The sequence below is a fragment of the Lissotriton helveticus genome, chromosome 3_1 (genome assembly GCF_964261635.1).
Source record: "Lissotriton helveticus chromosome 3_1, aLisHel1.1, whole genome shotgun sequence".
NCBI lineage: Eukaryota > Metazoa > Chordata > Amphibia > Caudata > Salamandridae > Lissotriton > Lissotriton helveticus.
Genome location: NC_136061.1, coordinates 812,529,347 through 812,601,435, shown reverse-complemented (window position 1 = coordinate 812,601,435; position 72,089 = coordinate 812,529,347).

Here is a 72,089-nt window from a genome sequence, read left to right as displayed (position 1 = left end):
AGATTCATTATTTAAAGGCTCTAAGGACCAATGAGTAAGAAATTTACGTCTTTTTATTGATTTATACGAGAATACGCCACTCACCGTTCTATTTTGTGTTGCCTTGAAAAAGCCCGCGGAGGGCGAAACGCGCGTCGGCTGTGACGATGTGGCAAGAAAATAATCAATAAACAGGAACTTTAAAGAATAATGGACTGTGTACTACTTGAATATCTGTGTGGATTTGAAGGAAATTGATCTATCAAAGTGATTGAATTACAATCCAATTGGAGGAAAGTAACGAATAGGGATGTGCACTGGTTGAATTATCTTTGCTATTTAAAAGTATTCAATTGCAACATCTCTTTCTGAGAAAGTATTTATGATACCTACTGTGGTTCTAAAATAAAACAACTATATATTTTCATATATAAAACCATTGGCCTAGAGTTCAGTTCTTGAGTGTGTGAGACCATTTGCTGACTGGGTGCGTACAACAAATGCTTTTCACTGTCCTCTAATACTGTCCTCTTATACTGCCTTACTGCTCGACCAAGCTACCATGTTAGAGAGTAAGGTTATATCTAACTTTAGCCTCTGCCATACCTCTGGGGACTTTGGACTCTGTGCACACTGTACCTTACTTTGGTCCAGTATATACAGAGCCACTTTCTTACAGCGGTCCACTCGCTCAACTTAGATGTTGCTAGGTCGATGAGTTTCTGTGTATGTTGTCAATGTGATGTATATTTTAAATGTCACCTTCACTCGTCACAACGCGCTTTTTTCACTTCCTTGTGAGCATGTGAACTATATTTCAAGAAAACTTTGATATATTATTTATAAATAAATAAGTTACTATGTCAATGCCCATCCGTGTCCCTCCGTACATTTAGAATCTGTCTACTGTTGATCCTCCTGGCATTTATTTAATATATATGCCCTATGCTATAGGCTAAGTGATTAACACTTTACTAAATCCACAGCTCTTGCTGCTCTAGGACCTTCTTGACCTTACATGAACTACTGTTATCTCATAATACTAGCGATTCAGCCAGCCAGCAGACATCTTGATTGGGGGGCGGGATATTGTCAGCTTGGTGGAGTGCTTGTAAACTCCGCAGCAGAAGAGTGACGTGAGTCCCACCAAGATCTAAATCAGGCCCTTAATCTCCTCATATCTGAATTTGTGTAATGTAAATTTAAAGCACCGTGACGCCTTTGGGCAGGGTTTGCTCTATAAACAGGCATTTGCATTGCAATATGTCTCGCATTTGTAAAGTTTAAAGTTGTTGGTATTGTAAATAGCAATGTTTTTTGCATGGTGTAGTCAATTGTGCACCCTCAGACCCCATGAAAAGTCCCCTCCCCCACCTGAGAGCATGGTCTGGTCTCCTATGCACCCTTAGACCCCATGTGAAGCCCCCGCCCCCCACCTGAGAGCATGACGTGGTCTCTTGTACACCCTCTGCCCCATGTTAAGCCCCCTCCCCCATCTGAGAGAAATATAGCATGGATATTACCTAAAAACAAGCCCATGTCCTTCCGATTCCACAGTAACCACGTTGTGAAGTAACGCCTTTCAGTGTGTAAACCTTGGAATAAGCACGCTCACGTGGCTGGGGCGGCCACTTCCGGATGAGATACGGTTGTTTCTCCTGGGGAGGCTGGCTTCATATTCTCCCGGGCGGTATTTTACTTTCTAGCCAACAGGAGGCGTTACCAGGTGGAAAAGCCAACCTTATGCCTTCTAGTGCAACCCTTCAGCTTGTCAGTCAGCATAAACTACGTTTTCCATTGGCTCTAAGAATCAAAGTGGTTACTGTGGAATCAGAAGGTTTTTAACCAAGAGCCATGCTACTGGCTAAACCGACATAAAAATTCCTATCTTTTGTGAACATGCTAATTAATATCCGACTACGGTATTTATGCCTCAAGGAGGTAAACAAGCCTGCTCCAGCTGTCCGCTATCTCTGCAGGGGCTCTAGGGTTCTCGGAGCTAGGTCCAGTCGCATAGGTCTCCACAACAGAACAGAACCAATGCAGTCAGTTAGGGGAAATTGGCTTTAAAGCCATTTAAGGTGCCCCTTAGGCATGCATTTGTGCTGCTGGTGGTGGGGAGAGACGAGCACCTGGCAGATTAACACTTTGGTGACTTCCGGTCGAGTAGGCCCATAAATCAAGCTTGTAATACAAACAGAAACAAAACAGCTCGCAGCAAAGATGGGCCAGAAACTGCTTTTGCAGAACTGGTCCACACCCGTCAGAGAGCCAGGAAGTGAACGAGGTTCTAGCTGGCACCTTTCCCATGGCTTTCGGTTCTTCCAGATGTTGCTTGCTGCCAAAATGAATCTTCTTTCCCATTACTATAAAATACTGACAAATCCAGTGACTGAAGCCTGGCGGCGTCCGGTATCCCATGTAGTTACTTTGTGGGGATATAATTTGTGGATTTTAGTGCTGGCGAAAGGTATTGGATTGAAATGAGTAGGAACGGAAAGCCTGGAGTATCCGGGGACTGGTGTGCAGTGCGAGGGACTTGGGGCGAGGTGAGGGGAATGCTGCCCTTGCATAGAATAAACTGCAAAGTACAGACTGTAGGGAAACGATTTTGATGTATTTCTTAGCTTAAGCCCAGTTGGCTTGTGAATGTGCTCCTGGAATGTTTGGTAAACCTTTGGCAGTTCTCGCAGGCTTGTTTTTTAATGCACTCGGGCCGCGAAAGAGAGAGGGAAACAAGATTCCGCATTTATAGTTTAAGCTGCAGAGAAAGCAGGCTCCTCCTCGAGGCTTTATTTTACAGTTCATATCAGCCGTGCATTGCCCAACAATAACAGACAGCAGGGCTTGGGGGAAAGTAGCGCAAGCAGGGTAGTAGAGGTCGCAGTTAGAGTAGCAGGGAGAAAGTGAAAGGAGAAAGCCTGCGAGTGGTCAGACACCCTGCGTCATTGCTCCCCGCCCCCACCAGAATTGCCTCGGTCCCAAGAAGACAGGCTGCAGGACCCGGAGAGAGCTACTCCCCCAGCTGCCGGTGGGGTCCCAGCCAGTGCTGGATGTTTTCACCATCCGAAAATTATGACTAGGACAGCCTGGATCGGTGGAGGGATGGGGGAAACAAGAACAAGCACGCGAGTGGTGCACATGTGCGCGCGACACAGAGACACATCTGGTTTCAATTATCGCGCCAATGTCTGGGACGATAATTGAAACTACATGACGGCCGTGCGGTTAACCGACACCAATAGGCCCTGGGCAGAGCAACGCGCCCGCCTTTAGCCAATTGCGTGCTGTCTTTGTTAAAAAGACGCACGCAAAGGCCAATAGCCTGGGGCAAAAGTAAAAGCACACACGCAGAGTGTGCGAGCATCTGAAGTGATTTCTGAAAACCCCTACATGAGTCTTCACCAAAACATGCTTTTACAGGCTCGACCTAAAAACTGCACAAGTAAAAGCGTCAGGCGGCCAGGCACATTTCCACCCAACCCTTCCCTACTTTGCCAACATAATTTTGCATGTTCCTATGTTTTAGACAGTATATGCCATTTTTAGAACAAAACCATATTGCCCCCCCCCCCACCTCCATTGAAAGATAATATTGGCAGAAAACTCTGACCTGCCCATGGTCACTGCATTTAAAAAACAAAAAACTCTGTCCTCCCTTTTTAGCATTTATTTAGTGCTTATTACCCTCACATGAGTAGTAAGCACTATATAAATGCAATTGCAAAACGAGACAATTTGCAAGTTCTGCATTGTTTGCTTGGAAGCAGAGCAAGATGGCAGAGATTGCCTTTGAAGTGTAGTTGCAAGCGTACATACGAACGTTAATCTGCAAAGATCGTCTCTCTTTAAAACAATGGTGATCAGTAAAGCACATTGCCTTGCACAATTTGAACCCCGACTGTGGATTTTTTGTCCTGGGTGTTGTGAATCACCTGTGACCACCTTTGCCTCCTTTGAGGACACTGAACCTGACTGTCAGAGAAAAGAAAATGTTTATTCTGATGCTCTCTTCTCCAGTTGAACCTCTCCCAGGCCTTCACTGGGAGAGACACCCACACACCTTCAACCCAGGCTACAAAACATGAAGAGGGTGGCTGAATCCCTTTTAGCCCAATATGCCTTGAGCGTCTGGTTTGCATGATGCTTCCCCCTGTCATTGTCTGCATAAAGTTTCTTCACGGCATTCTGTTTGGGTGCCTATTCTTCTGACATCACTGTCTAGACAGTTTTTTACCACACTAACAATCTGCAAACAGTTTTTCTCTTATTTATTCCCACTTACTACAAAAACAGTGGTTACCTCTCATCAATTGCCTACAGGGTGCGCCTCATCTACTTATTTTACTGTGATTTGTACCCACTCACTTTTTTGCACAATGCCACTATCCCTGCACTCTGTTAGCACAGTGCCTTACATTAATCATCCAATCATCATCTATATGGTGCTTCTCCCCTGCTCAAAGTCTGCACAATAATTCTTGGCAGGTCATTGTCTGTACAACACTAGGTGAAAATGTAATTACACTGCAAAATTAGGGACACTTCTTGAAATTTCACATTACGCAATTGCACATTACTTTTTTTTTATCTGAGCGCACCATGTTCTGCTGGAACCAATCTTCCGTCAGTACCTCGCAAAACTTTTTACATAAGGTGCGTGCTCAGGACAAAAATAACACGATATACCAGAAAGAGATATTTCAATACCAAAGATTAATTTCATGAAATGTTCAAATTTTTTTTTACAATTAGACAACAATACGAAGGCAATTTTGTAGACATCTCCCACTCACTGTCACTCCAGTATTTCTTTTCCATTCATTATCCACAGCGCTTGACTCTCTAAAAGTCAGCCAAATGCTTCTCCTTCATTCATTGAAAGCTCAGCTTTCCTCCCCATTCACTGTCCTCCCAGTGCATTTCCTATATCCACTATTGTCACTATGTTATGATAGCCTAAATATTGTCAGACAAAAATATTGTGTTCTATAATTGGTTTTAAAAATGTCATCCAATTGGAGTTCATAAAAGAATATCTACGCCCAAACAGAGTTTTGAAAATGATATTCAGAGCATACTATCTATATCAGCTGATATTTGTCTTATCAGTATTTTGACAACCCTGTCATATGGCAAGGGGTAAACATAACAGTGATGAATGATGCAGTCCCAAACAGTTAATCAAGTAAGGCAGTGCTTCTGGTTCATTGTAGCAAGAGGTATTACATAGGCTGAACAGTCGGTGTAAGAATGTGCATGGCTGGTAACCTCTGATAGACTGACAGGGTTCTGACATCTTCAAGAAAATGTCTAACTCTGGCAGGCTATGGCAAAATCCCTGAGATTTCCAACCTCTGGGCCCAATTCACAAAGGTAACTTACGAGTAGTAAAGCTACTAGAGTGGAGTTTCTGCACCAGGGGTGGAGTCTCTGCATTCAGGGTGAAGTCTCTGCTTTCAGGGTGAGATCTCCATACTAAACTCTCTCTGCAGTCCGGAGATTTCACCGTGAGTGCCGAAATCCTGCCCGGGAAGGGGACTCTGCCGACAATGCAGAGAATCAACTGTCATAGCTTTACTTTTGTAATTCGGGCCCCATGTTGTAAAACGTCCGCAGCTACTGAGTAGAATCAATCACAATGTAGGCTTGTAAGAGTGCACCAATGCTTAATTTAAGCCAGTAGTTGCAGATGCGGCCCATGAGTACTCATATTTGGGACAAGGACTTACTTTTCCTCATCTGACTTTGACCCAGAGCAAGAGAGAGAGAAACACAAAAAAATGAAAGGAGGTGGAAGAGAAAGACAAAAAAACTGTGGCAAAGAGAGAAAGCAGGAAAGAAAAAAAACTGAAAGAGTGACATAAACAAGGAGAGAGTGCTTGTACGTAGATTATTTAGGCTTGAGGTGGAATGAAAACTACACACCCTTGGTATTCACGACCCAAACCGTTGATAGCGTCAGGTGTGGACTTCTTAGAAAAAACTTTGGGCCCAGCACTTCTTCTTTAATAAATTAAGCCCTGAGGCCACCATAAAAAATTTCCTTGGTTGGCATCCCATGTAACTGTACTAAATGTTGGAGGGAAAGAGGCCTAAACTCGTGAGCTGTTGGTAGTTTGGGTAAGAGGACAAAGCGCACCATCTTTGATAGTAATCCACCACTACTAGGATGGTGTGAATCTGTGCGCATTGGTGGTAAATCAGTCATAGAATCTATACTGACAATGTGCCAGGGATGTAGTGGTACTGGAAGAGGTTGTAATTTCCCTGATGGTGCTTGATGTGTTGTCTTGTTTCTAGCACAGGTTGAACATGTAGCTATATATTTTGCTATATCGGTATGCATACCCACCAAAAATCTTTCTGGCAATTTTCCAATGTCTTTTGTACTCCAGGATGTTCTGCCAAGGGGGAATCGTGAGTCCACAGTAGGACATGTTCTCTAAGAGTTGGGGTTGGCAGAAATAACATTATCATGATACTGTAGACCATCCTTTATAGTATTACCGGGTTTTGACAACCAATTCTGTGTCAACTTTTTTTGTTTGTTGTTGTACTAATGTAAAAAACTCCTCCTCCTTTGTGGCTGCAATGAGTTTATTTGTTGGGATAATGGTTGCTGGGTCCTACTCTTTTTGCGCATGCATGCCATGACCAAACCTAGAAAAGACATCGGATTGTATTTGCTTAGTACCTGGACGATACGTGATGACAAAATCTAAACCACTGAAATAATGTGGCCAACGCATCTAGCGTGGAGTCAGGGCTTTCATTGAACCACAAAACTGCAAATTTGTATGGCCCGTAAATATTGTAAGGGTGTGTTTCGTCCCTATCAGGTAGTGTCAGCATTCCTCAAAGATCTTTTTGATCGCTAATAACTCTCCGTGCCACTGTATAATTTTGTACAGCTTGGAGGTTTTTGAGAATAAAATTCTACCGGATGCAAGTGTCCTGTATTGGGGTCTTTTTTTGACAAAACCAACCCATAATAGCAACTTGGGAAGCTTCAACAAAAAAGGGCTGAGTGGGGTGTCGCAAAACTGGTGCTGATGTAAACATTTCCTTGAGCCTTTGAAAGGCTTCGGCAGCTGCAGTGGTCCGGATAAAAGGCTGACCTTCTTTCAGCAGGTGTGTAATTGGGCCACTGAATCAGAAAAATGATGAATTAATTGCCTATAAAAAATTGGCAAATCCTGGGACACATTGAATTTCTTTGTGTGTGGTGGGTTCTGGCCAAGATAGATTAGCCGCTAACTAATTATGGTCCATAGTGATTCCTGTGGAGAAATTACGTAACCAAGAAATTCGACTGTGTGGGCATGAAAAATGCATTTCTCCAATTTTGCAAACAAGGAGTGTTCTTGGAACCGCTGCAGTACAGAACGAATGTGCTGAACATGTTCCTCCTTCTTAGGAGAATAGATGAGAATGTCATCTATGCAGACGACTACACATACATTGAGAAACTCCAGCAATATCTCGTTGATGAAATATTGCAAAAGCCAAAGGGCATGACAGTATATTCAAACAAAACGAATTTGGTTCAGAATGCCATCTTCCATTCATGACCCACACTAGATGATAGACCCCGTGAAGATCTAACTTGGTTAAATGGAGAAGTTCCGTACCTGGTCTAAAAGAACAGGGATGAGTAGTAGCGGGTACTTATTTTTAATTGTGGCCTTGTTCACAGTGCGGTAATCGATGCATGCTCTTAGAGCACCGGATTTTTTTGGTACAAAAAAAAGTGGTGAGTAAATTGGTGAGGTAGAGTGTGGAATGAACCCGAGTTGTAAGAGTTCATCTAAATACCTTTTTAGGTATTGCGCTTCTGGCTCTGTCAATGCATACACCCTACTACAAGGTAGTGTGGCCCTAGGGATTAAATCTATATAACAATCGAAAGATCGATGTTGTGTCAATTGTGTTGCAAGTACTGCATCAAAGACATCAGAGAAGTCTTGATAGATGGACGGCGCGGCGCGGCGATGCAAGATGGCCACCTCCTGAGGATCTCCGTCTCTTCGAGCAGCGCTCGAAATAGCTGGGACCTCCCACGGGACATGCCGCTTGTTTCCGACAGTAGCTTCCGACGTCGGAATATTTGGGGGCAACACTGAGCAAGTATCAGACCTTGTCATGGTCTGAATGTTTAGTATTTGCGCACTTGTTTCTCCCGCGACCCTGTGGCTGCCATTTTTGCTCCTCACTTCAACGCGCGGAAATTCCAGTCAGCGTGATGCTCCTCTGCCATTTTTTCCCTTATAAATCTTCCTCCTTATTCATCCTGCATCAATATGTTTTTTTTAGAGCGCAACTGAATATTTAATCTCCTTCTGCTGGTTATTTTACAACTACCAAGGAGTTGCATATGTGTACTGCACCATCTCTTCTTGCTCCATTTTTGTAGTGGCAGTACTGCTTCCATGCACCGCCTTTAATGACTCTTATTATTGTTTCTTGCCAATTCTCCTACGCCGCCACTTTGCAGCCATAGCTGGGGTTTTTGACGCAATTTTAACTGCTGCCACTCCGACATCACCTGACTGTTATCAACTTCTCCTATTATGCAACCTCTATAGCAATTATGGATCACTCTCATAAATCTCAGGGTCCTGCTACAGGTGGATGCAAAGATGCCAATGCCGCACCAGGCAAGCGACTTAAAAAGGATCCGCCTTCACCCTCCAAGTCACCTCTCCCTCTCACACTGTAGGACATTATGGAGGAGGTGCGCCTCATTCGCTCTTTTATGACTGATACTGTTGCCACGCTACAACGTATCGAAGACAAATGTACTTCTCTGGATTTAAGACTCTCAGATGTTGAACAGAAGGTCAGTGATGCCCAAGATGTCGTTGTCAATGTAGAGACTCTCACTAAAGAAGTCAATCAACTGAAAAAGACTACAGAGGATTTGGAAAACTGCAATAGACTCAATAATTTGCGTATTTATGCTATTCCGGAGAATTCTGAGGGCACTGACTTGATCGCGTTCTTGAAAACTCAAGTTCTTCAACTTGTTGGCCTTCCAAAGTCAATAGACTTCAATATCCAAAGGGCACATAGACTTGGACCTAAGAGTGCCTCTACTTCTTCTAAGCCCAGAGGCATCATTGCCTATTTTCTTCTTTATTCGGACCTCATTGCAATCCTCAATGCTGCAAAGCAACATAAGCAACTCTTTTGGTCTGGCCACAGAATCTTCTTCAGCCAAGATGTCGCTAAATCGACCGCCACTCGTCAGAAGGAATTCCTTGATTTGAGACCTGCATTGCGCTCCATGAATGCACGTTATCGGTTTAATCCATCCCTGTTTCTTTAAGGTTACTTACAAAGACAGAACATGGAGTTTCAGGATCCTGCTGAACTTCGAAAGTTTATCCATTCTCACAAAGGAGAATCAATGGAACTTAGCAAGCCATGAGAATAACTTATTGTTCTTAATGTTTGTAGTGTTCTATGTTTGTTTTGTTCCTCATCCTTGTTTAACATAGTTTTCTTTTTTCCTCTTTTGTGTCTTCTAGATTTGTTTCCCACAATGTAGTTGCGACTTCCCTTCCATTTGTTGCTCTCATTTACACCCTGCGCGTATTGTATCCTCTGCGGTCCTGTTTCTCCCATTTTATGGTAAGCCTTCCTTATTGTCCCATTTTATTACCTCTCTTTGCTCGTTGTTCCTCTTCTGTGTGGTAGTCTTGCCTCTCGTCGCCCCCCTTCCCTCTTCATTGTTTTTCCTTATATCTCACCCTATAGATGAAGTCTTCGGACTTTTGGTCATCTTCTTTTGGATATCTATTTGGGTGGAGTTCTTTCCTCCACCTCCTCTCTCTTTGGCTTCTGTTCTCTTCCGTTCGTCTTTTCCCCTCACTTTGCTTTCCGAATCCTCATATGCTCATCCAATTTTCAGACTTCTTTTTTTCTTCGCACTTGCTCTTCTATCTTCTTCTTTTTTCTTCTCCTTCTTTTTAGGGTCCTCTTCGTTTCTTTTAATCCTCAGATTTCTTTGTCTCTTTCTCTTCCCCTTTTTTCACCATGTTTTTTGTATATATTGAGGTTCTGTTCAATTCACAATCATCAGTGTTTTTTCTCCCTATGCACTCTTTATTTTGCGGTACAACTTCTCTATCCCTCTCTATACTTGATTTTTTATATTCTTTCTGAACACTTGCTCATACTACCTAATTATTCTCGCCTACATTTCAAAATACTCACTGATATTGGTTTTCCTCCTTCTACATTTTCTTACAACTCTCTACCTCTTTATCTTTCTTATTTATGAAAGGATTACATATTATAACATGGAATGTTAAGGGATAGCACAATCCTATTACACAACAAAGGGCGTTATCGCACCTTGCTAGATTGAATTCTCAAATTGCAATGTTGCAAAAGTCTCACCTCAAACTTGAAGATTTATCTATGTTACATAAGCATTGGGTTGGTGAAATCTTCTGCTCATCTGCTGTTAATAATAAGAATGGTGTGATTATTTTGTTTCACAAATCTTAACATGTTTCATTACAGAATGAATTTACAGATGCTGTTGGTAGATAGGTTATATTTAAATGTTACAGTTAACGATCACCAGTTATATTTTTGCAATATGTATGGCCCAAATGGCGTGGATGTATCTTTTTGGAGTGACCTTTCCACCTTCCTCTCTTCACATGCAGCCGAGCACTTAATATTGGGTGGGGATTGTAACCAACTCATGGACCCTTTCCTTGTGTTGTGTAAATGTAAATGTGTTGGACTTGTAAAGCGCACAGCTGCCCGTAAGCATCCCGGCGCTTGCTTAGGGAACCCGTCCTGGTATTCCCCTGTGAGAAACCCCGGCAGGGTGTCCACAAGGTGAAAGCCAGGCATCCCGCCGCGAGGGGCCGTAGTGGAGATTAAGCAAGGTATTGCCCAGAGTCGCAGAGTGTGACCCCGTGAGTTGAGTAGGCACCAGAGGGAGAATTGTCGAGTCAGTGGAATTTTGGGCCCGAGACCCGCCAAGGCGGGGAATCGAACCCTGGTCCACGGTCGATCTCAGCTTCCGGGTCTGCCGCCTCTAACCACTGAGCCACGCTTCTCCACTTGATAGGAAATCCCTGACCAGATATATCCCGAATAGGATGCAGAAAAGCTTTTTCAAAACCATTACCAACAGAGGTTTAATAGATACATGTCGCACTTCTCACACTGATACCCTAGAATTTTCCTTCTTTTCCCCCGTTCACAAATCTCATTCACAGATTGACTATATCTTTCTTACACAATCTGCATTCCAATTTATGATTACATTTGAGATTGGTTCTATCCTTCTATCTGATCATGCCCCTGTAATTCTCAACATGGACTATCCCTCTCCCCCTCCTGCTTCCAAGAGATGGCGCTTTAACAATTCCCTTCTTCTAGATACGCAATTTCTGCCCAATTTATTTCTTTTGCACAGGAGTTCTTTCAACAGAACCTTGCCTCTGTCTCTCAATTTCATGTTGTTTGGGATGCTTTCAAAGCCTCTGCCAGGGGTTTCATCATTGATTTTGTGTCTCGAAAAAAGAAGAAGGCTCTTTCACACTCATTATCGCTCCTCAAACAAATTAATGCCCTGGAACATAAATACTTTACTATTAATTGTCATGATACTTTACCTCTCCTTATTCAAGTCAAAATGCAATATAACAAACTCTCCTGGGATTCGGCCAGCAATATCCTTCTCAAATGTAATGCTAAAATGTATGGCAGTCCCAATAAGGCAAGGAAAAGAACAGAAGCATGACTCATCAACCACGTTGGGATTGGGGTAAGAATATGTGTGTAAACAGACAGTATCCCAACAGGTATCATTCATTTAGACAATTACAAAGATATATACAAACATTATCATTGACAGACAAAAGAGACTCAATATATCCGTTTTTATGTGCCGATGGCATCAAAATAACACAAACAAATTAGAATGGACAGTATTATCAGCACTGAAAGTTAAAATTACACAACCCAAGTTGTACTTGGTGCAAACATGGTGCAAGTGATGTGCACGACAGCGACGCAAGTGACAAACATGCTCAGCATGAACGGCGCAAGAGATACAAGTGTACAATATTTACAGTGATACAGTGTGACTAGATCCTAAATAGGAGCATATTATTTAAGATGTTCAAGGGTGGTCACAAAGTAGGTAGCGCCTTTTGAATGGGCTGGGGAGTCGACGACGTTTCGATCCAGTCAAGTATGGATCATCCTCAGGACAGGGTTGTAGGATGGAGCAGTGCTGTAGGAAGGGACAAGAGGGGATGGAGTTAGGGGAAGGCAAGTATGATCACAAAAACGAATAGAATTGTGTGGATCGAAGTACTAAAGAGCCTGAGATAGTTAGAGATACTAATGCAAAAGTTATTGTGGGCCCTAGAGGCATGAGGTTCAGGGACTGCCCGAGCTTATGAAGGCATGGAATGGTTATTGGATAACAGGGAGAACCTGCTCAGAGGGGTATATAGTGTCTATGACTTGAGCAGTCAGCACTCATGTATTTCAGAGAAGCGCAAAACCAGCAAGAAAGCTCATTGGTGGTATATAAGTTTACTCGGCTGGCTCTATGAGGCTGGGGGGCCACAAGGTTTTTCAGCAGGTGTACATTCGAGGGGGCCGTGCACCATGGGAGTAACAGTCTATAAACAGTGTGTGGCATAGGCAGCGCTGGCCATATATGCTGGCTCAGGGAACGTGGCATACACGTGACATCGCTTTCAATTACCTGTGTGCTGTAACGGAATGTTCCGGGATGTCAGCTCGTTCGGAACCAGGAATGAAGCTGTGACCTACAGAAAAATAGTGTAGGGATGAAGGGGGTCCGTGAGGAAAGACCCGAGATTCGAGTTATGAAGGGAGGCATAGCGTCATACCTGTAGAGCGTCTGTAGTCCCGCGATTAATTTAGACAGCAAGGACCAGGAATCGGCAGTCAAGGACGATGTTGAAGATCGCTTGGCCGAGGATTGAATCTGAAAATGTAGGCAAGGCACTAATTAGGGCAATGAGTGGATGCGCGGGTAGCCGCTGGAAAAATAGGTCATGGCCGCATACCTCTAGCGGCAACTTCCGGGTTAATCAGGAAGGCTGGGGACGTAGTCAAGGAACCAGTGTTGACCCGGACAAGAAGTAAGGTCCGGGGGCGTGGCAGTCACCGAACGTGAGATAAACGTGCCTTGTCAGTGGTGAAGGAAACGAGGGGGCGTGTAGCACAAGAAAAGTGCTCACTAAACGTGTGAAGGGGCGTGTGCAGGGGCGGGGTTTGGCATGTCCGTAGTCAGAGGGACCATGTAAAGTGCCATAGGGAAGGGGTACAGGATCAGGGTGAAGGATCATCTACATAATTAATACAAAAGTCCCAAAGTGGGTGAATTGTCGCCTATAGATAAGATTATTGGGGAAAATTTAAAAACAAAGATTCATAGCATTTCATGCCTTCGTATACATTTCATGCAAAGTAACCAATTCGTAATGTATAAGTTCATTCCTTACATACAGTATATCAATACATGATACAGCATGGAGCCTAGGATGAAGACCAAACTACAAACAACAACAATTTCGAATGTCTGCACAGGACTTTCGGCTAGGGCAAGGATACATGCAGGCCTGGAGTAAACATCATGAGGTAAAAAAATCATTGATGAATAATCGAGAACCATGCCAAAGTCCGTGTAGAATAGTACAGATGAATATAAATGGCAATGGTACTACATAGGACTGTAGACTACAACTAGGATACAATTAAGCCTAAAGCAAACATTGCGGGGCAAAAAGGTCACTAGTGAGTGATGAATAGCGATACAGAGGTCAGTGTGGACTAGTACAGATGAATTTATATAGCAATGGTACTATTCCATTCGTCTAAGGTGTTGAGCCCTCGATTAACTGAGTCACAGTATGTCATCCACTTACACTCACAGCGAAGTATGTTGTGAATGTCACCTCCTCTGATCGGCAAAGCGACTTGTTCTACAACCTGCCAGATCATATCTGTATCTTTGTGCCCCTTCTCTAAGTAATGTGTGACCAAAGGTTTTTTTGTCTGTCAATGATAATGTTTGTACATATCTTTGTAATTGTCTAAATGAATGATACCTGTTGGGATACTGTTTGTTTACACCCAATAAGGCAGGCAGTTCTCTTGCCAATTATCTTAAGATTAAGAAACAAAAATTTAAAATCACAGTCATTAAGGATGACTCAGGGACTCTACACTTCTCTGATTCTAACATACTTGACTGCTTTTCAAAATTCTATTCCTCTCTTTATACACCCGAGACTTGCCCCTCTTTTGATCACCTTGATTCTTTCTTCCAAAACATTCGGAAATCCCCTGATAAATTTCCTGATCTTACTTCCCTTAATGCTCCCATCTCTTTTACCGAACTTATGGAGGCTTTGGCTCTGCTACCTAAAGATAAAACTCCAGGGCCAGATGGCTTTTCGGTTCGTTTTTTTCTTCACTTTAAAGCATTCATGATCCCCCATCTCTTGTCATTGATAAATTCCTTTTTGATCACTTGCGAAGCACAAGGTACTTTCACACAAGCCATGTTGTGTCTAATACCCAAAAAGGATAAAGATCCTTCTTTGTAAAAGAATTACAGACCAATTTCTTTAATAAATACTGATTGCAAAATGTACGCTAAACTTCTTGCCCTCCGCATTAATAAAGTAATTCCTAATTTAGTTTTACATATATCAGTCTGGTTTTGTAAATGGACGTTCAATTACAGATCATTCACGCACTCTTCTTAATATCATTCACTTAGCCTCGAAATCTGAATTCCCTATTGCAGCTATCACTTTAGACGCTGAAAAAGAATTTGATAGGGTGAGTTGGGACTTCATATTTGGGTCTCTGAAATGGCATAGGTTTAGCCCCACTATCACTAATTTCATAAAACTTTTATACTCTGCACCCACTACATCGGTTTGGGTAAATGGTTGCCAATCTCGGTACTTCCCCCTTCTTAGAGACATCAGACAGGGTTGTCCACTTTCTCCCCTCCTTTTCATCCTAGCTCTTGAACCCTTCCTAGAGACCATTAGGCGTTCCAAAGATTATACGGGGTTTCACTTTCAGAACATAGACATAAAATTCATTGCTTACACTGATAATATCCTACTTTTCATTTCTAATCCTCTTGTCTCCCTACCGGCCTGTTTTTCTTTATTAACATCATACTCTAGTGTTTCGGGTTATAAACTGAATGTTGATAAATCAGAAATTCTACCACTAAACAAATTCTGTCTCTCCTCTATGGTTACTTATTCTGGTTTCGAATGGACTCCTTCTCATATTAAATGTCTTTGTATTCTAAACTGTAATAATCTTAAAGACCTTATTAAACTCAACCATACTGAAATTCTCAAAAAAAATCACGGCCCTCACCGACAGCTGGTCTCCCCTTTTCCTTTCTTGGTGGGGTAGATAAGCTACGATCCAAATGATGCTTCTTCCCATTATTAACTTTTACCTTTCCATGCTACCTATTTCTCTCCCCAACACTTTTTTTTCGCACTATCAATAGTTTGCTTATCAAATTCCTCTGGAATAATCGCAAACCTAGAATTTCTCCCTGGCACGTCTTCAACTCCCCAAAGATTTGGGGGGAGTTAACTTCCCTAACCTTAGACGTTATCATTCAGATTTTTCTTTGAAACAAATCCGGACCTTTTTGTCCGATTCCAACGCCTCACCATGTCTGGCGTGGAGCGCCTTAGAAGAGGCCCAATGTTCTCCTTTTTCTCTTCTTTCAGCCATACATGTCACTTTACCTCCAAAATGCCTGTCCTTCCCTACTTTTGTTCATTCTAAGGCTTTAGTTTTTTCTTCGCTTTCTGCGCACTTCTCCACTACTTGCTCTTTTGATACTCCTCTTTGGTGTAACAAAAACTTTAAGATTAATAATCGTGCCTTATTTTGGAAGGAGTGGATTGATAAAGGTATTATTACGCCCCACCATTTGAAGAAAGACAATTCTTTATTACCTTTTTCTGAGCTCCAATCTCTCTATGACATCTCCCCATATCATTCCTCTCATTACAGTATTCTTAAAGATGCTCTTACCTCTTATTTCCCTACTAACCATAGTTCCATTTCCTCTCCCGATCTTTCATCATCCTCCCCCACCCCTATTGACTTTTCTACCCAATTTACAACAGCTACCATTTACAAGTTGTTATTCCACTCCCCTTCAACTAGAATTAAGTCCCCTTTTGAACTTCTTTGGGAAACGGACTTGGGTCTTGACATTCCTGTAGAAACCTGGGATATCCTTTGGTCCACAATTCACACCACCTCTCGCTCGGCCAGCACAACACAGACCCTATACTACTTCTACAATAGGTTATGCTTTACCCCCCGTGACCTTCATAGATTTAAACTGTTGAATTCTCCAAAATGCTGGTTCTGCCCCCATGTTAAGGGAAATCTTCTCCATATGTTCTTCCAATGTCCCCTAATAGTCAACTTGTGGTCTAACATATGGTCCAAATTAAACGATATTCTCATGTCAGACATTCCTTTTCACATTGAACATGTCTTCCTTAGTAACCTCTCACCTGTATTTGATCATTTTAGAGATTCTGGCTATGTTATTTTTAGCTATTACTTTTCAAATTATTACCTCTAATTGGAAGGACAACTCAAAAATCTCCTTTCAAGCATGGTGGAATTTACTATGTCACCACCACAGAATGGACAGAGCTTATGCCACTTCCACTCCTTTGCTGATTAAAAGAGACTTACTATGGTTACCTCTAACTAACTTTTTATCTAGAAAGTCACATTAACTCTTATTGTTAATATGTTATGCATTGTTATATAATGTTATTCACATTTGATCCATATAGTAATTATTTCTATATTTTACTCTTCCTTTTAGGACTCTTCTCTTTTTCCCTCCTTCCTTTTCTCTTCCTTCTTTCTTCTTTTCATTTCTTTCTCTTTCCCCTTTCTCTTTCCTCTTCTCTTTTTGAATTTTTTTTCTAAAAATGCATTTCTACTTAGTATAGTCATATTTCATAAGGATATTGTGTATTATAGCTTTTTTATCCATGATACACATTATTAGTTTCCTGCTTTTTCTAGACTATGTACTGATGTTTTACATTGTTCTATTATTTCAATAAAGCATCTTAAACTTAAAAAAAAAAGAGAAGTCTTGATAGACATTGGGCAAAGCTGGGACTGTGACTGAAGGGGTCACAACGGCACAATGAAGGGTTGATACCCATTCAACTGTGGCTTCCTGATAACAAGTACTTCTACAATGTGGAGAATCCAGTGTCACAGTGCGGAGCACCCAGTCAATTTTGGAGTTATGACACAATAGCCATGGTATTCCAAGGATAAAACCAAATGTAGGTGTATCAATAAGGTCAAATGCAAGTTGTTTCGTGTCACACAAAGGTGCCCATTTACATGCTCATTGGCCCCTTTCTTCTACCAATCTTTCGAGCCTTGAGTCAATGGGGTTAGTTTGTGTTAGGGAGACCTTTTCTGAGATAGATCTCCTCCTGGCCCCAGCCCTCCCTCCGGCCACACTACCCCTCCCAGATATCGATCCCCCTCCTATTAAAGGGCCCCTATACTCGAAACTCACTGTGAGCTATCTTAATACTCGCTCACTGGTAAAACACCAGTTGGAAATCTTCAATTACTTAGACTCCAGGAAACCTGATATATTGCTGCTGACTGAGACCTGGCTTAACGAGGAGTCTTCTCCAGATATTCTGGCAGCAATCCCCCCTGGCTACTATATTCTTCAAGCGAATAGAGCCTCTGGTAGGCCAGGAGGTGGGGTAGCAGCTATTGTTAAACATTCTATTAGATTCTCCGCTCTGACTACTGTTAGTATCCCCTTGGTTGACTACCTTGTGTTGAGATTGGAATTCCCAGTGACAGCTTTCATCTGTGTCTTAGTATATCGCCCCCCTCAGTCCATGCCTAATTTTCCGACAATGTTTGGTGATATGCTCTCTCAATTAGTTATTAACAATTCAAAAATTTTAGTCCTAGGAGATTTTAATTATTGGCCCCTCGATGAGAAGGAGAGCGCCTGCTCTGTTACATTCTCTGATCTCTTATCTGGCATGAACTGCCGCCAACATATAAACCTAGCGACTCACATTAAAGGTCATGTCCTGGACCAGGTCTGGACTTCCAATCTGGATATTTTTGTCCCCTTCATCTCCCCCTGCCTATGGTCAGACCATTCCATAATTTCCTTTTCTCTCACGGCTACCTCCCACCCCAGTAGGGCTTTGGAGGGTAACCTTTTGGCTCGGAATTGGAATAGGGCTGACCTTAGCAAATATGCTAATCTACTCAGAACCTCTACCCCCCACTTCTGATTTTATTGATACCCAAGCCTCTGCCCTAACGTGCTGGCTTGAATCAGCCAGCGACGTTGTTGCCCCTGTTAGACAGATCAAGCTTAAGCGCCTTCACAACGCACAAAGGTGGTTCACTGAGGATCTTAAAGACCTAAAGCTTGGACTCAGGCAGGCTGAGCGCCGCTGGCGACATGGCTATGCCGCTGACACGAAGCTGCGGTTTATGTCTCTGCTTAAAGAGTATAAAGCTGCGGTCCTACATGCAAAAACCTCCTACTTCTCTAAAAAGATCGTCGATTCGGCCACCAAAACTAAAGATATCTTCTCCATTGTGGAGGAGCTGTCACACCCAGACAGGGTTACTATTAAACCTCTCCCTTCTTGTGTGCTCTGCGACTCTCTCAACCAGTTTTTTGTGGACAAAATTGCTAATATTAAAAATAGCATTTCACTCGCGGTCCCACCTCCCTTCCCTAGTCTTGATCCTTCCCTGTCTTCCCCCAACCCTCAGCGGTTGACTCAGATCCCTCCAATCTCGGAGGAGGAGTTTTTAGCTCTCTTAAACAAGGTCGCCTCTGGGTCTCCCACTGATTGTTGCCCCCTTCTGATTCTCCGCGAGGATTTTACAGCCTGTCCGCTCCCCCCTTTGGCGCTCCTGAATAAGTCTCTCTCCTCCAGCCTGGTCCCCAGCTCATTTAAAGTTGCTGAGGTTGTGCCATTTTTTAAAAACCTACGGCTGACCCTTCAGTCATGAGTAACTTTTGTCCATTTCCCTTCTCCCTTACCTCAGCAAAGTTCTTGAGTCTCATGTTACTAACACTCTGGGCTCATTTATTGAACATTCCCAATATCTCGACTCCCAACAGGCCGGTTTTAGACCCGCCCATCCTACGGAGTCAGTCATACTCTCAGTTATGGAGGAACTACGGAGAGGGGCGGACTCTAACATCAGTCAGGTTTTTCTGCTCCTGGATCTGTCGGCCGCCTTTGACACGGTCGACCATGATATTCTGGTCGGCCGTGTCAGGGAGGCTGGCATTCGGGGTACCGCCCTTGACTGGGTTTGCTACTTTTTGAGCAACCGCCGCCAGGCGGTCCGGCTTTCTCAGTTTTCTGCTGATAGGGTTGGACTGACATGTGGTGTCCCGCAGGGTTCCTCCTTGTCCCCTCTTCTTTTTAATCTATACCTGACCCCCCTTATTCGTTCCCTGCGAGGTAGCCATGTCACCGCGTTTAACTACGCGGATGACATTCAGCTGGTCTTTAATATCGACTCCTCGGACCAGTCCATTGTTAATTTTCAGTCTACCCTCTGTCACATCAGTGACTGGATGGGGGTTAACCACCTCAAGCTTAACCCCGACAAGACAGAGCTGGTCCTTGTCGGGGAATCTGCCAACCCATGGAAATCCATCTTTTGGCCCGCGAGGTTGGGTCTTCCCCCAGTCCAGTCGACTCAGCAAAAAGTCTGGGGGTTATCATCAGTAACGATCTCACGATGAAGCCACAGATCAATGCTGTAGTCTCCTCTAGTTTTTTTCAGTTGCGGAAAATCCGAAAGATTGCTCGTTTCTTGACCACTGAGGCGGTTACCCTAGCTCAGCTAGCTTTAGTCATCTCGAGGATAGACTATGCCAATTCCCTCTATGCTGGCATCCCGGCTTACCTACTGAAGAGGCTGAAACTTGTTCAGAATCAGGCCGCACGTCTTATTTATCATCAACCCAGGCACCAACACGTTCGTCCTTTGTTAAAATCTCTTCACTGGCTTCCCGTTTCTGAGCGCTGTAAATTCAAATTAGGTTGTACTATTTTTAAGTCCCTTGCCGGAACGGGTCCGTCTTTTATTTCCTCACTACTGCACCCATATGTCCCCTCCCGCAACCTCCGTTCCTCCCACGTGGCCCTACTTAAGGTTCCGTTTTTTAAACGTAAGAAACAGGGAGGACTGAGATTCTCATTTCTTGCCCCCTCCCTCTGGAATTCACTCCCTTTAGGCATAAGATTTGCTTCTCCCTACACTCGTATTAGATCCCTCCTTAAAACTCATTTGTTTTGTAATGCCTACAATTAATGCTCTTCGCCCTGCGGACTGTCTGTCTCCTTACGCTCGAGCGCCAAGAAACCGCCAGGTGTTAGTTGCGCTTTAAAAATAATTTTTACATTACATTACATTACACAAGAGGGTCAGAGGTGTAGTTTGTGAAGTTATGAGACTGGGCGATTGTGCGGATCCATCCACTGCACATACTGGCTCAGGTTCCTTTTATAGGACCTTAGGGCTGCCAAATTTGTTAGCTAATGTTAAATAAAAGACAAATACTTCCTGTCATTCCAGAATCCAGGTGCATTGGAAGGACATATCTAGTCTGTACACCCAAGATGATTGTTACCTGGATGCTGAGGTGTCAAGGAATATTACCTACTGTGTTAGTGAGGTACTGGAAGATCTCAGATGTGACCTCTCCCGAAAAGGTGATCTGCTTTCCTATCAGGAGCATATATTTATCTGATCCTCAAGCTTTTATTGAGCGGCTACCGCTTTACTAGACTTCTTAGGGCATACAGTGAAATCCTGGGCAAAATAACCGGCCTTGCCACAGTAAAGACACAAATTCAATTTCACTTGATTGAGGTCCTTTAACCCCAACAATTTGCATCAGATCTGGTTCTGCTAATTCTTGGTCAGTTTCTTTCCATTCTCTTTTTAGGATTACCACCCTTGTGTCTGATCGGGGTTAATCACTCTTACACTCCCCCAAACGGTGATCAGGTTTACAACCAAGTCGATGAACTCTGAACAGTCATCTGGTAGATAAATAATATGGAACAAGGCATCCTTTAAATCGTGACTTAATCCCCGGTAGAAGCGGGACGCCCTCATCTTCTCGGGCCATTGGTCTCCGAGGTATACAAGAAAGTTTGTCTAGCATAGATAGAGGAGACCTCTTTGATAATCCATCTCACATTAAGAGGTCCGATAAAAAGGAAGTTCAACTTGAACTATATGCTATCTACAATAGTAATAGACTGTCAGAAGAGATGCGAAAACAAACTGTTGTGTCCTATATTAATAATGACTTACCAACTCAACAACTGCCACTGTATTTGATATTACCAATGTGCAGTTGGGAAAGATCGTTACTTTTTAGAATGAGAGCAGGAACAATAAGGTATTCTCTCTGCTTTCCTTTGGGACACAGCCCACATGGAAATATTCCGTGTCCTTGTGACGGGATTAGTAAACAAAGCGATTTACATTTCTTTTTTATGTGTACGTTTTATATGAAATATATTAAATGGTTTTTAGCCCCATATTTTAAAAAGTATAGACCTCTTTCTCTGAATCAGTCCTATCTCATGCTCCTAAAATTAGAAAATGATGAACTCATATTCCGCACAAGTACTTTTTTAAAAGTTATTTTTAATGTTCGTAGAAGTATGGAATGCCCTTAATCTATTTGTACTCTTTATGATTATTGATCTCCTTTTTACTCTAGATTGGAAATATATGACTTGTTACTGTACTTATATGCATTGTATAAAAACCTATTTGTACTTAGGTACTGTAATTTGAATATGTTGAATTGTATTTTAAGATTGTACTTTTATGGATTTTTCTTGTAATCCGAATAAAGATTTTGAATCGAATCGAATCGAGTCTCTGCAAGCAGTCTATTGAAGGCGGTGATATAAGTTACCAGTACTTTATATCCTGTCGCAAGTTTAATAATTTGATATCACTTCGTTGTATAAACACGTGCTCGATGAAGGGGTGATTCATTGCCACCTTAAAGGGGGGACAATTGTAAAGAAGGGGGTTGTAGTTCTGCACAAGAGGAATGGACCAATAAGTTGCTACACCACCCAAGTACGAAATGACAAAGGCAACCTTTGCTGCGTCCGTGACAAAGGCTTGGGATTTACATATGAAATGCAAGTGCAATTGTCTAATAAAACTTGCATACTTAGAGCTATCCCCAGTTGTTGGTACTGTTACACTTGCTTGTAATGATGTTGGGAGATCTTGACTGGTGACTTTCAGAGTAGCTGTCCACTCCTGTGTACATAAACCGAACTGGGTTCCCTTTCTCATGGGGAATTCCCACGGATACTCCTGGGTTTATAACGTTCAAGCTCTTGTTTAAATTGCTTAAGGCTTGGTCTTCTGTCATGCGCCCCTCACCTGAAAACCAGATCCATTCTGTTTGGGTGATGACTGAACCCAACCCCCTGTGAGGACTGCCTGTGGTAGCAGTGAATCATAAGAACATAGGATTGTAGGGAGCCCCCAAAGGGAAGGGGCAAATGGGAAGCAGACAAAAGAAAAAAACGACCACACTGCTACTGCAGACCACCTATTAGGATGCTTCCGTCTCGGTCGGGGCTGGATAAGTATGTGAAGATTTTCTTGCATGTTCAAATACGTCTGGGATCTCTAGATGTGAAATCTGGTAGTCTGCTAGGAGAGTGATAAGCTGCCTTTCTGGTAAATAGACATGAGACTTATATCAAATATGTTTCTAACACTATATACCAGATGGGGCTCTTTGTAACAGGACACCTTTCTTTTTATCAAGGAATTCAAAGGGAACTGTAACACAAAAGACAGGTATTAGCTATACATGTCATGCACTCAATGCCAACCCCCTGTACATGCAAGGCATTACCCACATTTGCACTTACTGCATCATTCACGAGGGGAAGACTATTGTACCTTGGTATTGAGATCATCAAAAGGTTCCAAGGATTCACTGAGCACCTGTTAGAGCACTTTTTGACAACACACACTAACCTAATCAAGGTACACAAATAATATCTGTTGTTAGTGTGTAAGGGCCATATGTATCAAGCCTTTTGTGATTCGCTAAGGCCGAAATTCGCAGAATTTCGGCTTTTGCGAATCGCAAACGGCCTTTTTGCATGTTTTGGGATGTATGAAACATTCCCAAAATAAGGAATTGCAAACTTGTGCGATTCCTTATTTTTCCATAGCATTTAGGGAATCGCAATTTTGCGATTCCTTAAATGCTATGTATGTAGCATTTTTGGCTTGCGTATTTTGGTTAGGAATTCGCAAATTACCACCAACTTGTAGTTAATAGTAACTTGCGAATTCTTCCAAGAATGTACAATTTGGCATTTTTAAAGGTGGCATGTGATGCACACACATGCCCATAGGGCATGTATGTGCGCCATATGCACACACATGTTCTTTTCAGGGGTGCAGCAGGGTATCTTTGAGACACCTCAGCACCCTTGCAATAATTCTCAAATTGCGATTAGCAAATTGCGAATTCGCAATTTGAGAATTATTTTGCATTCATTCCTATGGGCCTCCTGGCCCATAGGAATGCATTGGAAATTATTCCTTAATTGCAAATTCGCAAAATGCGAATTCGCAAATAAGGAAGCTTAAGGAATCGCAAATAAAAAGTGATTTTTTTCATACATACCATTTTGCAATTCCTAAATAGCGATTCCTTAAAATTCGCTATTTAGGAAATGCAAAATAGTTTGTTGATACATATGGCCCTTAGTGAGACGCTAAGCACAAATGTCTGTAACAATAGTTGACAAATGCACACTATCTGATTCGCAAAATAATGTCCTTGTTAGTGTGGCACCAATTTCTGATAGCGTTGTGCCAGCAATCCACATTGCACAACCAACTACGGAAGCATGTGTATCTGCACTGTTCCAATTACGTGCTTTCATATATGCACAAAAAAGAAAGAGTGACCGTTTATTTTTTTTGTTGTTCTTTTCCAAGCGTGTGGACCTCAAGACACAGTACAGAGAATACCTGCTTGACTTTTCTGTTTTACTTTTTCCTGTAGGGTTGTGATGCGGGAAGTGCTGACGTGCTGATGAAGAGGGACAGAAGCTGCCAGCCAATGGAAAACGGACATGTTGTCAGGGAAAAGAGAAGCTGCAGCCAGGAAGAGTAAAAGTAAGCGGGATCTCAATGAGGCCAAGCACATTTGGTTGGTCTAGGTGCCTTAAAAAGAACATCGTCCAAGCAGATGCATGTGAGGGATGTGGTGGCAATGTACAACCATTGAACCTGCCATGTGTGTCCATGTTTGTGTAGACATGTATAAGTTCAGGGGACCACTGTGTCTGGTTAAGGAAGGCTGGCCTACGTTCAAGGATGGCTGAGTACATGGGTAAAGCATCCAAAAACCTTGAGGCCAGCCAATAGCTCCAGAAGCTTTGGTATGACCAAAAGGCTGCACTGCTGCACTGGTGAAGTTCCAACCAGGGTAGAAGGTATGGGTTGTGGAGCCTGTGGCATCTAGGGCCCTCCAGGACAAGTAAGTGGACACTTTCCTATTCTTGAGAGGAAAGGTGAGGTCCCCTTTCTGGTTGAACTAGGCTCTTGCAGGTGCCCTCACAAGGTCATCCAGGTCAACCACCTGAAACCTTTCTATGACAGCTGATGTGGCCGTGCTGATGGTCACTTATGAGGATCAGGAAACAGAGAGTGAACCTCTCCCCGACCTCCTCTCCTACAGACCAAAAGATGGGTCAGTGGATTGAGTTGTCTTCTAAGTCACCCTCTCTGCTAAACAGAAAGCTGACTGGAGGCAAGTCCTGGAGAAGTATCCTGAGCTCTTTTCTCTAATCCCTGGTCAGACAACCTGGTGTATCCATGATGTGGACACTGAGAACAACACACATATCAAAAACAAAATATACAAACAAGTCTCATCGAGTTAAGGAGAGCATCAGAGCTGGAGTCAGCAAGATGCTGGAATTGGGAGTGAAAGAACCCTTTGAGAGCTCCTAGGCTAGCCCAGTTGTGTTAGTCCCAAAACCTCATTCCAAGGGTGAGAGACTAGAGCTGAGGTGTTGTGTGGACAATAGGGTGTCCATGCAGTGACCAAGACAGATGCACACCCAATTCCTAGGGCTAATTAATTAATTGGCAGGTTGGGGGCAGTTGAAATTGTCAGTACTTTTGATTTGACATCAGAGTACTGGTAGATTGGTCTGAAGTCAGCATTCTCAATTCCAGATCCGCATTATTATTCACTGTTTAGCACTTTGGATTTAAGAATGCTCATGGCACCTTCCAAAAGTTGGTGAATAAAGTCCTTGCTGGGTTGGAGACTATTAGTGTACCATATCTGGACGATGTTTCTGTCTATAGTTTGCACTTGGCAGCATCATCTGATCCACCTTGGAAAGGTCCTGTAGACTCTGCAAGCTGCAGGCCTCACTTTTCAAGGCAAGCGAATGCCAGATAGGGTGGGGTTCAGTTGTATACTTGCGTCACCTTGTAGGTGGAGGCCTCGTTCAACCTTTACAGCCTAAGATCCAGACAATTCTGGACTGGGAAGCTCCTGTAACCCAGACTCAAGTCAGGGCATTCCTCGCTGTGACTGGGTACTACAGGAGATTTGTGAAGGGGTATGGAACCATTGTTGCACTCCTCACAGAATGTACCTCCAAGAAGATGCCAAAGAAAAGAAACTGGACAGTTAGCTGTCAAAAGGTTTTTCACACCTTGAAAGAAGCAATGTGCTCATCACCCATTCTTAAAGCTCCAGATTATTCTAAGCAGTTCATAGTGCAGACTGATGCCTCTGAACATGGGAAAGGAGTGGTCCTAACTCAGACCAATGATGATGGCCATGACCAGCTTGTTGCTTTCAGCAGCAGGAGGTACCTCCCAGAGAGCAGTGTTGGAGTGTCATTTAGAGGGAATCCTTTCCTGTGGTTTGGTCCCTGAAGATGCTGAGACCATACTTGTTTGGTATTCACTTGACTGGGGGTGAGTGTTTGTATTGTCAACGCTCCGTCCATCATCACCTTTGGTTTTTCTTTGGCCAAACCAACCACAGGCTTCTCATATGGCTGATGCAACAAAACAAATACAACCCCAAACCGTTGAGGTGGTCCATTTACCTACAGGGTATGGACTTTACAATGGAGCACATACCTGCCTATGCAGATGACCTTTGCAGATTTTTCCACTTAGATGGTAAAGACCCTCTTAAGAAAGGTTGGTCTAATTTTCTTTCGTATGGGTGTGTGTGTAGAAAAGTACCCTTTTTGAAATGGTCACCCCCACTTTTTGCCTAGCAAATTATACAATTTGACAGAAGTGCACGGGTTTCCTGCTATCCAGGTCCCCGGTGCCAAAAAACTTACAATTGTTTCCCTAATGGGCAATACCTTCAGCACCTCCTGTAAGTCCCTAGTAAATGATACCCCTGGTATCTAGGGCATGGATGCTAAAGAGGATCCCTGAGGGCTGCAGTATGTATTGTTCCACACTAGGGGGCCCTCACCATAGTCATGAAAGCTGCCATTGCAGGCTGCAAGACATGGTGCAAACAAAAGTGAAGATACAACATGGCACACCTCCTGTGTGCCATGCCAACATACACTGCATGCAATATATGTAAGGCATCCCTACAGCAGGCCTTACAGCCCTAAAGCAGGGTACATTATATTACATGTGAGGACATATCTTCAGGAGCAGATATGCTCCTGTGATGTCCATGTCAATTCTTGGACATTGCCAGTGAACAGGCAGGCCATCTTGAGTATATGTACTGGGTGCTTGTGATTACGAGTTATCCAGCTACATGATGGCTTCACTGAAACTAAAGATGTGTGGTATCAAACATCTTGTATTAATAAGCCCCACTGATTCCAGTGAATGGATTTATTAATACATGCATCCAGAGGGCACCTTTGAGGTGCCCCCTGAAAACCTACCAATCTCTACTGTAGTGGCTGACTGGTGTAGTCCAGCCTGCCACACACAGACAGGTTTCTGACCCCCTGCAAGTAGGAGCCCATACTCTCTGAGAGCAGAAACAAAGCCTGCTCTAGCCAGAGGTGTTGTCACCTCCTCCAAGCAGGATGGTTAAGATATCATCATATCAAGGCAGGAGGCTTCAAAGGCCTCTGCCGCCTTTGATATGCAACCCAGGCTTCCCCCAGACAGGGGAAATTCCAATGTTTGCCTATTTGGTACCAGGTCAGGTGTGGAAATGAGCTAGTCAGGAGGTGTGTTCCTATCAGGCTAGTTCCACCCCTAAGGTGGGCTACCTGATGTGAACACAAAAATTAGAAACCCACCATCTTGGTTTTTGGTGGAATTAGACTCACTGGGTCAGGGTGGTCATATAGGGAGTGTAGTCACCCTAAAGTTAAGTAGCCCATTTGCTAATGCCTGTCACTTTCCTTAACACCCCTAAACTGAGCATCCCTGATGGTAGAAATTCAGGGCCTCATTTATGAGGCCCTACCGGCACTATTGCACCATTCGAATGTTACTTTTTTGACGTTCTGGTTGCGCAATGTGCCACTGGCATATTTATAAGGCAATGTAAAGCCATGTTACGTGACTATTCATGGGCTTATAAATATGTGCCCCTTTCGCGCAGAAAATTACATGAAAGTGGTGTTCCATAGGTGTTGCTGGGGCATTCCCAGCAGCATCCATGGCTTTTTGACACTGCCTCAGATTTAAGGGAAATCGTAAGTCTGAGCAGCACCAAAAACGTATCCCTCCCCAAGGCAGGCGTAAGGGAGGCACAAAGAGGAGTAATATCTACATTTATCCTTGTTTTTCATCTTTCGAAGTGTGCTGCAGACTGCCAGCCCCTGAGAAATTGCCAGCAATCTTTCATGGAGTAGAGGAACTACTCCCCTGCAGTCCGTAGACATCAAAACAGCAGAGTCCTGTTTACTGTACTGCCATTCCTCGGTTGTATCAATGCAGCAGCCATCCCGGAAGCGGTCTTCATGCTTCGGAAGGTCGGATCCATCTCTTCACCAAGTGAAAAGACACCAGGACCAAACGGATTCGCTTATCCTATTAAGGCAACAGGTGATATTTAACGCCTGTTATGGATATGTGGTGATAGGCCCTAATTTGTACTATTGCTGGAATCTGTGTGGGCGTTTCAATTCCATGAGGCCGGCACTACGACTTCTAATCATGCCGTGTGGGAATGAATCTGTTGCCCTAATAGGGTGAGCGAATCCACTCACCTTACATAGCACATACACAGCTCCTCAACATTTGAGACAGCTGGATCCTTTGGTCCTGAAAAAAGCCATCCAACACTTTTGGGCAACACAGGCTGAAACATGTTGATCGACCACTCACCAGGTGCTCTGGACCTATAATTATACAAATAAGCACCACCCACTTTTTTAACCTTCTCCCTCTCTATGAAAATAAAAACAAACTTCACAGGAGAGAAGATTTTTTTTTTTTTAAATACGACACTCTTCTCACGACTGTCGCACACCAGACATTCTCCCTCCTGGTGGAGGATGATGAACACCTGGAGAATGGGACACTCAGGTGCCAAGACCCTATTATGATTCATCCCACTTAATTAAATAAGCAGAGAACCAAGATAGACAGCTGCTGTGACAGTGTGGCTTAAAATTCAATTTCCAAGAGACTTTGGAAAACGACCTTAATGATTGCTTCTTTTTGTTTATGTAAGTACTAGCTCAGGAAGCTGAATTAATCTCTCCTTCTCTCTCCATCTTCCGTCTTTTTTGTGAAATAATGCCATCAGCATGTCAGGGTGAGTATATCTCCATTGCTGGACAACAGCTGTTTTCCCAGGATGCCCATAAGGTATCCAAACATAGAATTATTATGCAAGGGGCAGGATTTTGTCAGGGGTAACGAATGAGCATCAGCCCAATCCTGAGGTTTGCCGCAGATGATCTGCAGATGTGGATGGGTGCTAAGCCCTAGGGTAGCGGACAACAAGAGTGATGGGTTGGAGGTTGATTTCAAGTGGGAGTGCTGAAGGAGAAAAGGCAAGCAGAAAGCACTGGCATGGCAGCTGGAGTTGGCCATCAAGAGTCTTTAAGCATCGGGGAAGGCGGAATTCGCGTGATTGTGGGCTCTGTTGGGGAGGACATGGGAACTCTTCTACTTCCACCGCAGGTAGAACCTCTTGTTCTTGCAAGGATTATCTTATTTTCTCCTCTTTCTAGAAAGGTTAGGAAGGAAACTTTTTATTTTTACTGCTTGCTATATATGTGGAAGATTGCCCACAACTGAATGGCAACAAGATGCTTTGTTTTCCATTCGACAAAATTCTTTACTTCAAGGCGATGTTTCGCAGTGCCATCAAGGCGAAACTTTAATACAATTCATGACCGAAATGTGAGAGTTTCATTTTTTGGAGGCGTTGCATACTTAGCGTTGGGAAGTTATACTGCTGAGGTGAATCTCAGGGCCCTTTTAATATATTGTGTGCCCCTCTTCCCTTATTTTGAGTTACACCACTGCAGCAGACTTTCCCGTGTTTCTCATCCATGAATGGGTAAAAAACATAATACTTCTCCTTTCTGACCCTAAATTACAAACAGAGGGGCAGATTTACAAGCCCCTTGCGACACATTTGCACCGCCGTCGCGACACTTTTGTGACGCAGCGGCAGCTTAAACCATGTGCCACATTGTGACTTATTTACAACGTGGCGCATCTAAGCAGATGCGTCACATTGTAAAGCACTGTGCCAGGTTTTATGTGGGCGTTCCGTCGCAGGGTGGGCGATTCATCGTAGGAAAGCCCCGTAAAACTGACACAGTGAAATCTACAAGATTTCACTGAGTCAGTTTTACGACACCGCTGCGTCAAACCCTTACGCCTGCTTGAAGCAGGCATAAGGAGTGACACACCGCGTTAAGTATGGGCAGCCCCTGTACATTGCTGGAGTTGCGTCGTGCTTGCGTTGTGACTCCAGCAATACGCCGCCCTTACGCCACAAGATGCGACACGCATCTGCCCATCTTTGCGCCATAGTGCGCCGCATTGTAAATGCGACGCATCCGTGGTGGCGCAAGGGGGGAATTGTGTGTCGTATCTGTTCTGGCGCATCCCTGCTGATTTGCAGAGATGCGCCAGACATTGTAAATATGCCCCAAGAAGTTTGTCTGTGGAGTGGACTGGTGTGCTTCAGTGAACATCCTACAGTTAGAAAGATTCGAAAACAATCCGATGTACACCACATGCTTGAGATAAATGTTAGGATAAGGATAAGCAAAGTACTGTGGGACAGATTTACAAGCCCCTTGCGCCACTTTTGCGACACTTTTCCCATGTTAAAAGTAACGCAAAAGTGGTGCAAGGGGCTTGTAAATCTGCCCCTGTTGTGTTTCCAGGGCTGTGTAGCTCGAGTTAAATTAAATCTATTTGTGAATCCATATTAAAATGTCATCTAATTGGAAAGTGTGTTCGTAAAACTTTTACAGATGATGGAGAGATCTTCTGTTTGCAATTTGTTTTTAATAAACTTCTCTCGCCTGCGTCATGCATGACCTTAACATTTTGCCAAACCAGCTTTGAAAAAACGAGTTCGTTTTCAAGATCCCACTATTCCCAATGCACTGTCATTATTTATTAATTTTTACATGTATTAAGCTCATAAAGCATGTGGCTATTCTAACTTATCCTGGCCCTAAACCCTAAAACTAATACAAGGATAGATAAAAACTGTATGAATTAAAAACAAAGGTTTTCAGGGTTTTGCAAAAAGGTAATTGAACGTGAGTCAGTTTATTCCAGTGGCTCAGCCAGAACCAAATAGAAGCGTCCACCTGCACGAGCCCTCTTGTATTTAGGGATCTGAATAGATGGGCAGAAGAGGATATTAAGGGTTTGAAAGAATGCAAGATATCATTTGCTTACAAATATTGGGGGCCAAATCATACTTGCCAAATGGGATCTTCGTGCAGTGCCAGCTGGAATGTTCAAGAGAAATCATTCAACCACATTTCGAATTTTCACGTACTGGTGCTCTAGCGCCTGTAGTGGTAGAATAGTGGCATTTACCTTTCAAAAAGCAGACTCTGCAGGATGTACCTGGTGGATTCATCACAAATCCTACACATCCAACACATATCCGTACAGTGCCCAAGAGTGCACCCCATGATATAGAAAGAGATGTGCCTCCCTCATATGAAGCAGGTCCCTTCACATGGTGGAAGAATGAGTGGTATACTGTTCCTAATCAATATAAAACAGAGTCAACTACAGGGAACTAAATTAACGTGACTAAAAAATGTATGGGGATGGGAATCCATCCTTTTAGAATTTAGGGCCGTCAAACACCCGGCTGGGTGTCATGCTTCATCATAGGGCTGCTCCTGTTCAAGGCGGTGCTGCAATACCTGACGGGCTGCCGATGACATGCACTTTAGCTGAGAACTTTTTTCCAAAAGCCGTTTGGTGTCGTGGGGGTGAGGGGCCTAATAAGTCTAGATGATACAATAATTGTGTGATGTGAAAGTGAGTTAAAACAGGATAGGGAGTACCAGCGACAACAATTTTAATCAATGGATCTCCTACCCTGATTAAAATTGTTGTTGCTGGTACTCTGTTGTAAATATGATTCTAGTTTTACAATGTTAATTCAGTTCTTTCTTAATGTTGTTGCAATCTATGCTCTTAGAATTCTACTATGGTTCCTTTGTTGTGACCTCACCTGGCTGAGATTCCAGTCTCAAAGGTTGGAGTCTGGTCAGCTGGGGAGATACATGTTATGTCTCTGGGCTGCGATTAAAGACAAGAAGCTTTACTACGGATTTGCTGTATTGTGATATTTTATACTTACAGCATACTCCCTATCTTGTTTTAACTCACTTTCACATCACACACTGTTACTCTATCACCTACACTTATTAGGCCCCTCACCCCCACGACACAAAACGGCCTTTGGAAAAAAGATCTCCGCTAGAGTGCCCCTCATAGGGAGCCTGTAAGGTATTGCAGCGCCGACCTGACGAGGAGCAGCCCTATGATGAAGCATAACAACCAGCCTGGTGTGTAAGAGCCCTAAATTCCAAAAGGATGGATTCCAATCCCCGTACCTTTTGTGGTCACGTTAATTTAGTTCCCTGTAGTTGACTCTGTTTTACATTGATTAGGAACAGCATACCACTCGTTCTTCCATTGATTTTGGGCATGTATGCTGGACCTACCTAAAAAGTCCATTGTCCCTCTCTTGTGAATTGTTCCCTTCACCTGGTGCCAACAACCCCCAGCATAGGCATGGGAACCTATCAAACCTGATATCAAGCATGGGAAACCAAACCCCTCGGCATTAAAACACTGCACCAACCTAATGTTTTGCAGAGGCGCCATGCGTCTTTCATTTGGGATTAATGGGTGTACGCAGTCTGAAATCAGCACCTACAAAACACCCAGTTGATGAGGTGATTTGATGATGCTATGACAGCCACACTCCCAAACTCATGACCCCTTCACCCGGTCAATTGAACATCCCCACTCCTGAGCTAGATAGAGCACTACATCACCCCCTTCTCTATATACCACATCAAGGCATCTGGGCCACCCAAATAGAGAAAAACACCCCTACCTCTTCTTCAAGGATTTTTATATGAACATCCTTCAAAACGAACTCATTGCTGTCTCAAACTCCCCCAGCACTTTATGGGATGTTATGACACTGCTTAATAAATTCAACCTAACCCTGAAAAACTATGTGGAAGCAAATTCATCATTGAAGACATAACCTTCCATGCAAAAATCCTCTACTCCATAGTACACTCACAATCTTTCACAGAAAAAGCAGACTATGGGATGCCAAGAAAATAAATAAAGATGGACCAATGCTCTTCACAAGCACTTCTGATAATAAAAGGTATCTGCTCAGCCTGTAGATATCTCACTAACTCATTTGAAGCATCCTTCTAATAGACAATCATTGACAAAAGGACTAGCAGAAGCAGAACCCTCTACAAGGCTGTCAAGCACTGCATCAACCTGCCCCTGGATGCAATCTGTCAAATAGTACACCATCGAGAACTTCTTGTCTGAGAAAATGAGAAAAGGTAGGCCTATCATCCACAATGCAAAGTAGACACCAACATCACCAATATTTATCGCTAAATGAACAGCATTCAGCTGCTACTTTCAAGCCTCTCTCAAGCAAAACGGTCATCCTCCATATCTTCAATGCCACAGCATTCTACAGTCATTCATTATGAACTATCTTCAGGGAGATGCCCTAAAATTCTTTCTTAACATTGTCAATGTCTGATTTAGTCAAGGAGGCTTCCTCAATTACCTCAAAACAGGGCATGTCCCTGCCTGCTGAAAAAGCATACATTGATCTAGACAACCTAGCCAACAACCAACCCATTACCCGCCTTCACTTTTCTTTCATTGAAAAGAATACTTTAAAAAGCAGTTGACAACTGACAATACCATAATATCATTAAGAATAGCCTTCTACAATTCAATCAATCTGGTTTACACAATGTTGCGTAAGGAGACAGATACCATTTAAGTAGTGTAGAAGGCCATCATTGTCGATGGCAACAATGACCCCTGCCTTCTTATCCTGTTTGATCTCTGCGGTTATATGTACAGTTGGCCAAGCATTGGTCAATTTCCTGGAAAGACTCATAGGCTTTGCTGAAATGGTTTTGCAAGGGTTCACCTCTGACACCACCAGTCACCACCAGTGTGTCCCGATGACAAGGATCCCAATATCCCAGAAAGTTTGTGGATCCATTAGAGATCTATCCTCTCCCCTATCATCTTGGATCTCTACATGGAACCACTACGTATACAACTCTTTGATGATTATATTAAGATTCATCAATATACTGTTAACACTCTGTCTCAAAAGTTACTCTTGAAAAGCATTCAGTGACTCAAACTAATCTAAACTAATTTAGAGATTTCCTTAGAGCACCTACCTAAAACTGCACCTGACAAAGAAATAATTCTTTATGATCTCAAGTAGTGTCAAATAACCTTTCATTTAAACCTGGTGAGCAGACAAGAACCAAAACAGCTTCACCCTTCTAACACACACATATCTATCAAATGTAAATTCAGTACTTGTATAGGGGGCCGTTTGGAAGGTTAAGCAAGCTATTGCCCAGGGTCGCATGGTGCTGGGCAGACCCCTGCTGCCGGAGCCAGGAATCGAACCGTGATCCCAGCATCCAGCATCAGTTGCCCTGGTTACGGCGCCACACCTCACTATCATATCACTAAGAAAACCAACAGTGGGTGCTGCTCTTGATTTTTCTCCTACAAAAAGTTAAACCTTACCTATCTGAAATTGATTTCAGATTAAATGTGCATGAATAGCTTCTCTCCCACCTAGATAGATTCATGCTCTGCTCAACAGGTTCCATTACTCTACATCGACACGCCTGAAAACCTTCATTGTTTCACATCAGCACTGAAGGTACTTCACTGGCTCCACTCTAAGCCCATACTATCTTCATAACCAGATGAATCATCTACAAGGCCCTCAGAAACAACACCCAGCATGTCTGACTGAAAAAGCAGCCATCTCAGGGGGAAAGTGATACACAATTGGCCAAGATATGGGAACAGTTATACCATTGGCCAAGATATAACGAGAGTGGAAAGGACAAAAACACTAGAAAGAAAAGACCAGAAGGCAGCCACTTCAGTCTACAAACTCACGGACTGGAACATCCAAAAAAAATCAGAACTGTGCCTACTGTCCAACAATTCAGAAAGAGACTGAAAAAACATCCTTTCACACAACACTAAAGATACAAAGAAAATAGGCAAACAATTTTTTCTGCTGTAAATATTCTTAAATAAGTACGAAAGGCTCTCACCCTTACATTCAGCACTCCATTGGTTTCCAACTAGCACAGACGGACATTGTGTGAGGGAGAGCACACAGGAGAAAGTAGCAACACCTTACCCACTCTTTTTCCCATGCCAGCATAAGCAACATTATGTGTACAGGTGAGTAAGGAAGCACTGCAGCTTCCTGTCTTCCATCTGGTGTGTATGTGTGTGTGTGTGTGTGTGTGATTGCATGTGAATGTTAGTGTGAGTGTGTGTGTGATTGCATATCAGGGCCGGACTGGACATAGCAGGCACCGGGCGGTTCCCTGGTTGACCAGAGGGGTGGGGGCTGGTTTTCTGGCCATGGGGCGCAGTTTTGTCACTGGGGGACGGTTTTGCAGCAGTGCTGCAATATCTGCCCCCTGTAACAAAAGCGGGAGTGGTGCTTTTTACTAGCACCCCCACCCCCCATTGCTCCTAGGGCTGGTCGAACAACAATCAGCCATGGCTGGTTGCTGATACCAGTCCTGCCATATTGCATATGAATGTGTGTGATTGTATGCATGCGTGTGATTGCATGTAAATGTGTGTGTGATCGAATGTGTTTGTGTATGTGTGTGTGTGTGTGTGTGATTGTGTGGGTGTGTGTGTGTGGCAAACGTTCACTACTGCTAAGCACATGCCCAGTACAAGTGGTTTATCTCACTGAAGCTTGCACTGTTGATGATACCAAGCTTCATCTGTTCTGTCAGGAAGTAAATTGTGCACTGCTGATGCTATACTATACGTGTTCAATGTGGGAGACTATAATACATGCAATTATTATTTGAGGTGGAGAGCTACCCACCTCAATGAATAATCACAACCCTTGTCAGCTTGAACCCTCAAAGCCAGTACATTTACCTGAGATTTACTACTGGTTGGCAGAGATAAAGTGCACAGAGTTCTAAAGACAGCACAAGTACAGGGTCCAGCAAACAGCGGAAAATCCAGGGTGACTATGCAGAAACGGCAGATTTCCTACAGAGACCAACGTGCACTACTGATGCTGAAGGTGGATTTTTTCTGTTAGTGAGATGTTACCAGTTGAAGGAAACTTACACTTCCAATGCCCATGCTATTCCTGCTCTGTTAGTAAAGGACGTTTACAATGCACATGCTGAACCTGTTTTGTGAAGAGAAAAACTTACATTCCAGATCTCCTTGCTGCACTTCTTCTGTCCAAGGGGGTTGGTTCTGTACTGTTGATGCACATGTTGTACCTGTTCTGTCATGGAGATGTTGCTTCCACTGCTAATGTTCATTTGATACTTGGCTACTTATTATCTTACATTGCTGTTGTCTATGTTGTACCTGTTCTGCGACGAAGAGCTCATGTAGGGCTAATGACCGTGTGGTACCTATTGTGATAGTAAAGGAAGCTTGCATTGCTGATCTATGTACTGAGAGGGAAAGAATTTAGCACTGTTGATGACCATATGCTACCTATTGCGTGAGTGAAAAGTTGCTCACTGCTGATGCCATGCTGCTGATTTGCATACATTTGCACTGCTGATGGCCTGTTCAGTGGGTGTGGAAGGGAATCTTCCACTTCTGATGCCCATGCTGCAGCTCTTTTATTAGTGAGGACAGATTGCACTGATAATGCCCTTTTTCTACCTGCTGTAGGTGTGCAAAAGAAGTGTGCACTATTGATACCCATGGTTTTAGTCCATTCTGTGAGGAACAGAAGCATGCACTGTGGATGCCGTGCTGTTGTCATTACTGTAGGCCGTGCTATAACTGTTCTGTGGGAAACAGTAATTACAATGACAGCCGAACCACGTGTTGCCTTTGCAATATGGTTGGAACTACGAATGCGTCTGAACCGTGCATTCCTTTATCACACATGTCGTTACATCGACATACCTTAGGTAAAGCGGTGTTGAACTTTAAAGTCCAATCCTTTCCATATTGTTGTGCGGACTGGAGTTGGAATAGTAAATTATACTGTTAAAAAATCCAGTGCTTTCCCTAAGGCAAGTCGTTGTAAATAGTTGTCTGGTAAAGGAATGCGTGGAGCCGCCTTCATTGTTCTGACCGCGTTGTTAAGGGACGCGTGGTTTAGGCATGCGTGGTTGTGTCATAAAACCCTGATCTGTGATTGGGACAAGCTTCATCTGCTGATGCTGTGCTACAGCTATTATGGTAGGAGGGATTCTTGCATTGATGATACACTGCTGTGCCTGTTCTGTGATGAAAGAAATGTGGCACCACTGATCTTGTGTGATACCTTTCTAGTGGGTAAGACGAGTTGGTGCTGCTAATGGATGCCCTTGTGGTTCTGACTCCGGACCACAGGGTTCACGGTTCGATCCCCGGCTCCGGTGGCAGGTTAACCCAGCACCATGTGACTCTGGGCAATAGCTTGCTTAATCTTCCCGACGGCGCCCAGCGTGGGGGCACCTCCGTCGGAGGTAGCTTTGCGCTTTACAAATGCTGGCATTTATTTATTTATTCTGGTGTGGGTGTGAGGCAAGCTTCCACTGCTGATGTTCTTCGGGTATATGTTTTCTGTGTTTTTCGGACGTTTGAGAAATATTTTGCTGCACAAAAGGTCAAACAGTTTGCATTGCCAGTGTTTGCTTTGCTTTCTTCCTCCAATTAGATTCATCATACATTGTCCCTTATGATACTTGAAAATAGACCTGTCAACAAAGCAATAAGTGGAGAAAGTGTAAACATTTCCTTAATGAGACGAGTAACGTTTTGCTGCGCGGTGACACATATCTTAAAGAGGTTCAATTTACCAAGCTTCACTCAATACGTCTCCAATCCAGTATTCATTCATTCATTCACTCACTAACAAGAATAATCATACATAAGAGGTGAAGCTTTTTGTGTATTTCCTTTGACTAACAGATTGGATTAAACCTTTTCTTACATAAACAGATGTGCATTAGTGATAGGTAGGCAGATGCTTTATTGTATTTATTTGGTTAAAATCAATTCCAATAGGTGCAGAGCAAAACAAACTTACAAATAACACTATTCAAATAGTAGTTTAAGTAATAGTTATGTTTAGGGTTTCAATTTAAGGTGACGGAGAAATGTACACTTTTTAATTTTTTTAAATTACTTAAGTTGTTCAAACGTGTGGTTTCTTCCTATTAAACGTTTGTCAAGGACAGATTTGTATACTCAACCTCACGAAATATAATTAAGCAACAAATATATCTTTACGAGGATGTGTCCTCTTTACTGTTCTAATGTTGGCAGCCCTAAACAAGCCTTGGCAAAGTCAATAGTGCACCTATATTGGCTGTCCTAATATTTTTAGTCATCCTTTGCAGCATTGATTAAATATAAAAAAAATAAAAGATTTGATAACTCAACCATCACGTCCCTTTGTAGGCGCACACATACGTGCAACATGCATGCAAGCACTTACAAATGGACTCTATTTTTATCTACTCTTAAATGGATGGGTAAAACAAATGTAGTAAAAAAACTCTTTTTTTTTTAATGGATGAGCAGGTTGCTGGAGCAGGTGGGGGAGGAGGTGGTAGGTTAAGCAACAAAAAGGATAGAACATAGGTGGAAAACAGCAAGACGCACACAGCAAAAGAGCAGGAAGCGTGCGGTGAGGAGGGAGAGAGAGAGAGAGAAGCACATGGGCAGAGAGAAAGAGCGAGGGGGAGAAAAACACATGAGGGAGAGAACACATGCCCTGTAACAGAGTGCTTAAACAAAAAGAAAAACGTAGCTCCTTAAAAGCAAGCTGAATAAGCATTGAAGCCAGAAAGAGATAGTAAAGCGCAGTGGTGGCTGTCTTCTGACTGCCCCATTATGGCAAGGGCAGCTGGGCTAGCTGGGAACACCGTAACAACCGGAAATCAGAAATCACTGGTGGCGCAGTGGTATTGAGGCTGCAATATGCTTAGCGGGCCTTCCCGAGTTTCCTCCTGTCAAGCTTTTCATGGCAGTGTGACCACCATGAAACGTTTGGGGGTGAGGAAACAAAGGGGGCCCTACATGTGACCCCCCCTGTGTGCATGCACTCCAGTACCTGCATGGCATGGACTGCAGCAGTCCATGCCATGCAGGTACTGCCTTTGACGTTCCCATTGCGATGCGAACGCCAAAGAACCGCCCAACAGACAGTAGAATACTCCTGATCTGGTGGGCGTTTTGTACATGGGTTTGGCGGTGCCAAAGTGGGGTGTTTCAACCAAACTCATAATGAGGCCCATAGTGTTTGATCTTTAGATACATTTTTACATGCTCCCTCAAATTGTAATATTGGAATATAAAATAAAGTCTTAGGGCCTGATTTAGACACTGGCAAGTGGCTTATCATTCTTTGTAGTGTAGTTCCTATATTCCCAATAGGCTCTGCGCATTGGAATATTATGGACAGCAGTGTAGACGTAGGACTGAGGTCGACTAGTTCTCTACTGACTATATTAGACTTAATTAGCTTTGGCAGCTAGCTCAGAGGTCACTAGAAACTTTCTCGAATGTTCAGGAAAGAGTTGACTCTCCTGATTTAGACAAGAGGGATTAGCTTCTGACAACCATATAACATGACAACTTTGCTCCCTCAGAATAAAGAGTGTGTCTCTAGAGTTGTGTGAAAACAATAGACAATTATTTCACTCACTCAATCGTGCATACTTAGTTTCACCAGAGTGCTGAGAAATAGAAAGACGGGCGTTTTCAATAAAAGGTGTTATTTATTGAGCAGTCTTCTTTCTCATGCAAGAGAAATGAATTGCCACAATTGCAATATTTATCATAAAGTAAAGTGCGTACAGTAAAAGGAGTATTATGAAATAATACTATAAAAGCATTGATATGGTTTCTTAGCCATATGATACATTAAAATGGATAAAATATATACATACATACGCCTACCCCGGTGTACCTGACCTAAGCCTAATACGTGGGAAGGAGTAAGTAAGTAGCAGTTTAAGTTAAGTTGGGTTTTTGCCAAGGATCTGAATCAAGAATTCTCTTTAAGGGTTTAGTCAGCTCCATACCTTGGTAATAGAATGTAGGAGGTCTTGTATCTCTCTCTCATGACTCGATATCCCAGCAACCCGCAAGGGTGACTGGAAACACCAGAGCTGGATTTTCTCAGCTGGAGAAAAAGACAGCATCTTCCTCAGTGTGTCAAAAGGGAGGGGCGGCTTCCTTCGGCTCCTCGCATCAGCTGGGCTTCCGGGCAAGTAGATAGCCGTTCTGCTCCAAACCATCGTGTGTTTGCGTAAGGCAACGTTGGTATATTTATACCTGAAAGGTGCCGGGTTTGACGTAAGGTTGGACATAAGACGTCACAAAGAACTAACAGTTCTTTCTGACTCTAGGAGTTCTTGTGCAAATCAAAACAAGAGCAGGGGGATTTCCCGGGCTGCTGGAGGCTTGGTTTGTTTAAAGAACGCGTTGTACTTTCTAGGAGTCTAGGGGAGTAGCCATGCCGTATTTGGACTGCATGGGCTATTACTAAATATGGATGTGATTCTTATGCCTTTATAAGGATATTATTTATTATAGCCATATAAAGGCATAAATCGGGAATATCGAATTAGGGTCCTAAATAGAAACACAACACCCACTCCACGAATTAATGTCCATCATTACTAAAAACTAAGCAATATTAAACATAATGATGCATGTGTGGTTTCCAACCCACCCCAAAATACATAAATTGCATTTGAAATGCTATATGGCAAATACACGAAAATGAGTATTGGTACTGTACGCTTTTCAAGCAGTGTTATCATTCAGTTAAATGCATATATATATCAGCTTAATGAATTGTGAAAATTACACATGAAATGGCTCTGAATACAGAAAAGAAGGTCGAGACCATTCCATCATATATTTATACAAATGCTGTACATGTGCTAGAGGCTGAGGTAAAATATTGTCTCTAGAGTTCCTAAAATAGAAGCTCTGTTCTCTAAGAATAGTTCTACTTTAAGCAGAGTACTTTGTGCCAAAAAAAGGGTAAATATTTTGGAAGTGGAAAAAAAATAGTTTCGCTCTCAAGGGAAAAAATAGTTCCAATTGTTTTCAATAGCTGTGTTTATCAAAACTGAAGGCCGAATTCAGAGTTCAGGGAACGCTGTGTGCTCGTTGTTTTAAAAAGTTATTCTTTTTGTTCAGGGGAGAACATCATTTCAGACAGGCTTGCAAAAAATTGGTCTACAACATCAGGTGAAAGTTCGACCAAGTTCGAAAATGCTGAAATTGTGCATATGTGAGAATGATTGCTATCATCGATGTCAGGATCAGCAATGCTCACAGAAGGTTGTACCTGTTTGTGCTGCTTTCCTCTCGTACTTCACCGCCACCTAATCGTAATGGTGAAGTCTCAACGAATGCCGTCATCAGAATCGATAACCGCTGGGGACAACACGATGCATGAGTCGTTACCGGACCTAGCAAGGTATCTATATCCATTGGTACTGCTGATGGTAGTGTAAGACAGACGTCCAACATGCATTCTTCTCCGCATAGCAGACATCGAAGCACAGGTAAGATGCAATCTTGCCAGATAGGTCTGAATGAAAGAAACCAGGTTGCACTTAGATCTCTTAGCCGGGCCAATCCGAGGGCTCTAGTTATCTGGTCTCGGTAGCGTATAGCTAGGATCGTTTCTTCCATTGTAGCTGGAGTCTTGTCTGTGGCTTGGCTTGCCATATCGGAGCAGAAGGATCAAAAATAAAATTCCTGCTACGAGTCCCAAAAGTAGAGGCAGAGCGCCGAAGACAGAATGGACAAAATTCGGAAAGATGCCCAGAACTGTTTCAAAGGGTGTTAACAGTCCCGAAAAAATTGTCTTAAATACATGTGCGATGCCACTGGTATCAGACATGTTTAAAATTTGGCTTAACATTTCTACGAAATGTACGGGGCATTTTGTTGATAATAGGGAATGTAACTCTGCTGTTGTCCTTGCAACTTGCAGATCATACGTCTCTTTGGACGAGGTTAAAGGCATAGTTGTTTGTAAAAGAATGGATTTCATTCTGCTTAAAGTATCAATTCGAATAGAAGAGGTATTCAAAGAAGCCCATATTCCCGCCTCCATGTCTGGATTGCTCTTTGGATACAATACTTGCATACAGCAAGTGACCATGGAACTAACGCTCACGAGATAGGCTTTTCCTGGCACCATGCCACAACAGCTCTGATCACTTATTAGAACGTAGCTGCCGTTGGAAAGCTGTTTGAAAAATGGCTCTATCTGTGCTGCAGGAGTGCCGTGCAGGTGACATGAAAGGTTATTTGAAGACCCTTCGCAGGCTCTATGCAAGTTAATTCCTTGACAATGGAGTGTACCACTTAGTGATTTTTTACAATTGTTACCACTAAGGAATACCTCTTTTTCCCTTCACTATAACATTTGTGTGTATAAGGTAATTTCCATGTTGACTTGATGTATCCTTTACTCAACCTTTCATACAGGTCTACTGGTATATATTTTTGGCAATACTTAAACTGGAAAGTTGTTATTGGGATTGTAATCGTCCCATGTATTATCCATTCAATGACAGGTCTCTCTGACAATCTCAATGGTAATCTCTCAAGTTTTTCAATGCTCAGAATCGTATAGTCTGCTTCTTTTTGTGCCAAACTGATTTGTTTATCAGTAAGGTTAAAGATAGAGAATAATGATGTTACGTTGATTAAACGCCATGGCACGTAGCCTGAACGTAGCCTGAACGCAGATTTTGCAACGTCCAGCCAAGCTGTACAATAGAACGTAATTGGGACTGACCATGTTGCAACATTAGTAAGTCCTGCTCTATTATATCAATAGCAGATGATACAATGCTGTCCAGTGAATATATTCTGGAGGACAGAGTCGTTAACCCATTGTCCACTTCAGAAAGTGATTTTTCCAAATTTATACGATCAATTTCTCGTATTCTCTCAGCTGTTTCAATTTGTGTTACTTTCCAAGCCTCGTTGTAAGCAGCGTATATACCAGCTTATATGAAATGTTTTTTTACGCTGTTTGCGTGGTCCCAGTATGAAATCACGAAGTCAGCACTGTCTTTAAGTAAAGTCAAGTGTTGCTTAATTTCAGCCAGTGTGGATTTCTGTAGTCATTGAAGGCATAGTTTCCCTACACTGTATTTATTTTATATTTATTTCCAGGTTTGTATGGCGCTATGAATCGATTCCCGAAGGAATATCTCCGCGCCTTTGGCACAACCAAAGAACAGAAAAGACTCGTCAACATTTTAATGTTGTAACTATCCCTGGATGTTGTCTCTGGGAGTATCTCGGGTCTGGCCTGGTCTGTTTAAACCCCTGTATTTTGTTCAGGAATCTATCTTGACAGTTATTTGTGTCTGTGGGCCAGATCAACCATTTTTTCCAATCAGGATGTGTTCTGTTTTGGTGTAAAATATGAGATACGTCTATCTCCACATCTGTAGTGCTATTACTATCAGGTATGGGCTTTGGAATAGACGGTTTATTTAAGTCTTTTATCTTGGCTAGACCAAGACAGGTTGTTTGCTGAATGGTGTCATTCTGGAATATTAATTGTTCTGGGATCATGCAGGCTCTAAATAATGCTTCTAAACCTTGGACCTGCCATTCTTTTGAACCCCAGATGGCTTTTGTTTCAATGTTGTTTTTCCAGAATTCAAAACCAAATGTAGTCATTTTTTCATAAAATGTTTCAGAATAAATCAATTTAGTATTTGTCAACATTGTTTTCATTCCTGTCTTATTTGAAATAAAACGTTTCTGCATCACTTGTGTTAAACGAAACCCTGAGAAGTATGGGAATTTCTCATAAAATGTTTTCCAGCTGCCTTTAGGCGGAGTTGCACAATGTTCCCATTGATTATAATTAAAAACATTTCTAGGTTGAGCCGATTTATGCAAATAGTGATGACCAAAATGATTATAACAATACAACTCCTCATAATTTGATGAACACTGTAAATAATCATGTTCTGTAAATTTGGCTGACATTACTAAATCTGACATCAAATTATTAATATTTTCAAAGTCCCAATCATCAGAGAAAGTACTTGGTGTCACAAAGTCACTTAAGGAAACCTTGAACTGGTGTGGATATTTCAAGAGCTCAATCGGGCCATAGATTTCATAATCCGTTTTGTCCCATGCTACCCCACCGGGTATTGGATTGGCTGTGATGTTCACTGGTGACAGTTCTCTTTTTGTGATGTGAGAGGATGTATGAGGTTTTAGGACCAAGTTGATGTTCTGACTTGCTGTGTCCATTGTACTATATGTTCCATCAATGAATTTTCCCAAACATAGAACCATGATGAGCTAAAGCAGGAGGAAAACTACACCTAACACAATCCAAGATTCAATCCATGGAGAAATCAGGTAGGTTTCTTTGAGCTGATGAAAGAGTTCAGTTACTTTGTCTTTGAAAGTTCTTGTTACTGGCGTTTCTTAATGCTCGCTTGGATCTTCAGAAAAGTCATCGAAATTGATGAAGTAGCCAGATGCAGTTCTGTCAATTGGTGGAAGTGCTTCCGGATTTTCATTTGCTTTTGGAATTTTCTTTGTTTCACTAGCATAGTCTGAGGCTACATCATTGTAGACAGGTGTTTCTTGACGAACTGTTGCAATTTGGGTTTCAAGAGGCACAAGTTCCATGGCTTTGTTGCATAGTCCTTTTTTATTCACTGCAGGTTTATCAAATGTGATTAGTCTTTCAGTTTGAACCTCTTGGATTGTAGCAAGATTTGGTCTTCTGCTATTTCTTGGGAGTCCACTGGGCCTACTACTTATTATTGGCCACATGATTGTGGTTTTACCAGGTCGATGGATACAACTCGGTTCTCCTTTTTACCAGCAAGGGGCGGTAGTACAACTGATCTTGTTCCGCTGACAGCTAAGACAGGTACTGCTTTTCTGTAAGAAGGTCCAAATTCCTTCTTCACTGCGATCTTCTCTCTGACCAGATACCCAATCTTTGGAATCCAGACAGGTCTTGCTGGGACAGGTGTTTTTTCTTCAGTGGCCGTTGGCTTTAGCTTTAGATTACTCAGACTTCTTCTTGTTTCATTTAAGTCCTGTAAAACAGCCAAATGGTCTTTGATATCAAAGGCTTTTTCTTCTACCACTGAAGTATGACTATCTAAGTCCCGGATATGCATTCTAGTACTGAACAATAGTTCGTAGGGAGTGAAACCTTTTAGAGAATTTCTTGGCAGATTGTTAAGACTACGTTGGACACTTGTTAAATGTTTGACCCACCCATCACCCGAACCTAATACCCTCGCCGTTATAGATTGCTTTATGTCACGGTTTTTTCTTTCCACTAGCGCATTTCCCTCAGGATGGAAGGGAGAAGAGTAGCGCAATGCAATGCCCATGCTGGTCATGGCCTCTTTGTAAGCCCTAGAGCTAAACGCAGGACCCTGGTCAGAATGTAGCATGCCAATTGCGTATATGCCGATAAAGACTCGCAAATCTTGTATAACAGTTCTGGCGTCAGCCGAGCGCTGGTGTCTGCATTTTAAGTGAATCTAGTCTTAATATTTATGCGATCGCGTTTCTCCTGCTGGAGTTTTGCGTATAGATAGCCTTATGCTTTCTAATAGAGGTATCTTGGCCCTAGTGTGGTCCGGTTCACGACAGCGATCTCGGTTGCAGTTTGGACAATCCTTTGCAAATTTGTAATGTTGCAAGTTCATCCCCGGCCACCAGTATTCTGATTGTAATTCTTTCAGAGATTTCGCTATCTCTTGGTGCCTAAGACCCAATCCCATATGTGTGTCTGCTATTAAAAAGACTCTCCGGTTCGTGTTTGGAATTACTCTGTCCCCCACTCCAGGGATTTGAGCAAAAGGAACGGAGTTTGCATCTATTATGTATGTATAATTGAGTGGATAGCCGAGAGGTAATGCTGCATAGTCGCCTTTTAATGAGGCTTTCACCGCTAGCATAGTTTCTCCGTCTATGTGTTTTTTAGAACGCTTTTTTGTGACTACGGAAGCCGGTCGGACCGCTTCCGCTGTGGCTCTGTTAGCCAATGAATTCCCTGCAACGTGAACGCCATCACGTTGATGACTCTGCGTATGTATCACGTGAGTCTTTTGTAGTTCTTTCTGCAAAAGAACCACCTGTTCCCAGAGCTTTTTATGCTTTATTGTGGCACCTGTGTCATCTTTGTAACCGTTTTGAATCCAGGTCTGCATGTCATTATTGTAAGATTTTACGCAGAAATGCGAATCGCACACTATTAGTGTGGGGAATTCGCGATCGGCATTTTCAAGCGCCATCTTTAAAGATCTTATTTCAGCTCGCTGAGTTGAACAGTTTCTGAGTGATTCAGTTTTGGTGACTATTGGTCTGAATTTACCAAAGCGCCAGCGACCTTTAACAATCGCGCACGCTGCGTTGTAGGATTTTTCTTCTACATCGTAGTATTGTGCAAATCTGTCCATGTAGATTACACATGTGTATTGTTCGAGAGGCAGAATTTCGATTGGCAGAGGATATTCTTCTTCATATTCTAGATTTTCTAGTTTTTTCATTTTCGGGTCAAAATAGTATTTCACGTCTTCTGCAGCAAGAGAATTTTCCCATTGTATCCACTTTGGATCTAATGTCACAGCATTCAAATTGCGTGGGCTTGTTAATGCCTCAAGGGCTGATTCTGCTGTTAAAACAGTTATTCTTCTGCCTTGGGCTTGGGCTCTTTCTTTTGCTACAGCAGTTTGAACCGCTATTAGAATCTTTTCAGTAGAACTGAATTTCATTTCAGCTTGTGTGTACAAATGTGATTTGTAAGCTATTGGTACCGTTTCTCCCTCATTAGAGGTTAGGTACGTGAATCCGCATCTTCCTGGGATGACTCGGCTTACAAGGTTGCATATGTTTTCGCGAGTTTGCAATTTTGTTTTAGTTAACATGTCTGTTTGCAATGATCTTAAAATTTCTGTGTGTTTCTGAGTCCAATTTACTGGTTTGAAATCAGGTTTTATTAATTCATAGAGAGGTTTAACCCTCTCTGCATAATTTAGAATGTATGTTCTTCCGAAATTCAGGAAACCTAATATTGATTGTAAGTTCTTCAGTGTTTTAGGTGCTTGGAGTACAGCACACTTCTCTAAGAAGTTGTCTGCTAGGCTTTTGCCTTCACTTGATAATTCATATCCTAAAAATAGGACAGTTAGATGGGCAATTCGTGACTTTTTAAAGTTGAATTTGTAACCCTCAGCTGCGAACCCAAGTATTATGGTGTTCACTCCTTTCAAGTGTGTCTCCAGGTCATCATCTGTGAGATAGATGTCATCGACATAAGATAATGCCTCGTCATCATATATTTGCTGAGAATAATCCTGGGCTATTCTTGAATCCTTGTGGGAGTCGACAGAAGTTTTTTTTGCGACCCCATTATTGAGAAAGCGGTCAAATACCTGCTTTCAGGTGCAATGTTTTGACAAAAGAAGCCATTTGATATGTCTAATGTCGTTTTATATTTTTTGCGCACAATGTTATTCATTAGTGCTGCACTGTATGAGTTTTGTACTGCAAATGTTTTGCAGCAGGAGTTTAGGTGTCTGTAGTCCAAAACTAGATGATATGAATCGTCTAGCTTGGAGACAGGAAACAAAGGATTGTTCATTTGTGAGGTGCATGTTTCAATCACCCCCTGATATTCAAGTTGATCTAAGATCTCCCTGACTTGTTTTTTAGCTTCTTGCTTAACAGGGTACTGCCTTTGTGCAGTGGGTTGATTTTTTAACTGGATTTTGTGATGAGGAAAATCCTCATCCCATCCTACATGATTTTTTATATAATGCAGGAGCTTGGGCCACTGCCCATTTTCTTGCTAGTGTGTATTTTTTATGAATTGGAATATGATTTGAGAAGGCAGGCATAATCATTTCTTCGCCATGAGGGCACTCCCTGACAAACTCTGGTGGCCAGTCTTTCTCAGCTAACAGGATGTCATAGCCTTTCGAAAGGTCATCCCAAAAGAGACCCCTTACTTTCCTAGTCTTGTCCCCTCTATACGTAATGTTATTTCGTATAATTTATGGGGTTTGCTAACTCTGGTGTCTACAGTTTCCACTTGAATGTATTAATTCGTGTCCACTGTCTCCAGAAGATTCATCAGGATCTTGCGAGCTATGGTTACTTCTGCTGCGCAGTCTAGCATTGTCTGGGCCCACTCTCCGTTTTTCAGTTGTGTCCTCAATATCCTCGGCATTTTTTAATATTTTAATACTAGCTACCTTCTTTCTTGGAAATTGTAATTTTTTACTTTGATGAGCAGGTTCCTTGTCTTTGGACTTGACGCGCTCTTCCTTGTGTTCTGACCGTCCTCTTCTTTCCGATTTCTGTGAGGAAGTCTGAAAAGATCGAGAGGGACGTGTATCAATATCTTGTTATCTGTCAGGTTTTCTTAATTTATCCCTATCTCTAAGGTTGTATCTTTTCTCAGATTGCTCCCTCTGGGGAGACTTGCCACCTCGTTCTGGAGATCTATCTCTCCGTTGAGGAGACCTTCCTCTGGACTGGAATCGTTTTTCTTTGGGAGTGGATTGTTTATTTCCATCGCAACTCTTTTTTGGAGTGTTTAGATTATTTTTAATAAATGTTCTTTCAGGATTTTCAAGTAGTTGGGGTTTTACTGGTTTCCCACCCAAACTATCTCTACCTAGTTCTTCATAGGATATTTCTATGATTCTGGCAAGTTCAAAAGGTTGTTCTGCTATATCTGTTTCTTTCAATTTCTGGCGGATCGCCACAGATGCTGCTTCTCCTTTTATGTTGGCTAATAATATAGCCGAGACCTGCTTGAAGTCTTTCAGTAATTTCATACCCAGAGTTAAAGCAGGTTCTGGACCGTATTCATTTTGAATCTGTCTTAATACGTCTGGTATAACCGCCATGGACGGAACACCATGTGTTTTTGTGTATATCGAAGCAAAGACTGTGCCCCAAGTGTCACAGTCCTCCACATGTGGTGCGATCCCCATTGGAAGACAGATAGTCAGAATTCTGTGTTTCTCATTTGGAGTACTATCAGGAAATACTGCCTCTATCTGAGTGATTTTTTGACCTAACCAGAATGGTATCTGTTCACGTTTTGCGTGAATGTTGCCAATGGCTGATTGTATATTCTGTGGTGTGATTTTATTTGTGTTCCCCTGGTGAGAGGTGGTCTGTGGAATTATTATTGCCGGTTGGACTGTTGAAGTCCGCATTACATATTGGACCAATTGTCTATGTATTTTAATCAGTAGTTTTAGCTGAGCTAAAAGTTCCCGGTCTGCCGTTTTTTCAATGTCGGGATGTGGTGTGTAGCTGGCTAGAACCGGCCACGTGTCTCCTGGTCGACCTAGTGGACCGAGCCTGCTGATGTGATTTTGATGTTTTAGGGCGCCATTAAACCAGAGCAGGTGCTCTTGGTAAATTAGTGGGATTTCAACGTCCTCGAAAGGAGCGTATTCATCCGGAGGTTCCCCTATTTTGTAATAGTGGAATTCGTGTGTCACAGCGTGTGCTGCTGGAAAATGTATCCATGAATAGAATACCTCTGTCTGCCGATATTCATGGGCCTCTACCACGAATATTACTGTACCATTTTCCATAAGTTTTTTTGTTATAGTTCTTCTTACATTTACCTGAATGATTATAGCATTCGGGTCTTTATCTCGGAGACTTGTGTCATCCGCTAGGAGTTGAGCTGCTATTCTAGCTCTCTCTGTTTCTTCTTCACTTTCCGTCATTTTTACTAACAGAAAGTTTTTTGTTGCAGATCAAGTTTCAAGGGAAACAAAGATTAAGTGCACAATATTTTGTAACAGTGTATCCTTCAACGTTGACTAAACCAAAAACTAATACATAGGAATCTCTTCCTACTAAGTTCCGGCGGATTTTAACCTTTTACCCACTCCAGACGTCTATTGGAGTTTTTACGGGAAAAAGGGGTCTGTGTGAAAAAGCCCGACTGAGTTACTCTAATGTCTTGCGTTAGATTATCGCCTTACCAAACGTTGGGCGCCATGTAGTGTAGTTCCTATATTCCCAATAGGCTCTGCGTATTGGAATAATATAGACAGCAGTGTAGACGTAGGACTGAGGTCGACTAGGTCTCTACTGACTATATTAGACTTAATTAGTTTTGCCAGCTAGCTCAGAGGTCGCTAGAAACTTTCTCGAATGTTCAGGAAAGAGTTGACTCTCCTGATTTAGACAAGAAGGGATTAGCTTCTGACAACCATATAACATGACAACTTTGCTCCCTCAGAATAAAGAGTGTGTCTCTAGAGTCGTGTGAAAACAATAGACAATTATTTCACTCAGTCAATCGTGCTTACTTAGTTTCACCAGAGTGCAGAGAAATAGAAAGACGGGCGTTTTCAATAAAATGCGTTATTTATTGAGCAGTCTTCTTTCTCATGCAAGAGAAATGAATTGCCACAATTGCAATATTTATCATAAAGTAAAGTGCGTACAGTAAAAGGAGTATTATGAAATAATACTGTAAAAGCATTGATATGGTTTCTTAGCCGTATGATACTTTAAAATGGATAAAATATATACATACATAAAAACATTGACTAATGTCCTCAACTGGTGCTTCTAATCTATGCCTACCCCGGTGTACCTGACCTAAGCCTAATATGTGGGAAGGAGTAAGTAAGTAGCAGTTTAAGTTAAGTTGGGTTTTTGCCAAGGATCTGAATCAAGAATTCTCTTTAAGGGTTTAGTCAGCTCCGTACCTTGGTAATAGAATGTAGGAGGTCTTGTATCTCTCTCTCAGGACTCGATATCCCAGCAACCCGCAAGGGTGACTGGAAACACCGGAGCTGGATTTTCTCGGCTGGAAAAAAGACAGCGTCTTCCTCAGTGTGTCAAAAGGGAGGGGCGGCTTCCTTCGGCTCCTCGCATCAGCTGGGCTTCCGGCCAAGTAGATAGCCTCTCTGCTCCAAACCACCGTGTGTTTGCTTAAGGCAACGTTGGTATATTTATACCTGAAAGGTGCCGGGTTTGACGTAAGGTTGGACATAAGACGTCACCAAGAACTAACAGTTCTTTCTGACTCTAGGAGTTCTTGTGCAAATCAAAACAAGAGCAGGGGGATTTCCCGGGCTGCTGGAGGCTTGGTTTGTTTAAAGAACGCGTTGTACTTTCTAGGAGTCTAGGGGAGTAGTCATGCCGTATTTGGACTGCATGGGCTATTACTAAATATGGATATGATTCTTATGCCTTTATAAGGATATTATTTATTATAGCCATATAAGGGCATAAATTGGGAATATCAAATTAGGGTCCTAGATAGAAACACAACACCATCAGGGTGGCAGAAGTCATCTCATCTGTCACCTCAGCAGGACTGCCATGTGCCAAATTACAAGATCAATGCCAGCCCTGCAGTGATCTCTGTGCCTTTACAGAGCCACTTAAATTACTGCTCCTGTAAGGTGACATTTTGATATATGGCTACAATCTTTTAGGTGGCCACGCACCATACTTTTTTATTTTCCAGAAAGAAACTCCCAAAGCAGGAATTATTTTCTGAAAAGCAAAGATAATGCCCCCACAGCTTGAGAGGACACACTTTTGATGAATTACCTTGTCTGCCAAATACACCTAGTTTAAAATCAAGATAGCCCTGTCCCTTATGTAATGTATGTCCCTTGAGTTAATATTGAGCTTTTACATATTAAAGACTAAGCTACGTCATTCAGGTAATCAATTTATAGTGTTTTGCCCCTTATTGTGTGTTTGTGATGTATTCTGTTCGTAGAACATAGGGAGGCTATTGAAGTAGATGATATTAATTTATAATTGTATTGATCCTTCTACCAATTGAAGACTGGAAATTATTATTTATTGAAGCAATTTCATTGTAGGCAAGCTGTCAGGTTGTAGCCTAATGGCAAGGGCAGTCAATCTCAAATCTGGGGAACTTGGTTCGAGTCGCTCTGAAACTCGATACTTTTGGGTCAAGTTTGCACTGTATAAAACGCCACAAATTCTTTTTTTATTGTGCTTGCATTTATACAGCGCTTACTACCCCTGATGATGCACTGAACCTCTTTACGCCGGGTTACTGTTGGATAAACCTACTCAATAACATCTTCCCTCTCATCAAGAAAAAAGTTGTAAGACCTCATCCCACCTCCCCAGCCGATCACAGTCCTATTACACTTCCCATCGACCTGTCTGAATCCCCACTAAGACATTCTCCCACGGTGTCCCATCTCACTTATACCCCTACCACAGACCTAACCCTCACCCATGGAGTTGACACATTCCCCTCTAAGTCCTACCCGTCCCCCAGCACCATCAATATTCCTAATTTTCCTTTCACACCCCACACCCTCTCCTCCTCTCATCCTGCCTTCCCTCCCGCCCACTCTCCCCATCAATTCTCCCACTACACCTCCCATACCCCACACACTTACCTCCCCATATCCGTGAGTTAACACCCATCTCCACCACTCCCTCTCTGCCCCTTGCACCACCTAGATTCACACTGTGCCAATCTCACCCCACACACTTATCACCTCCCCCCTCCCTCCAACCCCTTCCTCTCTCTCCACCAATCCCACCATCCCAGATATGACCCACATTGTAAGTAATTGAAAACAAGCACAAAGCACAAAGAAACTGAGTGGATGAACCACCTAACAGCATTCAAAAGCCAACCCCTCATTATAGGCTCAGCCAAATCGTGGGGAGTGACCCTGGACAGAAATCTAAATCTGCGGAAATACATTAGCACCTCTACAAAAGGTGAAAACTTCTCAGGAATGGCGCCAGGATTTGGAATGCATTGCCCTCAGAAACGAGACAGAACCTGTCTTCTGCATTCTTCAAAAAAGAAGTGAAAGCCATTCTCATGGCTAAATTTACTTTAACTTTCTAAATACAACGTTAATATATCTATTTTATATTGTATTTGTGAACTTTCTGTATTAAGACTCACTTATATCTCTCTATGCTTGTTTTCAATTACTTACATTTGCACTGTCAAGCGCTCTAAAACCCTAAGTGTCTTGTTCGCGCTATACAAAACCTTCAAAATAAAATAAAAATAAAATTAGTCTTGTGCACTTGAACAAACCATTCTGTGCATTCATTTCAGTTTCTTTGTGGTTTGTTGAAGTAACTGAAGTTCGCTGAGATTATTTGTGGGGAAATGGGGGCATGTGAGTTCATACAGATGATGTAGTTGATAAAAGCAATATTGTCCACTGAAGCTAATGTGTGAGTCTTTACTCAAACCTCAATCTGCAGTGTGTTATGGATGATTTCAAATTAAATAATTGGTTAACGTTCTTGATAAATTAGATGTCAAGTATTTGAAAAGTTTTAAAGTGCAACACAGGTGATATATTGAGCAGTATGGAGTAGGGTGACCAGACGTCCTGGATTACCCCAGACACTCCTGGGTTTCAGAGGACTGTCCCTTTGTCCCAATGCTTTTACTAATTTCAATTTCATGTCCTGGTTTTTGGTACAAAGGTGAAGTCATCCTGCAAAGCAGAATTGAAAGGTAAGATCTCCATCTCCTTCCAGAAGCGCTTCGTAAGTCTGAAACCTTTCAGTAAATAATTTTTTTCTGTCAGGCAGCACAGAAGCAGGTCCGCTGCTGCCCCCAGCAGAAAGAGAAAGTGGGGAGGAGAGCGGGGGTTTGCAGGGCGGAGGTACTGCCATACTTTTGTACGTGTGCTATTATATATACATATATATAGAAATATATATATATATATATATATACACACATTAAGAAAACTATGTTTACACAATGTAAAGGCATAAATTTACAAGATGCCTTCCATATAGGGGCACATATTTACAAGGCCACACAAAAACAGGGACAGGCCGAACGTAGTTGTGAGACTAAAGGCTTTAGTCCTACTTTTATGTCTGGCCTGTCCTAGGTAAACTGTTTAGAAAACCCTCCAAAGGTCATTATTTTAGTCTTTGTAAGAGTCACAGCAAAAGGTAATGGGAGGAATGCTTGCAATAAGTCTAATCACTGGCAATCGCTTGGTGCAGCATTACAGACCATTATGCTTTTGTCCACTATGCCACCTCAGTTTGGACCCAGCAATATGTAAATCAGTTTTGGCACTGCTCCAATGGGAACAGTCCAACCAGAACTGTCAAGCTGGTCCTCCCCGATCTGTAAAACAAGCAACACAAGACCGGTTTCATTGGTGTTCTTCAGTCGGGTGTAGCTTGGTTCTAGTGCCACAGTGAGCATGGGACCTCCAACTTGGCTGACGAGCACTAATAAGGGAACAATAGGTTCTGGGTTGATTCTGTTCCAGGTTACAGTAATGACCTGGCCTGGCAGTTTGAGCAGTTTTGGCTGGACTGTGCCCATTGGAGCAGGGTCAATACCTATTTGCACATGGATGGAACCAGACTGAGGTGGTATGGTGGGCAAAAAATTATGAATTGGAGCACTGGGCGATTGTCAGCAGCTGATATTAATTCAAGCATCCCATAAATACCATGTTTTTGATGCCTTGAGATTCACAGTTTAGTCATTAATGTGGTTATACACTTATAGATGATTTAAGTGATGCTGAAGACCCATCTGATTTAAAGAAAAAATAACACGTTTGTCTGGGTATGCCAAATAAAAAAATCAAGCCATCCACATATAAAAAAGCAATAAGACACGTTTTGGGGTTCTAAAGTTGGCCCTATTTGAGCCTTTCCAGGAAAGAAGATTTTGTCCTGATTGTAACACATTTATTCAGAGATGCTCCAACAGTTTGATCCTTAAGGATGGATTTTGCTTACAAACTGCTATTTGGAACCCATTAGAACCCGGTAAATGAGAGCATTGACTTTTATTGATTAGTAACATGCTTTTTCTACTAGTGACTGCATTGGGGCTTTGCAATTCACACCAATTAGGATACAATATTTACTTGAGACTTTGGCCTTTATAGATTCGTACAAGCAAGTTCATGCTTCCTCATGTTTAATATGAAATAAAGCTTTTAAGAATAGTTAAAAATTTAATTTCAACTATTTGTTCTTAGAATCACAGCTATTATATGAGAAGCATTTCAATACTGACCTTAGCGCCTTCCAATAATTTGTTTTCTCTATTGAAATTACAACATTATATCTATTTAAGGAATTCGTATTTTCTCTGATCCTACCATGTTTTCAATGTGTTGGGGAAAACACGGGGATTATTTATTAAAAAAAAGTTTTCCCAACCAACACTCTTTAAGCAGGTTTTAGGTTCACCTGTGACAGCGTATGTGCTGTGACTTGCAAGGTCTTTTGTTTTCTAACATTGGTTACCAAAGGTTGGCTTCCTTGTCAACCACTCTCATTTGCTTGCTTGTTATTGGTAAGCTGCCATAGACTTCTTTCATCGTGTATTTGTTCGTCCCCTGGAGCATGGGAGCAGTACTTGTAACCCTCAACTGCTTATTTTGTTAGGCCTTATTTTTTCTTTTTGTTAAAACACTTTACAAGAGTGCATGTGTTTTAGCCATTTCCGTTGTGTTCTCCTCCCCTGTCTGTGTTGCCTTGATCCCCCTCCATAGCTGCGTGTTGCCGCTATCGCCACTTAATTTCTCCATTTTGCCTCCTGTCCAGTATTACAAAAAAAAGCTCTATGATGTAGCTAGCACTAGCCTTATCACAGTGCTTTTTTCACCAACACATAAGTAAAGTGGCACTACAGGTGCCCAAGGCCTGTAAATTAAATGCTACTTGTGGGCCTGCAGCACTGGTTGTACCACTTACTTAGTAGTACTTTAAACATAACTCAGGTCTTTAATTGCAGAGCCTTTGTGTGCAGTTTCAACTGCCAGTTCTACCAAAATAAACCTTTTGCAAGGCCCAAACCTTCCTTTTTACTACATACGAGTTACTCTTAGGGTAGGCACTGGGTTGCCCAGAGGGCAAAGTGAAACGCATTTAAAAATAAGGACATGCGGAGGAGGAGCCACACACCGGTCAAGATGGCAGCGTAAGTCCTCGGCTCCGTAACACCCATCCCCCAGCCTAACTATCCTGCGTTCCATCCTGGTCCTAAGTCGCATCGCCGGTCAGCGGAGTGGAGGCAGAGCCCCCGGCAGCAACTCCGGCCCCTCTGTCACACCGGGAGTTATCGACAAAGAGGTTCTTGGGCCTCCGGGGCGCCTAATCACAGGACTAAAGTGCGCCAGTGGCGCAGGCGTCATGGACAAACATCGGGGAAGCGGACCAGAAGTGGTTGGCCCACACCCTTCTTGATGATCGCTGGTGCGCCAGACCGCCCACGCCTGAGGACTAAGTCGGGGACGAGTGAAGTAGAGTGTCCCTTGGCTCCCCTACCCTCCCTGTAGGGACACCCTCTGAGGATTGCAGTGACCTAACTGGCGCCGAAGTAGACGGTGAGCGAGCGAGCGGCTGACCGGAATATAGGCACAGCGCAGCTGGGCCTCTGGAAGAACGTCAGCCGCGGAGTCGGCGGGGGGGGCCTCCTGTGTTGGGCTTCAACGGAGGGACATTTGCCGGGGGCGTATTTTTGGCTTGGGGGCCTGGCCCTTGCATCCTGGGCTGCACTTCTCTCCTGGAGGGTGAGTGGAACACCGGTGGACGCTGATCATTAGTCTTCTGGCAGTGGCCATTGAACTTGCGCAATAAGAGGCCCTAATTTGCTTGACGGTGGGAGCATATTCTGTGGCGGCTTTGTGGGGGCCCACCCCGGGGGCCAGTTGTGCCAGGGAATTAACGGCACTGGACCCTACTCTTCAACTCACGCCCGGGGCAGTTTAATGCCTTCCTTGGTATTATTGAGGACACTGCATTCAGGATTAGGCATAGAGGAATCACATAGCGCCCACATACAAAGATCTTTGCGCTGTTATATTTCCTTGGTCCCAAACAGACGTCATCCTACCAGATCATTTTGTGCAGACGGGGGTCCTGGAGAGTGCAAATTGTGGGCATCGCCGCGGTGACCCTGGTAGTGCCTCCACCACGGTCACGCTTTGCCGGTCCCGGACCGAGGGGAGGAGCCTTTGAGACTTTGTCGCGACTGGCCCGGTCGGAACTTGAGTACAGAGTTAGTGGCGCCGGGTGAGCCTGTGCCCTGAATTTCAAATGGCGTACTGGCCCGAGGGCGACAGACTCCAGCAGAGGATGTCTAAGGGAACACGACAGGTCCAGTCTAATAAGTTGGACAGGTATACAATGCCCAGAGGCTCCCCCATTGATTTGAAACAGGCACCGAAGGCCGGGGGTTACTCCTCGGGCTCTTCATCTGAGCCGACGTTGCTTGACATCATGGCGGCAATTGATGGGGTTAAGTCCTCGCTGGGGCAGAAGATGGAGTACCTTGATAATAAACTGGACACAGATACCATTGAGGTCAATCTCATTTGCGCAGACCTCACTAAAGTAAATGAAAAGGTCAAATCGCTAGACATTAAAACCGTCAGTCTGACCGACAATCTGGCGCTACTCCAGCGGGATGTGAGAGACCTCAGGGCGCCTCATGACCTGACCGAGCGGAAACTGGACGACTATGAAGGACGCAACCGGCTGAATAACGTTGGAATCCTGGGGGTGCCCGAGAAATCCGAGGGTCTGGCCCCGGACTTATTTGTGGAAAAGCTCATACTCGCACACCTCAAACCCAAGGGATTGAATAATTTCTTTATGATTGAGTGTGCCCACAGAGATCCAGGGGGCGCCCCAGACCTGGTGCACCCCGTGCCCCATGATTGCCAGGGTGTTTAATTTCTGAGACAGAGACGCTATCCTGGAGGCAGACCACCTGGGGTCCCCTCTACGGTACGAGAACGCCACCCTCACTTTCTTCCCCGACTTCACGCAGCTCGTGCAGAAACAACTCTGGTACTTCCTTGCTGTGAAGAAAAAACTAAGAGACAAGGGACTGAAATATGCCATGATGTTCCCGGCCCGATTGAGGGTGTAGTTGGACGGGAAGGTCTGTTTTTTTGATAACCCGGAGGTGGCTTCAAACGGGGTCGATAGCCACCTCCCCGACGGACGAGAGATGGGTGGACGCATCGCAGGACAAGGAATATGGGCGGAGACGTGACATATCGGACTTGTGCATACTGTCAGGTATTGGGATTGTGGCCCGGATCTGGGAGTTGGCACGACCCTGGAAACATTAACAATTTGATTTGGTGATGTAGGCTTTAGCGGAACTTCTAACCTGGGCTGGGGGGGATGAGACACTGGCCTCCTTCCTCATTACTACCTTTAGTTAATCAGTAGGTTTAGAGTGTGGGGCAACAGGCACACTGCTAGTTGGGGATGGGCGGATGCCTTATGCAGGGGTGCAGGGAGGGTGGGAGGGATCCGGGATTAGTTGGGTTCCTGTCTCCAGAGACCTCATTGTTGGTGGCATTGTATGTAGTTTATGTTCATGTTTGCACATCAGGAGACATCGGGGTGCCAGTGACTTATCTGTACCGGTTTAATGGCAACACCTAGACGGGGATCGAGATAAGTGTGCTCAGCTGGAATGTGAATGGCTTGGGTGACAAAATAAAGAGGGGATGGTCAGTCAGATAGCTAGACCACACTCTCTAAAAGTGGTGCACCTGCAAGAGACGCATCTCATAGGAAACGGGTGCATGGCCCTGCATAAAGGGGTTACAAGCTGGTGGCGCACGCAGGATTCACTACGGGGTCGAGGGGAGTCGGCATACTGGTGAAAAATACATTTCCCCTGATAATTCAAGCCACATGGTCCTACCAGAGGGGTAGATATGTCGGAATATTGGGTCAGTGTGAGGGGAAGACTGCCGCCTTTGTTTCTATATATGTCCCGCCAGATCTACAGTCAGATAAATTTCATGACCTGGGTTCCATTTTTCTGATTCTGCCCGTGGGCATATTGGCGCTGGGAGGCGATTTCAACGCGGTGGTGGAAGGTGCCTTTGACAGACACCCTCCCCGAACACCGAGACCGGCGCAGAGTGGCTCCCCGACTATATGGATACAATAGGTTTGGTGGATAGCTGGCGGCTGCGGAACCCGGTCTGTGTGCAGTATACGCACATGTCCTCTGCCCACCAAAGCCTTTCCAGGATAGACTATATTCTTGTCCCGGCCGCTCAGGCGCACGCCCTTCGGGAGGTGAGACATCTTGGTTGGGGCATCTCGGACCACTCGCCAGTCAGGCTCCGAATGGAGTTCGACCAAGTCGCTGCGGGTAGGATAGCTCCCATCAACTCATGGCACTTGAGAGACCCTAACACACAGAAAGGAATAGTTCAGGCCACAGACAGGTTTTTTCAGGAGAATCGGGGTACGGTAGACTCAGCTCTGACTCTGTGGGAGGCATATAAAACGGTTATCCGGGGTAAAGCTGTATCTTTAATTGCCGGGAAAAAGAAGGAAAGGAGGGCAGACTTGGGGAAAGCAGAGGAGGAAGTGATATGACTTGAAAAAGAGGCACCGCAAACAGTGACACCTGAGGGTCTTCACCGTCTTCGTTTGCGCCATTCCGAGTTTGGCGATCTTGCTAGAGACAGAGCTAGGGCGCAATGCGGAGAGATCCAGAGCAGGATATATGAACATGGAGACAAGGCGGGGAAGCTCATAGCGTGGCTAGAAAGGAGAGAGTGGGCGTCGAGGTTGGTCCCGGAGCTGCAGGGAGAAGACTCCGGCTCTATCATGGACCTGCAGGCCATCGCTGCAGCGTTTTCAGACTACTACGATGGGGTGTATAGTTCGACAGGTGTGTATACGGAGGCAGACAATATAGGGATGATCAGAGATATCCAACTGCCCAGGCTCTCGGATGACAATCGGGAATACTTAGACTCCCCACTCACGGATGAGAGAGGAGTGCAATCCGGGAAGGCCGCGGGCCCAAACGGCATTCCTGTGGAGCTTTACAAACTTAACTCTAACAAGGTTGCTCCATTTCTCCGTTCTATGTTCATAGAAAGTAAGGACAGGGGACAACTCCCTTATGATCAGCGGGTAGCCAATATAGTAGTTATTCACAAGGAGGGCAAGCCTAAGACATGCTGTTCATCTTCTAGGCCTATCTCGCTGCTTAACGTGGAGCCTAAGGTACTGGCAAAACTGCTGGCGACGAGAGTGGCCAAAATCATTACCACCTTGGTACATCCGGATCAATCGGGCTTTATGCCTCACCGGAATACGGCCCTCAATCTGCGGCGGTTGCACGGGGTCCTGGGAAGGACCCTGACGATTCAGAGGCACTTGTGTCACTGGATGCCATTATGGCATTTGACAGGGTAGGGTGGCCATAACTTTTTGTGGTACTGGACAAGCTGGGGTTTGGCCCAGAATTCATGGGTTGGGTACGCCTGCTGTATTCGGCTCCGATAGCCCGAGTTGTAGTTAACAACAGCAAGTCCCCTGATTTCCAATTGGGTAGGGGCACCAGACAGGGATGTCCCCTGACTCCGCTCCTCTGCGCCCTGGCCTTGGAGCCATTGGCGGCGTGGGTCTTACAAGACATCTCGATACGCGGCATGAGATGGACACTCAAATGGGAGGATAAAATCTCACTCTATGCCGACGATATTCTGCTTTACCTATTTAAGCGGGGGGGCTCTCTAATTTGTTTTTTAGATGTGCTGGCTATTTTTGGGAGGTATTCCGGATTCGCGATTAACTGGTCCAAATCGGTGCTCTATCTCCTTAGGGGTGACCCGCCACTCGTGCCGGATACTTGCCCAATACAGGTGGCTCCTGCAGGATTCAGATAACTCAGCATTTATATCATGCTAGACCCGCAGGTCCGATTTGCCAATATTATGGGTCCCCCTCTGAAGCGCCTCAGAGAAGATGTGATGCAATGGAAGGCTCTCCCGCTTTCCCTATTGGGCAGGGCAGTGCTTTTTAAAATGTTGGCTCTGCCCCAGTATCTGTACGTGTTACAGAATGCTATGGATCTGGTTCCTGTGTACTATTTCAGGGAAAAAGAGTCTCTCCAGAGACAGCTACTTTGGGTGGGAAAGCCCCGTATAGCGTTCTCTAAACTTACCCTTCCTTGGTATGATGGGGGGATCAGACTGCCGTACCTAAGGAAATATTATTGGGCCGACCGATTGGCGGCAGTAACCATGGGGTGTACGGATCTCCAAACGATCACGGATATGCTATGGACCGTTGGCAGCTACCCGGGGGTGACTACCAGACTACCAGAGTTCTCACTAATGTGGGATAGACACTAACTGAATTTTCCTACGGTATAACCTAGCCATCTAAGCATATGGTAATTCGAAAGGTGGTGAGGAGGCCTCAGAAGGTTGCTTCTTAGCCTCCTGTGCTGGGAAATTGGGGATTGCTCCCGTAGTCCCATAGTCTGCCTACTTTTCGGCCCAGTCGGCAAGTGCATTGCTCCTGGAGATAAATTCCTGGCCTCCTGTATGTGCGGTGCACTTGACAACTGCTACTTGCTTCGGTAGTGTCAATGCATTGATAAGGAGCTCTAACAGTTATCTACGCAGTACTAGTGTGCCATTAGATTTGAGGAAACCATCTACTAATACTGGATTGTACGGTAGATGTAACATAGGTTGTGTTGGAATATACTGTGATGATATCCTCTGTGCCTTGTGTGAGGGCTCAATGAGTGGCAATGACTCAGCTGCATCTGCAGAGATGCGCAGGAGCAATGTCAGCTGTGCTCTGATTTGCAGGGAATCTGAGGACGTTTGACTATTTCCTGGGACCACTTCTGCCCCTGTGTGCCTACCATTGGTATCTTGATTTATAACAGAGGAGTCATCTACGAACCTGACTTTGCTGTTGGGGATTGGGTCTTCTTCCTCCCTGGCAGATTCACCTGGTGCCTAAGTTTTGTATTTTGGTGAAGGAATCCATTTTTACTGTCCCTGAAAACCCCTGTGTCTCCACAGTGTTCCCCGATTGGGGAACATTCCCTTCTTTGAGACATGATCTTGTGGCCCCGGTGTCCACTAGGAAGGTGTAGGGTATGTCAATGATAGCCACCATAACAGTGGGTTCCTCACTCAACCTGTGCGTGTCTGACAATACAGAACAAATGGATTTTCCTGCACACTTTCATTGAACCTAGTACGGTTTCTGGGGCTGGAACAGTGTGCTCCCTCCCCATACAGTTGGTCTCCTTGTGCAGCGGGGAACCCTGGGCCCTTTGCTAATGTTTTGGATGGATCCCCTACTGCTTGCAGATCCTGCCATAAGTGTGGCCTTTCCACTCGTGTTTGTTGTGAGGAGGGGGCTCCTGAATGCCCTCCTTGGGGTGGGGCTCACTGGAGGGAGTAAGTGTTCCGCATCTGTGGGTGCTGTGGGAAGCTATTGGGCTGGGGTTAGGTGTTTGAGTTCCTTGTATCCCACCTGGATCTCTGTTGCTCGTGATACATTTTGGTCATGCAATATTTAGCAAGGTGTCTCATCTTATGGCAGTAGAAACATTCTCTATTGTCTTTCATTGGGCCTCTCCTTTCTCTTACATTGAAATCTCCTCTTGCCCTTCCATCATCAGTTTGGAATCACTGGAAGTTATGTGTGTCTCTTTCCATGGGGATTACGGCCATCTGGTGGCTGCGGATACAACTGCTCCTTCCAACATTGGCCTTTTAAATTTCCGCTGTGCCAACTTGGCTGTGTCCCTCTGTACTTGATCCAGCCTGTCTTTGTCTTTTTCTATTTTCTTCTTGTAATAATGTATGATATGGGCCTGTATCTCTGGCCATGGTTTTTTCTCCAACGCCACTATTCTGTCTAGTCCATTTTGTACGTCAGTGGGCAGTCTCTTTTTAAGGATATTGAAGAAAATGGTGAGCTGCATGCCTGCATTAGCCCCTGGCTGCCTGTCTCCTGGAACCTTCATTCCTTAATTTTGCTGATGTAATCATTTATCACTTTGTCAGGATTAATTGTCTCAGCCATCAATCCCCCTATGTCTGGGGGGTCGGGGAACATTTCTCTCAGGGCTGGATGGATCTAATGTATATAAGTGTTAAACACTGCCCCATCAAGTTGGGTATTGGTCAGAGTTATTGCTGGTAAGCAGGCTAGGGTGAACAGAGCGTTAGTCTGTTTGCCTATCCGGCTACTTCGTAGGCTTTTAAAATCCCCTATAGCATGTTCGATGCCTGCTGTGTTCTTCTCAAAGCAGGTTATCCACTTCCCGCCCCCTCCAATAAGGATTGAATCTTAGTCCTAAGCCATTCCTTGTTCATCTGGGGCAAGGGACATAATCAATCCCTGCCGCCTCTGCTGAAGCAAGGCAAATTGCTTTCTTTGAAAATAGGAGTGGTAGGCTTGTCATCAACCTTTTTTTTCCACTTTGCAAGACAAAGCTGTATGTACAGAAAGTCCCAGTCTGGGTTTCCCCTCTCTTGACGAATGCAGTCCTCCGTTAAGGCAATGTCTTCTGGCTCAAAACAGCCTTCTCGTGGCCAAGGCCCGGCGTACTCGCCCTATCCCCTTGTCCATTGTGCTAGCAAACTATAAAAAGGGGTCACATAAAATTCATCTTCCCTCAGTGCATTTATCTCCTTTGGGGTGTGGTTACCCTTCCTAAGTGCCCACGTCGTTCCATCTGTTGCTGTTTCTGGGAAGGAGCAAACAGCCTGATTCATCAAGGGGCCGTTTTGCGTGGCCCTAATAGCGAATCATAGCGACTCGCTATTGAGGACACGCAAAACGGTATTCATGTAGGAATTGCTAAATAAATAGCGATTCCTACATGTTCTCTATTTGCGAGTAGCAATTTGCTACTCGCAAAAAAAGGAATAACTCCCCATTCATTCCTATGGGCCAAAAGGCCCATAGGAATGAATGGGGAGTATCCCTCATTTGCGAGTAGCAATTTGCTACTCGCAAATCAGATAGCGATTTTAAGGGTGCCAGGGGTGTCCAAAGGACACCCTGTAGCACCCCTAAAATGCACATTTGAACAGGTGTTGCGCACACACATGTCCAAAGGACATGTGTGTGTGTAACATGCAAAAGAAAAAAATGCACTAAAGTGCTTTTTACACTATTTACGCAATTTACCACCAAGTCAGACCTGGTGGTAAATTGAGACCAAATATTGCGATTTCGCTATTTCTATTTGGTTGATGAATTGCATTTAAGGAATCTCTATTAGAGATTCCTTAAATCCAATTCCTCGCAAATATGCGAATTCTTAAATAGCGATTTTTGCATTTGGGATGATGAATCCCAAATGCAAAAATTGCACTCGCAAAAGGCAAGATTCTGAGAATCTTGCCCTTTGCGAGTGCAATTTAGCTTGATGAATCAGGCTGTAAGTCTCCGAGCTATCAGTATCTTATTTCTATAGCATCAAGGTTCAGTGAGGATTAAATGACCTTGCCTCCTGATTTCCTCATCTGCCCTATGTCTTAGGGATTTAGACACGGGTGGTGGTCCACTGCGTGGTGATCCTAGACTATCGAGTAGCCTCTCATCGCCAATTCCTGCTCCTTTCACTCTCTGCACCTGGCCTCACTTCTCTCTTCCCCTTCCAGTGTGTGGGTAGTTCTCCTCTCTTCCTCAAGTCTCCTAGCTCCAGACTGAGTTTGGATCTGCCTATCATTGTCCTGTGCTCCCTCCAATCGGTGTCTCTTCTTCTGTCACTCTTATGCCCCCTGCAGCTCTGCCTTTACTTACTGAACCTGGGAGCTAGAGCTTACTTCGTCATCTGAACTTGCGGTACAGCTATCTAGGACAGCTAAGAATCACCCAGATAGCCACCCTGTCTCATCTGAACCTGGAGGGACTGAGGTCCGGCTCCGCTATGGTGCACTGCATGTCGGTTTCCTGAGGGGAGTGGCCTTGGACTGGTGCAGGCCTAGGCTACGTGGAGTGGTTAGTGGTGAGGGTGATTCGGATCCCCTTCTGACTGTGGCAACTCCATTTGTATGGGATCCCTTTTTTGTGGATGGTTCCTCTGCTTCTACTATGGGGGATTACGGTACCCCAAGGCTGGTGTTGCAGGTTTAACCACACAGATGCAGTGTATGGAGGGGGCGATGCTGAAGCCTTGACAGTGGGCTGAGCTTCAAGGTCCTTTATTTGAGATGAAGGGTTGCCTCCGTCTTTTCCCTCTTATGTCCTCTATGTTTGGTAATTATGTGTGTTTTCATATGCTCAATTATTTTAGGATCGAACTTTCTCTCCTTAGGCCACTGGTACGTATGTGCTTTGGTTTGCAATATCAACTCTTGGCAATGTTTACTCATTTTTGCCCTTTCTTTTGGGAGGGTGCCCTGCACGTGCTGCAGAGGAGTGCACACTTTTGAGATTTGAGGATCCAAGAGAGGGGAGTGAGTTTGTCCCTGGTTGGTCACAATGTGGGCTTTCAGCGAATTTGAATTTGAATTTGAATTGGGATTTGTAAAGCGCGTAGCTACCCTAGGGCGTCCCAGCGCTGACATGACCTAAATTCCAGAAGGGGAGTAGAAAAGTGACAGTTTATGGGAAGAGCCTAGTTTTTAATTGCCTACGGAAGGCCAGAAGATTGTGTTCTCTCCTCATGGCAAGTGGGAGAGCGTTCCACAGTTTTGGGGCGTTGTAAGAGAACAAACGCCCCCCGGAACGGGACTTTTTTATTCTAGGAACGCTGGCAAGGGAGAGGGAATCTGATCTAAGTTGTTCGGTACAGTGATGTCGTTTGACGAAGGATCTCAGAATCGGGGGGCCTCTGCCTTGCATTATTTTGTGTGAAATGCATAAGGCCTTAAAGGTAATCCTTTCTTTGACTGGAAGCCAATGCAGGCTTTTGAGTGCCGGTTTAGCAGAGCATCTCGATTTGGTTCCGGTTAGGAGTCTGGCCGCAGCGTTCTGCGCGCATTGTAGTCTATAAATAACTGATGCCAGAGCCCCCAGGTACAGGACGTTGCCATAGTCCAATCTGGAGTTCACTAGCCCCTGTAGCAGTAGCTTCCTTGATTGGAAGGGGATCAGATGGAGGATTTTTCGCGCCATTCGAATGAGTCTGAAGCAGGTGCCCGTGGTTTTTCTGGCCTGAGTTTTAAAGTTGAGATCTTGATCCAGCCAGATGCCAAGGCTTTTGACTTCGGGTTTGGGGGTAGGAGGCGTTCCCATGTATGGAGGCTATGAAAGGGATGAGGGGAGTTTGTGTGGGTTTCCTAGGAGAAGTATCTCAGATTTGTCTCCGTTTAGTTTTAATCGAGATTCACACATCCAGTGGAAAGCGCTCTCGAGACACCTTTCCAGATTGTCTAGGCTTTTGCTCAGCTGATTGAAAGAGACCACCAGCTGGGTGTCATCGGCATACATGACTGTTTTTATGCCGAATGGGGCAATAACGTCCTCTAAAGGGGACATGTAGACGTTAAAAAGTGTGGGGCTCAGGGAGGAGCCCTGGGGGACCCCACACTGTAGCGGCAGGGCATTGGACACGGCTGTGCCATCCGACACCTGGAAGGTTCTTTTTTCCAGAAAGGATTTGATCCAGGACAGGGCGGAGCCAGAGACTCCTATCAGACTTAGCCGGTGGATTAAGATGGCATGATCCACCGTGTCAAAGGCGGCACTCAGATCGAGAAGGATCACTGCCACTGATCCTCCTGCGTCTATGATGGTTCTTGCCTCTTCGACCACGCTAGCAGAGCAGTGTCAGTTCCCTGTCCGGGTCTAAACCCTGTCTGAGATTGGCGGAGGAGGTTGTTGATTTCTAGGAAATTGGAGAGTTGGTGATTGACAATTCGTTCGGCCACTTTGCTGATAGCAGGAAGAAGGGAGATGGGTCTGAAGTTGGTTGGGTCCGTGGGAGCAAGGTGGGGTTTCTTTAGAAGAGCCCTAACGGTGGCTTTTTTCCAGTTGGCTGGGACAGCGCCAAGTGTAAAAGAGGTGTTAATGAGGTGGGTTAAAGGAGGGGCAACAGTGGAGGCGACCAGTTTTAATTTGCTCATGGGAGCTGGGTCTGATGGGGCACCACTTTTTACGGTTTGTAGAGTGGACAGAAATAGCTCTGTGGTAATCTGGGGGAAAGTTTGGAGGCTTGGAGCCTCGGAGCAGGGGGGGGGGGGTGGCTGGGATTTGAAAGGAATTGGGGGCAGGAAGTGAGTTAAGAATTTTATAAATTTTTGATGAAAAGAACTCAGCAAGTTGGTTGCATCTAGTGCCCGATGGGTCGGGTGTGGGTACGGGGTCTGGGATTTTGGAGAGTGAGCGAATGATGCGGTAAGTTTCTCTCGCAGAGTTGGCTGCCATTGATATTTTTTCCTCGAAGAAGGTTGCCTGCGTGTTTTTTATACAATTTTTGTAATTTTTGATAGCGGCGCTGTACTCGTTTTTGCTTTCCGTCGTCCAGTTCTTTCTCCACAGGCGCTCGAGTTTTTTGCATTTCTTCCTGAGATTACGTAATTCTTGAGTGAACCACGGGGATTTGACTGTTCTCTTTTTACTGGGGAGGGGTTTGACTGGCAGGGTGCCGTCGAGGGATTGGGTAATCCACTCGTGAAGTTGGACGTCAGCTCTGGAGGGGTCTGGGTCCAGTACTGGTATAGTGGAAGTAAGTGCTTGTGCCCAAGAGTTTATATCCAGATTTTTCCACGGACGGGAGGGTGCTTGAGGAGGGGGTCTATCTGGTGTCTTAACCAAGAATTTGACTAAGAGGTGGTCTGACCATGGGACAGGGAGGGGTTATTTACAACCAATCTCGTGAGGTTGGTAAATATGGGGTCCAGCAAGTGGCCCTTGTTGTGGGTAGGCTGGTTACTTTGAAGGTGGAGATTCAGGGAGGCTAGATCTGCTTTGAGATCGGCAGCTGTTTTGTTAGTAGGGTCATTAAAGTGGAGATTCAGGTCTCCCAAGACCATGAAATTCGGGGATAGACAGGCGAGGGAGGAGATGGTGTCCATTAGGGAATCACAGAATCGTCGTTGCGGTCCTGGTGGGCGATAAACTAGTATCCCTGAAATGGTAGTGGATGGAGGCCGATGGATAGAGAAATGTACGTTTTCACAGTCCAAGATGGGGCTTTCTTTAAATTGGCAAGATAGGAAGTCTCTGTAGATAATCGCTATCCCACCTCCAATACCGGACGGTCTGTCCATGTGCTTTATAAGGTAGCCAGGGGGCAGTGATTGGATGATATCTGGCTCCGAGTCTGAGGTGAGCCAGGTTTCTGTGAGAAAAAGGACCTCAATTTCCGAATCCTGCAGGAGCATGTTGATTTCTGCCTGGTGCTTCGGGAGGGATCTGCAGTTCAGCAGGGCCATCCCGAGCCAGCATGGCTTGGGTGGGAAGTTGGGGGTCAACCGGTATGTACAGTTTGAACAGCGGGAGTGTCCCTCCTCTAAGGAAATGGTACAGCGACAGGACGCGGATGAACGATCCCTTAGCCTGTGCAGGGTCTCCTGGGTATATCTTAGTGGTAATGGAGTAGGTGCAGCAGGGGTCCTGGGTTCTGGGCTCGGTCTGGCGCGGACGGGCGCAGACGGGCTTGCCTTAGGCGCTCCTTCGGCGCGCAGACGGCACTCCCCCTGCGCTCGTCCGCTGCGCTTCCGGCCGAGGCACATGATATATGCGATTGCCGAGGGGGTGGTACCAGTGGGCGTGTCCTATAAAGGGGCGTGGTCTGAGTCCTCGCGGTGCTGGCGTCGTGAGGAGTGCTCAGGTGAAGGCTACGCGGCAGCGCTAATATCCCCTACCCGTGCCGATTTCGTGCTTGGTCAAGTGCCCTGCGGCGTGGTGAGTTATTAAAAGATACACAAATAAATTCAAGTGACAATAGTAAGTTTTTTTTAAAAGCTGTGCTTAGCGCGAATCGCTCTCCCGGCTTCCGCCTCAGGAGTTTGGTCAGTTCAGTGGTGCCCTGGTGGTCAGAACAAGCAGGGCTGGGAGTAAGCAGTTCCGCTGGGGTGTGTGGTTTGTAGGGAGCTAACAGCTAAAACCTGTGTGGAAAAAGATAGTTCACCTTTCAACCTGAGGCAATACAAGGGCAATCAAAAATAACTTTTTACATATATAAAATCATAAACATTTCAAAGACAATAAAACCTTTCTTTGCTTTATACTAGTATTAACAGTGGGCAGAAGCTGGTGACAGGACACAGAGGAGAGGGATATAATGAGAGATGTAGTGCATGAGAACACAGAGTGCGCGTATTAGCAGGACACGTGAAGCAACCCTTGAGGAATCACGTGCACACAAGAGAGTGCGTTTCTTGAAAGACCCGGGTTAGGCACATGTGATACAAATGAAATTAGGAACATGGTACCAATACACACACGAAAACAGAGAGTGCACTTATGACCAGAATTCACATATAAAGCACATCCAAAGAATAACGTGCACATAAGAAAATGCGCGTTTTGAGAGTGGGGTAAACAGTGGAACAACAATCAAATTATGAGTAACTAGTCAATGCGCGCAGGAAAACAGAGGGTCCGTAGGACCAGAACTCACATCTGAAGCACCCCCTAAGAATAACACGCACCCAAGAAAATGAGCATATAGAAAGCAGGGGGGAATGTGGAACAACAATCAAATTATGAGAAAGTAGTCAATATGCAGAAGAAAACAGAGAGTGCGCTTATGAGCATTTTGAACGCAGGGTGAAATGTCGAACAACAATTATTTCAGTTGGGGCACGCCCTTTCAGAGGGCATGCGAGGGCTTGGAGAGCAGCTGGCACCCAAAAAGCGGTCTACAAAGTGTGGTGTGTAATAATCAGGCGCACGCAACAAAGTGCACAGTTGATCAAGATAAAACTTAAAAGTGAAGAACCAAAGGCAATGCGATCCTGTTAAGCAGGCCCTTCTAGACCACAGACAATGATAATGCAATAAAAATGCGCTTTAGCAGCGGGGGCTTCTCGAACTCAGTCAAGAACAACGCGAACAATATAAATACATTACTGCCAAGCAGGTTTCTTTCATACAGGCAACACTCATCATTCATTTATACAGCATCTATGTACGTAATTTCCTTAACTCAAGGGCACAATTGTTGTACATGTCCTCCGGGGCTCTTCTAGAGTTACGCCTGGGCACAATTTTTACTTTTTACCAATCTGAGGGTCAGATATCAAGCCTTTTACAAGCCGGGCCTAGACTCCGCCGAGAAGCGTGTGGCAGGCCGCTTGCATGGTGAGTATGGCGTGTGGGTCGACACGCGGAGACGGGACCATCCGGAAGAAAACTCCATTAGACGCACAGAGGCCCGACTGTGGCGGAGGCGATCCCACGTTGGAGTCGATAAGTTTGCCAAAATCCTGCTCCTGGAAGGGGTGGCGAGCCTGAACCGTGGAGGAGTGCTGCGAGAGGAGGCCGACTGGATCTGGTGATGACTGCTGGGTGAGGGGGTCGCTGGGCTGCGTGCGGGCCTGAGGCACAATCTCACTGCACCCCCGACCTGCGGATGCACCTGATTCAGCGACGGAGTGGAGTGGTGTGAACAGCAGCGTGCTGTGGGGCCGAGCAGCACCATGATTCCCCCCCGTGGCCCACGCGCATGGTAGTATCAGTAACACTCAGAAAATGGGCCAGTCCACACCAGAGGGAGTCCTCACCACATTTAATAACTCATGGTGTTCTATCGATATGTGAACCCCATCTTGGTGTGTACCCCCTACGCGTTTCCTTTACTTTGCGCATGCGTGTTTCTCTTTGCGCATGTGCATTTCTGGTGCGGAGGCGCTTATTACACACCCCATCAGTCCATGTATCCTCAACATTTTTATTTCGATTTACGCATGCTCACAAACATCATGACCAATCACAGGTCTCACACACAGTGACATCATGCTCAACCAATCATCGTTCTCCAAAGCATTCATGAAACGCCTAACCTTCTAGAACTTTTCGTCTCCAGCAGTCACACCCCTGCCGATAGTGTTCATTCCTCGCAACGTGTTGCTCTTCGAGTGCCACTGGTTTTGCCTGTTCTTTCTTTATTCATCGAGTGCCACTTGTTTTTCCAGTTCTTTGAAGGTGAGCATTTTACATTTATTGTTAATGCAAATGTACATGTACCACCTTTTCCCTTTGTTTAGTCTTTTGCCCTGTACCGCCTGCCCGACTACTAAATGCTGCTTCACTCGCATGTTAAATGTTTTCGAAGTGGCAAAAGCTTATATGGATCAATTTTTAATGTTACCAACGATTGCCTCATTTAAGCTCTAACACGCAAGATAGGTTTATTTGATTTGCCAATTATGTGGCTAAGTCTCGAGTCCAGTGCCACATGGCATATCCCTAACTGCTGCGTCACGTGCAAGATACGTTTTTTGATTTACCAATTCTATTTTGAATCTTAGTTTATTGAAACTTATGAATGGCTTCTTTATGCACCAAACATTTTTTTCTGGGTAAAGCATGTTAGTTTCCTGCAGCTGAGTCTGTAGTCCAGTGCCACGTGGCCGATCATTTACTGCTGCGTCACGTGCATGTAAAAATAATCTGATGTGGCTTGTGTAATATGATTCACAGTGTATTCTGACAAAAGAATGCCTCCTTTATGCACCAATCAGTTACTTACTGCCTACATTTCTTACTTTTCCCTCTCAGTCGGTTGCCCTGCATCGCACCCCCGACACCTTAATGCTGCCTCACTCGCATAGTAAATCTTTTCGAAGTGGCAAAAGCTTATATGGCTCACTTTGTAATGTTACCAATGATTGCCTCATTTAAGCTCCAACACGCTTTTTCTGTCCAAATGACGTGCAAGATAAGTATATTTGATTTGCCAATTCTGTGGCCGAGTCTTGAGTCCAGTGCCACGTGGCATATCCCTAACTGCTGCGTCACGTGCAAGATTACTTCATTTGATTTGCCAATTCTATTAAGAATGTTATGAATCTACTGTTTTGTTACTTATGAATGTCTCCTTTATAGTCCAAACTCTTTTTTTGCTTTGCAAATCACCTACATTTCCTGCGGCCGAGTCTCTAGTCCTGTGCCACGTGGCCGATCACTTACTGCTGGGTCACGTGCATGTGAAATTAATCTGATGTGGCTAATGGAATATGACTCAGTGGATTTTGACAAAAGTATGCCTCCTTTATGCACCAATCAGTTAGTTACTGGGTAAATCACTTACTTTTCCCTCTGAGTTTGATGCCCTGCACCGCCTGTCTGACTCCTAAATGCTGCCTCACTCGCATGGTAAATCATTTTTGAAGTGTCAAAAGATTATATGGATCATTTTCCAATGTTGTGGCAAAAGCTTATATGGATCA